The 72,089-nt window shown below is 36.8% G+C and overlaps 2 pseudogenes; one reads left to right on the top strand and one right to left on the bottom strand.

The window, feature by feature from the left end:
• Nucleotides 1-31,568: 31,568 nt before the first annotated feature.
• Nucleotides 31,569-33,314, bottom strand: LOC103240461 (protein LSM14 homolog A pseudogene; annotated as a pseudogene).
• An 809-nt stretch (nucleotides 33,315-34,123) lies between these two features.
• On the top strand, nucleotides 34,124-69,139 carry LOC103241011 (ADP/ATP translocase 2-like; annotated as a pseudogene).
• Nucleotides 69,140-72,089: the final 2,950 nt, after the last annotated feature.

Raw genomic sequence — 72,089 nt, 5'->3', positions numbered from 1 at the left:
GAAAATATCTATCTTATATCTCCTTTACTAATTTTACTTCCTTTACTAATTCAGTCTGATGTTATAATACATAGAGTTATTACATACCTTATATCTGCATAGTGCTTTTCAACTACATTGTTCAGTGAGAACAAAATTCTTCCTCCCATTTGGAGAAGTTTGCCTATGAAGAAAATTAAATGTTTTCAAGTGTTGAAGGCTGTTCCTTACGCCCACTAAGTTTGCATATAATCAGTAATAACATCAAAGATTTACTAGAGTGTCTATTCAGTGCCTTCACTAGGCACTATAGAGAAAGGAAAATGAATAATATTAATTACTCATTCTGGAGGAACTATGGCTTTCTTGGCAAGGACATGTACACACAAATAATATCAGTGCAAGGCAATGTTTACTAAAAGTTAAAAAGAGAAAGGAAATTTCCAATGAGAGGTCAGAAAAAAGAAGCAAGTAGGGAAAGAAAGGATTCTTTATAAAGGCTTGGCTATTTCAATAGCATTACAGCTGACAGTTCATGGATGAAGTTGGAGGGAAATTATTCCTGGAAAAAAAATATAACATGGATTATAGAGACAATAAATGGTGGAGCATCTTCATTTTTCAGGTGGAGGAATAGCAAGCAGTAAAGTTGAAGAGGTAGTAGAGGTTTTAAAGGCTGTGATAAGAAATTTTGATTGTATTAGTGTACAATGATAGAGTCTGAATGAGAATCTAAAAAGAATAGAACTATGCTTTAAAAGAACTCCTCTGTTGGTATGCATGGAGGAGAAAAGACTGGATATGAGAGGCCTAAGAAATACATTTTTTTGAGGGATCAAGCAGACATTGAACATTTAGGATTTGCCTCTCAGCATGATTGGAGCTGATTAACATGGATTTGGCAGTTACACACAGAATTGACTTTTTGAAGTCTTGGAAGAAAATAATGAAGAAACTAAAAGGAAATAAACAAAGATGAAACAGGAAACTATTTGAAATGCTTGCATTTGGGATGTGAGAAGAAAAAGTAGAGGCCATGAAGGAAAAGAGAAGAACAGTTTTTTTAAAAAAATTCAAAGCACAGGATTCTACATTCTAATGGCTAAAGTGAAAGATTGTATTAATTGTTGTAAAGTCCAATAGAAGTGCCATAAAAATAAGACTAGAAACTGGATTCTACCTTTAAGATTGGTAATCTCTGAGGGGATATTTTCAGTGCGGCATCAGAGCCAATTTTACTTATAAAAGGATGTACAGACAGAAGAAAAAAAGGACTTTATATAAAGAGAGTCAATCCAGGTAATTTGATTCACTAATTCGACATTTTTGGAAGGCTGAAAGACTGGGCAAAAGTTGCACTTTGCTGAAATCAAATAAATAATTTCCAAGACTTCTTTCCTTTAAGCCATATACACGTAGCCGAAGAGTTCAAGCCTGACTTAGAGGGTCAGATTTGAAATAATAAAAATGCTTATCCTGTGAAACATTAGACACAAACTTGTGGTCTTTCAATGTAGGAACAAAAGAAAAAAGAAACCAAAAGAGTTCTGAAAATTGCCCTTTTTAATGCTGTTCCACAGAAAGGAAACAAAGAGTAAGCCAGTTTTCCAAAGTAGAAATAAAGGTGGAAGGAAACTTGCCTGGTAGGCGTGGCTGTCACAGGAAGTCCAACATAAGTATGGTAGGAGTTACTGGGGTAACAGAGAAAGACTACAACTTAGTGTTTGTTATAGACTATAAGTATAGCATTTATTTTTAAAAAAAACAAAAAGTATTTGTAAAGAATTGATCTTTACTCATTTGAAGTGCAAAGACCAGGGGAAATTATAGAAAATTGGGGAAATTGCAGGCAGCTGCCATTTGTGGTCTTTAGCTGACACTGCTGACCCTCTATAAAGGAGTACCCAAATGTAAACTAGGAGAAGCAGCTTGCCAATGTTTCTTGTCCTTTTAAAGACATCAGAGGTAGGCTGTGTGCACTATGGCTTAAGTCTCTAAAATAGACTTGCAAAGTATCCGAGAAATTCACAGTGTAAAACAGTTAAATGAAACATTTAAAAAAAAAAAAAAACCACCAAAGTGGTATTCCCTCTATGACCTGAAGATTGGAACCAAGTATCTGCTTGTTACAAGTGTCACACCCTACCTGCATGTGACTCTTCACCTGTTTATGCTTCTCGGTCACACAAAATCACACTACTGATTGAAAACGCGCACACACACACACACACTTTTCTAAGTAAAAAGTTTCCTTGGTGGTCAAATAGATTATGTGAATAAAGAAATAAAATTATTATTTTTGGGGAAAGGATTCATTTTCCTGCCAGCTAAGTCATATTTCTTTGTGTCATAAGTACATTATAGAAAACCTAAATCACACTGACTTAAATATAAATCAACTCTATTCATTAGTAATTTAAAAGTCCAGGTACATATATTTAATTCCAGGTGAGCTTTTATGCAGTGGCTCGAACAGTAGGCCCCATTCTTTTCCATCTCTCTCCTCTGCCTTTTGTGGTAATGATTTTTATCCTTAGGCTTCAAAATTGGTCTCACTAGCAGTTTTAGGTTCTCTTCGTAGGGTGGGTAGCATTGCTTCTGACGGTCCTGACTTCACCTCCTCAGACATGCCTCTCGGGGGAAGAAATGGGACCATTTTCTACTGACTGGCCTAACAAAATGTACTCACATCTCATCAACTCTGATGGAATTATTTATCAAAGGTTGGGATATGCCAATGGCTTAACCGGGATCACTGGAATAGAGAATGGAGTAGATAGTGAAATCAATTTCACCACCATCACTTTTCACGAAAATAGAAAAGAGTGATTCCCCAGAGAACCACTGTAGTGTTATTTTACTTCCCTTTCTTTCAAACAAAAATAAATGAAAGAGAGGGCATGAAATAATACTACATGACAAAAACAACAGGTGTTTGCTACAATCTCTCTTAGATTATTTAGTTGAGGGATAGTCAACATAAGAGTTTGTCCCTGACCAGAGACAACTAGTTGCTTGATCATATTATACAAAGTAGAGAACAGAGCAAATTTCAGGCTCACTTAATCTGTCACTCAAATATTAATAGTGAATCAGAAGAAAAGAAGAGAGTTTGGAAGACAGAGTACTGTTTTCTTGGCATTCACCTAAAGAGAAAGTTCCTACCAGCCAAAATAACTCTCTAGTAGGTTTATCTCCCAAGCCAGATACATTTTTTTTCTGATTCTGTATGCTTGTCAGTACATCCCTATCAGGATACAGTATTTAGTATGTCAGTATACCTTTCAGATTGAGTTTAATCTTTATATCTGAGCTAGATGTCCCTAGCAAGAATATATATATATGTGTGTGTGTGTGTATATACATATATTTATAGCATTGGTTATTAAATTAATTGTCATGAAAAAGTCAATATCTGGAAAGGGGTTTTCACCTGGCCTAATCAATCTTTTGTAATCAATACATAAACAGAAAGTATTACTGAATACGTGCTATGACTTGGCTGCCCATCTGATTTAAGATCTATATTGTTGACAGGCTGGCGTATGTGGAACTCAGATGAAAGAAAAAACATGAAGCCTTTTCTGACTTTTAATCCGCCTGCAGCACTACCGCAAGACATTTTCTGCCTGGACAGTAAGAAGTACACTGAAAATTTTAGGAAGTAGAAGAGCTTATATTTCTAACCAAAACTTTCTCAGAGACTTATGAATTCAGCAAAGATTCATGAAGAAGAAAAGATATTTCATAAGTGATGGTAACACCATTCCAAAGTAAAATTAATCTTTAAATATTGATTTTAATTTTAAATAATGCTGTAGGGAAATTGGGGAGGACAACTAATCTCTCTACCATTATATTAACCTGAGCAGAATACTCATTTTGAAAACTTAGTCTCATAAATACTGATTCTTATAAATCATGGGTTCTAGATTTCCTGGAGGCATACGGAGTTGTTTTATGTCTTCAGTGGTTGAAAAAATTAGTCCTAATTCTAATACCTGTTACCATCTTTTGATGATGATACAGTAACAGAAATAGCTTTCTGATCTCTGTAGAAAATTTAACTATATATATAATTCAAATGAGTAATATTTAATGATAAAAATAGAACAGCACTAATATTCCAAAGTGATTTTTAAAAACCTTAAATAAAGTTAATAATTTTAGCACTTATTCTTTCCAACTTAGATAATATTTAATTTGATACTAGTGGGAGGCAAGAGAGGCTTGGCTATATTTTGATGAGGCCTTTGCAGAAAAGACCTTGAAAAAAATCTTTTTTCTATTACAATAAAAAAGAAAGGCTTGTATGTAAGTGGCAAGATCTCCATGTTTTAAAAAGTGTTGTCATTTTTTTTTCTTTACGACAGTTACTTATCAACCGTAGTGGCCTTTATTTTTAACTCTGCCTATGCCATACCCTTCAAGGGCATGCTTCACTTTCAAATTAGTTTTAGAATCATATTCTACTTGCATACACATGTTTATAACAGCACAACTTTCAACTGCAGAAACATGAAACCAAACCAAATGTCCATCAATCGACAAGTGGATAAAGAAAATGTGATATATTTATACTATGGAATACTACTCAGCCATAAAAAGGAACAAAATAATGGCATTTGCAGTACCCTGAATGGAACTGGAGACCATAACTCTCAGTGAAGTAACTCAGGAATGGAAAACCAAGCATCATATGTTCTCACTCATATGTGGGAGCTAAGCTATGAGGACGCAAAATGATACATTGGACTTTGAGGACTCGGGGTAAAGGATGGGAGGTGGTGAGGGGTAAAAGACTACACATTGGGTACAGTGTACACTGCTCAGGTGATGAGTGCACCAAAATCTCAGAAATCATCACTACACTTATTCATGTAACCAAACACCACCTGTTCCAAAAACCTATCGAAGTAAAATTAATTAATTAATAAAAATTTAGAGTCATATTCAAGTATGTCTTTATTTTTCCCACACTTTATAAATAATGAAATCATATGGAATCTCATCTATACTCTGTATTTTCCTAGTTCCCATCATTAAATTTTTGGTTCTTTCAAAATAAAATTTTATTCCAGTTATGCCTGGCAAATCCTCTTTAGTCTGAAGATTCAATAAAAATTAGGGAATAAAATTTGGATTATAGTAGAAATTTTAAATACTTATATCTTATATTTATATTGATATATATGTAAGTATACATATATGTATATGTATATAGAGAGAGAGAAAGAAAGAGAGAATTTATCTTCATAATCAAAAGGTATAATAGTTTTTCCTATATAACTAAATGCTAATATGAAATGAACAATAAGTTTAAAGTAAGGACACACTTACTTAAAAACTCACCATTCTCAAAAGAATATTCCTGAAAGAATATTCTGAGCCACACTCCCCAGTCCCCTCTCCAGAGACAGAGTCTTGCTTTTGCTCTCTCGCTCAGGCTGGAGCACAGTGGCGCGATCCAGACTCACTGCAACCTCTGCCTCCCAGGCTCAAACAATACTCATGCCTCAGCCTCCCGAATCACTGAATTACAGGTATGTGCCACTGCATCTGGCCAAATATTTTATTTTTAGTAAAGATGGGGTTTCACCATGTTGGCCAGGCTGGTCTTGAACTCCTGACCTCAAGTGACCTACCCACCTAGGCTTCCCACCTAAAAGAATATTCATAAAAAACAATATTCTATCACAAGATCTGTCAAGATTTTTCTAATTTGTATTCCCTGATGAAAAGATCTGTGTTTTCCTAATGAGTAATGATGTTGAACATCTTTTTATCCGTATACGTTTTGGGGAGGAAATGTCAATTCAAATTCTTTGTCAATTGTTAATTGAGTTGTCTTTTTATTATTGTATGAGTTCTTTGTATATTCTGGATACCAGTCTCTTATCAGATATATGGTTTACCATAATTGTTTCCCATTCTGTGTGTTGTCTTTTCATCTTCTTTTTATATTTTTTAAGAGCACGCTGTAGATAGAATTTTTTGGTTTCCTCATACATTCAAAAATCTGAATAGTACAATTAACTATAAATAAATTCAATCTTCTCATTCAAGGAGTTGCAAATAAAGTTTAAATAGAAACTTCAAATTCCTCTGGGTTTATATTTTTAAAGACACTCTTAGATTTACTGAGAGAGCATATCAAAAACCAGATCTAAAATGTTAAAGCATAAATTTTAATTATTGGATCTACTATTCTGACCCTTGAAACCCAGTTCTGCAGGACAGAATAGCTGTTTCACTGCAACCTACAGCTAAAGCATGAAGTAAAACAGATAGATACACACTAAATCTTGCATTAAGTACTGAAAGAAGCATTACAATAATTTAGGGTAGAAAAATTACCTGTGTCACTATCTTACATAATTCCACTCCTTCCTCCAAAAGAAGCAATTCAATGGCTTAGCTCTTCCCACAAGGTTTAAAATGCATTGCAGTCCATTTCTGCCCCCAATTCCTTCTTCCACAAAAATGTGAAACTAACGATTTCCATGATGGCTGCTGACCAGGCACAGGGGCTCTGTGGGCTGTCCCTGGACCCCAGGAGCTGGGGAAAACAAAGAGGATTTCCAGCCATTGTCCTCTGTAGCGCTGAGCATCACCACCACTACTGTTAATTTCTTGATGGTATCATTTGCAGCACAAAAGTTCTTAATCTTGATGTAACCCAGTTTATCTATTAGTTCTTTTGTCACTTGTACCTTCATTTCATATCTAAGAAACCATTGCCTAACCCAAGTAAATTAAAATGTACTCCTAAATTTTCTTCTAAGAATTGTGTAGTTTTATCTTTATATTTTGGTCTGTGATTGATTTTGAGTTAATTTTTTTGTGTGTTGTTTAAGGAAAGAGTCTAACTTCATTCTTTGACATGCGGATATTCAGTTGTTTCCAGCATTATTTGTTAGTAAGACTGTTCTTCCCCTGATGAATTGTCTGACATCTTTGTCAAAAATGAATTAATTATAAATGTAAGAGTTTGTCTCTGGACTCTAATTATACTCCATTGACCTATAAGTCTATCTTTATGCTAGTATATGTTGCCTTGATTACTGCAGCTGTGTACGGGAAAAAGTTTTAAAATCAGGAAGTGTGAGTTCTCCAACCTTGTTCTTTTTCAAGAATTTTTTTTTGGGGGGGCTATTTTGAGTCCTTTGCATTTCCATATTAACTTTATCTTGTCAATTTCTGCAAAAAAGTCAGTGGGGCTTTTGATAGAAATTGTGTTGCATTATTTCTTCAACAATATTATGCAGTTTTCAGTGTACGCATCCTAACTTAATTTGTTAAATTTATTCTGAGGAATTGTATACTTTTTGACGCTAATGTGAATGCAATTGTATTCTTAATTTCATTTGCAGATTGTCATTGCTGATGGATAGAAATACAATTGATTTCTGTATATTGATCTTGTATTCTGCAACCTTGATGAACTCACTTACTAGCTCTGATCGTTTTTAAGTGAATTCCTTAAGATTTTCTGTAGACAAGGTCATGTCATCTATGAATACAGTTTTACTTTTTCCTTTCCAATTTGGAAACATTTTATTTCTTATATTTGCCTAATTGTCTTAAATGGCACAATGTTGACTGAAAATGATGAGAGAAAATATTTTTGCTTTGTTTGTTAACTTAAAGGGAAAGCATTTGATCTTTTTTTCCTTAAGTATGATGTTAGCTGTGGTTTATTTTTTATTTTTTATTTTTTATTGTTATTTTTTGTAGATGTTCTTTAACAGGTTGAGAAAGTTTGCTTCTAATTTTAACTTGTCGAGAGTGTTTTATCATGAAAGGGGGTTTAATGTGTCAAAATTATTTTCTGCATCTATTGAGATTATCATGTGGTTTTGCCCTTTATTCTACTAATATAACAAATCAGATCGATTGATTTCCGTATGTTAATTCAACCTTGTATTCCCGGGATAAATCCTATTTGACCATGTTGTACAATCCCTTTTTTCTGCTGCTAGATTAAATTTCCTAGAATTTTATTAATGGCTTTTGCATCTGTATTCATAAAGCATATGTAATTTTATTTTGATGTCTTTGCTTGCTTCTAGTGTCAGAATAATCCTGGCTTCCTGAAATGAGTTTGAAAGTATTCCCTTTTCTTTTTTTGTTTCAAAGAGTTTGTAAAGGATTGGCATTAATTCTTTATATATTTGGCAGTTTTCGCTAGTGAAGCCATCTGGGCTAGGGTTTTTCTTTTTGGGAAACTTTTACAGTATTAACTTAACATTTGCTATGTGTCTTCAGATTTTCTATTTCTTCTTGAGTCAGTTTTCATAGTTTGTGTTTTTCTAGGAATTTGTTTTATCTAAGCATCTAACTTACTGGCACACCATTGTTCATTTATTTTCTTATAATCCTCATTATTTATGAAAAGTCCTTAAAAATATCCCCCCTTTTATTCTTTGTTTTATTTGAGCCTTTTGTCTTTAGCATAAAGTATTGTCCATTTTGTTAATCTTTTCAAAGAACAAACTTTTAGTTTTGTTAATTTCATTCTATTGTTTTTCAACTCTATTTTCATGCATTTTTGTTCTTTTTTTTCCCTTTTTTTTTTTTGTTTTTATAAAGGGTCTTTCTCTGTTGCCCAGGATGGGCACATTGTGTTATATTTATTCATCAGAAGAAACTTTCTAATTTCCCTTATGATTTATTGACCAACTGTTTAGTAATATGTTGTTTAATTTTTATGTTTTTGTGATTTTTTAAATTTAATTTTGTTGTTGCCTTCTAATTTAATCCATTGTGTTTGGAAAACAGTTTGTATAATTTTGTTCTTTGCATATTTACTGAGGCTTGTTTTATAGCCTAGCGTGTGGTCTATCGTGTAGTTTGTTCAATACGCACTTGAAAAAAATGTGTATTTTGCTATTGTTGGGTAGAATATTGTATAGATATCTGTTATATCTAGTTGGTTCATAGCTTTGTTCAAATATTTTATGTTTTTATTGATCTCCTGTCTACCTGTTATTGAAACTGAATTATGGAAGTCTCCAACTATTATTTTAAAATTATTTATTTCTTCCTTCAATTTTATCAGTTTTGCTTCATGCATTTGGGGGGCTCTGCTTTTAGAGGCATTTGTGTTTATAATTTTTACATCTTTCTCATGGATTTAATCTTTAATTGTGAAATAACCCTTTTGTTTCTAGTAATATTTTTGTTGTAAAGTTTATTTTTGTCTAATATTAGTGTAGCCACTCCAGTTCTCTTATGGTTGCTGTTTTCATGGTGTATCTTTTTCCACTCTTTTACTTTCAGCTTATTTGTATCTTTGAATCTAGAGTATGTGACTTGTAGATAGCACAAATTTGGATCTATTTTTTCACCCAGCCTCTAATCTCTGTCTTTTGAATGGATTGTATAACGCATTTACAGTTATTATTATTATTGACATGTTTTGATTGACACCTGCCATTTTGCTTTTTGTTTTCTATATGTCTCATGTCTTTCTTGTTCTTCTGTTCATTTTTACTGCCCTTTTTTACATTAAATGGATATTTTCTCTGTGATATTTTATTTCTCTGAGAATTTTTAATAACATATTAATAAATTATTTTCTTTTTCTTGTATGTAGGACTTTCAACATACATAATAACCTATAACCTACTTCAAATGTATATAAGTTAATTATAGTGAAATAAAGTTTACTCTTACATAGCTCCATTTATGACCCCTTGTATTGTGTTATTATTATTATACCTATTATATCTATATATGTTATAAACACAATAATACATTGTTAAAATATTTCTTTAAGTAATCTTATGTCTTAAAGAAGCTGAGAGAATAAAGGGGAACAAGTAAATAATTATGAACATAAAATGTTTGTTAAATTAACTTTCTTATTTACTATTTATTATTCTCTTCATTTCTTTCTGGGAATTTGAATTTCCATTTATTGCCATTTCCCTACTCCAACAGAACTTTGCTTCCACTTGCATCCCGTGTGCTCTTATTGTCAAAGGTTATTTCACAATAGAAAATTACATTTCTGTGAGTCCAAATGTATAATTATATATTGTTTCATCAAATTTTATAAAGTTTATTTTTAAGATAAGAGAATAAATATGCAATTATATGTTATTTTATAATTACCTACATAATTGCTTTCATTGGCACTCTTTTTTACGTGTGTGGATTAAAATTAATGTCTGTTGTAACTTGCTTTTAGGCAGAAGAACTCCCTTTAGTAAGGCAAGTCTGTTAGCAACAAATTCTCACAGCTTTTTGTTTTCTGGGAATGTCTTTGTTTCACTTTTATTTTTGAAAACTAGTTTTCATATATATATACACACACACACACACACACACACATATGTGTGTGTATATATACATGATTCTTTATTGGCAGTATTTCACTTACAGCATTTCCAAACGTTATCAACTGCATTTTTGTTCTGCATTGGTTCTGAAGAGAAATCAACTGTTACCTATTGTGCTTTTCTTGCACTTGATGAGTTTTTTTGTTTGTTTATATTGTTTCCCTTTGTATTTTTCTCTTTGTCTTTGGTTTTCAACTATTATGTATGACTTTGTATGGATATGAGTATCCTTGCATTTATTCTGTGTGAAGTTCTTGAATGTGTAGATTAATGTTTTTCATCAAATTTAAGTCCGCAGCTGCTATTTCTTTAAAATTTTTCTGTCCCTTTCTCCCTCTTTTCTTCACCTGGTACTCCTATTACGCCTTCGTCAGTGTGCTTAATGGTATCAAATACTTTTTTGACGATCTGTTCCTTTTTCTTCATTCCTTTTACTCTTTGTTCTTCAAATTGCATCATCTCTAATACTAGAATTAGACATTAATTCTTTCTTGTAATTCTTTCTTCTGCCAGCTCAAATTAATTGTTGAGAACCGCTTGTACATTTTTCTTTTCTTTTTTATTTGAGATGGAGTCTCTCTCTGTCACCAAGGCTGGAGTGGAGTGGTGCAATCTTGGGTCACTGCAACCTCCACCTTCCTGGTTCAAGGAATTCCTCTGCCTCAGCCTCTCGAGTAGCTGGGGTTACAGGTGCACACCGCCATGCCTGGCTCTTTTTTTTTTTTTTTTTTTTTTTTTTTTTGTATTTTTAGTAGAGACGGGGTTTCACCATGTTGGCCAGACTAATATCGAACTACTGATGTCAGGCAATCTGCCCGCCTTGGCCTCCCAAGTACTGAGATTACAGGTGTGAGCCACCATGCATGTTTTATTTGGTTGTTCCACTTTTTAACTTCAGAATTTCCATTTGGCTTTTTAAAATATACAATTTTTATCTTTTTACTTAAATTCTATTTTGTAACATTGTCATCACATCTTTCTTTAATAACTTATGCATGGTCTCCTCTTGTTCTTTGCATATATTTATAATGGCTATTTTCAGGTCTTTGCCTGTTACGTCCCACATCTGGACCCCTTCAAAAGCAGTACTAGCTGCCTGCTTTTTTTCTGGTGTATGGGTTACCCATATATATATATATATATAATATATATATATATATATGGGTTATATATATCTATATTTGTGTGTGTATGTGTGTGTGTGTGTGTGTGTATTTTGCATGTCTCATGATTTTTGTCTGAAAATTTTAAGTGATAATACGGTAACAGCTTCTCAATCCTGATTCCCACCACACACACACCACCGCCACCATGGGTTGATTTTGCTGCTGTTTGCTTACTGCTTTATTTATTTGTTCAATGAGTTGACTGAACTGGTCCTGTGAACATCTATATTCCCTCCATGTACAACCTCTGATGTCTCTATCAGATATTCTTTCTAGTCTGTCTTCTAGCCTGGTGCCTAGAGGTTGCCTCTGGGACAGTATAACCCACTTATTATTAAAAGTTGTGCTTAGGTTCCTTTTGCCAGTTAGATTTTTACACTTTACCATTGCATGTGCGTGTGGCTTGGAAGCTACTTTCACAGTTTAAGTTTATGCTTCTGCCCTGTGTTCAACAACGGATTAATAGCTTTGATTTTACACCTCTGATAATTCCTGAGAAGGCACAGTTTGGGGCATGCAAATAGTCTACACTGCAAAGAATGAGTGTTATTTTATTGTTAAAACTGTCTTCTTAGGAGTTGCCCCCAGGTAAGTGTAGCTTATAATTAAATCAGTGGTTGATCAGGTTGTGCTGAAGCCCCTACTGCCAATGAAGCTCTGCTCTTTGCTGATTGATCTGTATACTGTTTGGGAAACATTTCCAAGTCTGTTTCACTCCCTGCTCAATTGCTTATAAATGTGTGATATCTAGAGTTTTCACACAGCACTTCTTAACCACAGGATTCACTGTAATCCCAGGAGAGCTTTTCTTCGGTGTCTCTTTTTCTGGTTTTCTCTGTTAAACCTCTGCTTTCTCTGTAATTTTGCATTTTCTACTTGCATTACAGAGCTATGAGAGCCCTTTTAATTACTCTACAGCAAAATCTCCATTAATTTAGACACCACCTTTTAAAACATGAAATTTTCCATACTCTGTTCTACTTAAAGTCATTCTCCTCAGGTAGAGCTACAGAGTTCTTTGTCCTTAAGACCTATCTTTCCTTCTGAATAGAATCTCTGTGCCACTGCATAAAAGCTGGAGGCAAAGACAGTGACCTGCCTCTACAGAGTGACATTTCTGGTGCATGAGTGAGTGCACTCATTGGGGACATGATATAATGGTTCCTAGTCTTCTTGACTTGCTTCTCCCAGAGTGAATTCTTTACCTTATAAGTGAGCTGGGGCAGGAGCTATTGGAGCATTGTTGTGTGATTGGCATGGCATGCTTGAGTACAGCTTCTATCCTATGAATGAGGCTTGAGTAGGGGAATAGAGACCTGGTCCTGTCAGCCACACTTGCCTAGAATAAAGCTTCTGCATTACAGGGCTGAGGAAGATGAAAGAAATGAACAGCCTACTCCTCATAAGGCCAAAAGATGATGGGGCTCCCTCTCTCCACAGGTCCCAGAATTAGGGTTCCTGCGGGGCAGTTTTCATAAGATGAAGAGAGTGAAAATAAGAGGAATGGAGTATGTTGTGGTTCAAATGTCACAGACTACCATCCTTTCCAAGATTTAGTAGATTTTTTGAATGAATATTTCTCCATCTTCTATATGCCCATAGGACAATATCCAATACTTTATGCGATCATTTTCCTAATTTTACCCAGTTAAATTATTGCTTGTTGGGGAGAGAGTATGCCTTGCCACTCACTGCTCCATTTCAGACTGGGCTTACAAAATACTTTCGCTGTTGAAAGTTGAGAACATAAATATTCTAGTAAAAATGCTTTAAAAGAACATTGGTAAGCCTGTTTGAAAAAAAATGATTTATTACAAGTCATAAAACAGAGTTTTCTCTGGCTGATTGAGTAGAATTATGCTTTGTTTTAGAACAACATGCACAATGCCTCTAAAGTGTGCTTTTGGTCACTGAAAGTCAGAGGGAAGGGGGATTGGGCAGATTTCACTCTTTCTAACATTACTCCTATGTTCATCACAATGATATTAAAAGCAAGGGAGCAAGATAACACCCATTTTATCCTTAAGGAAGAGTCTCATCTAGACTTGATAAGGCTAAACACAGACTGTCAAATGACAGGGACCACCATGTGTGAAACTGCTTAAGCATCCTGAATGAGTTCTACTCTGAAATTTCATTCCAATAACTGATAACATTATGGCATATGATTATCTTGAAACTTTCCTGCTATTTCAATAATACCAGGAATCAAGGTGTTTTTTTGTTTTGTTTTTTTTTGTTTTTTTTTGAGAGAGAGAGAGAGGGAGGGCCTCATTTGATCACCCAAGTTGAGTGCAGTGGCATGATCACAGCTCACTACAGCCACAATCTCCTAGGCTCAAGCTATCTCCACTTCAGTGTCCTGAGTAACTGAGACTATAAGAACATACCAAAACATCTAGCTAATTTTTTATTTTATGTAGAGACAGGATCTTGATATGTTGGCTAGACTAGTCTTGAACTGCTGGATGCAACCAATCCTCCTGCCTTGGCCTCCTAAAGTGCTGGGATCACAGGCGTGAGCCATCACACCTGGCCAGGAATCAAACTATTGAGGTGATGATCTCTAGCTAAGGCCTGGTTGCAAAGAACAGTCAGTATCATATACATTCAGAGGTTCAGAGGTGGGTAGAATTTTTTTATTATTATTATTATACTTTAAGTTCTAGGGTATATGTGCACAAAGCGCAGGTTTGTTACATATGTATACATAGGCCATGTTGGTGTGCTGCACCCATTAACTCGTCATTTACATTAGGTATAACTTCTAATGCTATCCCTCCCCCCTCTCCCCTCCCCCCTCCCACAATAGGACCTGGAGAGTGATGTTCCCCTTCCTGTGTCCAAGTGATCTCATTGTTTGATTCCCACCTATGAGTGAGAACATGCACCGTTTGGTTTTCTGTTCTTGCGATAGTTTGCTGAGAATAATGGTTTCCAGCTGCATCCATGTCCCTACAAAGGACACAAACTCATCCTTTTCTATGGTTGCAGGGTATTCCATGATATATATGTGCCACATTGTCTTAATCCAGTCTGTCACTGATGGCCATTTGGGTTGATTGCAAGTCTTTGCTATTGTGAATAGTGCTGCAATAAACATACGTGTGCATGTGTCTTTATAGCAGCATGATTTATAATCTTTTGGGTATATACCCAGTAATGGGATGGCTGGGTCAAATGGTACATCTAGTTCTAGATCCTTGAGGAATTGCCACACTATTCTCCACAATGGTTGAACTAGTTTACAGTCCCACCAACAGTGTAAAAGTGTTCCTATTTCTCCACATCCTCCCCAGCACCTGTTGGTTCCTGATTTTTTAATAATTGTCATTCTCACTGGTGTGAGACGGTATCTCATTGTGGTTTTGATTTGCATTTCTCTGATGGTGAGCGATGATGAGCATTTTTTCATGTGTCTGTTGGCTGTATGAATGTCTTCTTTTGAGAAGCATCTGTTCATATCCTTTGCCCACTTTTTGATGGGGTTGTTTGTTTTTTTCTTATAAATTTGTTTGAGTTCTTCGTAGGTTCTGGAAATTAGCTCTTTGCCAGATGAGTAGATTGCAAAAATTTTCTCCCATTCTGTAGGTTGCCCGTTCACTCTGATAGTAGTTTCTTTTGCTGTGCAGAAACTCTTTAGTTTAATTAGAACCCATTTGTCAATTTTGGCTTTTGTTGCCATTGCTTTTGGTGTTTTACACATGAAGCCCCTACCCATGCCCATGTCCTGAATGGTATTACCTAGGTTTTCTTCTAGGGTTTTTATGGTTTTAGGTCTAACATTTAAGTCTCTAATCCATCTTGAATTAATTTTCATATAAAGAGTAAGGGAAGGATCCAGTTTCAGCTTTCTCTACTTATGGCTAGCCAATTTTCCCAGCACCATTTATTAAACAGGGAATCCTTTCCCCATTTCTTGTTTTTGTCAAGTTTGTCAAAGATCAGATGGCTGTAGATGTGTGGTATTATTTCTGAGGGCTCTGTTCTGTTCCATTGGTCTATATCTCTGTTTTGGTACCAGTACCATGCTGTTTTGGCTACTGTAGACTTGTAGTACAGTTTGAAGTCAGGTAGCGTGATGTCTCCAGCTTTGTTCTTTTGGCTTAGATTGTCTTGGCAATGTGGGCTCTTTCTTGGTTCCATATGAACTTTAAAGAAGTTTTTTCCAATTCTGTGAAGAAACTCATTGGTAGCTTGATGGAGATGGCATTGAATCTATAAATTACCTTGGGCAGTATGACCATTTTCACAATATTGATTCTTCCTATCCACGAGCATGGTATGTTCTTCCATTTGTTTGTGTCCTCTTTTATTTCACTGAGAAGTGGTTTATAGTTCTCCTTGAAGAGGTCCTTTACATCCCTTGTAAATTGGATTCCTAGGTATTTTATTCTCTTTGAAGCTATTGTGAATGGGAGTTTATTCGTGATTTGGCTCTCTGTGTGTCTGTTACTGGTGTGTAAGAATGCTTGTGATTTTTGCACATTGATTTTGTATCCTGAGACTTTGCTGAAGTTGCTTATCAGCTTAAGGAGATTTGGGGCTGAGACAATGGGGTTTTCTAAATATACAATCATGTCATCTGCAAACAGGGACAATCTGATTTTTCTTTTCCTAACTGAATACCCTTGATTTCTTTCTCTTGCCTCATTGCCGTAGCCAGAACTTCCAACACTATGTTGAACAGGAGTGGTGAGAGAGGGCATCCCTGTCTTGTGTCAGTTTTCCAAGAGAATGCTTCCAGTTTTTGCCCATTCAGTGTGATATTGGCTGTGGCTTTGTCATAAATAGCTCTTATTATTTTGAGATATGTTCCATCAATACCGAATTTATTGAGAGTTTTTAGTATGAATGGCTGTTGAATTTTGTCAAAGGCCTTTTCTGCATCTATTGAGATAATCATGTGTTTTTTGTCTTTGGTTCTGTTTATATGCTGGATTACGTTTATTGATTTGCGTATGTTGAACCAGCCTTGCATCCCAGGGATGAAGACCACTTGATTATGGTGGATAAGCTTTTTGATGTGCTGCTGGATTCAGTTTGCCAGTATTTTATTGAGGATTTTTGCGTCGATGCTCATCAGGGATATTGGTATAAAACTCTCTTTTTTTGTTGTTGTGTCTCTGCCAGACTTTGGTATCAGGATGATGTTGGCCTCATAAAATGACTTAGGGAGGATTCCCTCTTTTTCTACTGATTGGAATAGTTTCAGAAGGAATGGTACCAGCTCCTCCTTGTACCTCTGGTAGAATTTGGCTATGAATTTGTCTGATCCTGGACTTTATTTGGTTGGTAGGCTATTAATTATTGCCTCAATTTCAGAGCCTGCTATTGGTCTATTCAGGGATTTAACTTCTTCCTGGTTTAGTCTTGGGAGAGTGTAAGTGTCCAGGAAATTATCCATTTCTTCTGGGTTTTCTAGTTTATTTGTGTAGAGGTCTTTATAGTATTCTCTGATGGTAGTTGGTATTTCTGTAGGGTCAGTGGTGATATCCCCTTTATCATTTTTTCTTGCATCTATTTGATTCTTCTCTCTTTTCTTCTTTATTAGTCTTGCTAGCGGTCTATCAATTTTATTGATCTTTTCAAAAAAACAGCTCCTGGATTCATTGATTTTTTGGAGGGTTTTGTGTGTCTCTATCTCCTTCAGTTCTGCTCTGATCTTAGTTATTTCTTGCCTTCTACTAGCTTTTGAATGTGTTTGCTCTTGCTTCTCTAGTTCTTTTAATTGTGATGTTAGAGTGTCAATTTTAGATCTTTCCAGCTTTCTCTTGTGTGCATTTAGTGCTATAAATTTCCCTCTACACACTGCTTTAAATGTGTCCCAGAGATTCTGGTATGTTGTATCTTTGTTCTCATTGGTTTCAAAGAACATCTTTATTTCTGCCTTCATTTCGTTATGTACCCAGCAGTCATTCAGGAGCAGATTGTTCAGTTTCCATGTAGTTGAGCGGTTTTGATTGAGTTTCTTAGTCCTGAGTTCTAGTTTGTTTGCACTCTGGTCTAGGAGACAGTTTGTTATAATTTCTGTTCTTGTACATTTGCTGAGGAGTGCTTTACTTCCAATTATGTGGTCAATTTTGGAATAAGTGTGATGTGGTGCTGAGAAGAATGTTGATTTGGGGTGGAGACTTCTGTAGATGTCTATTAGGTCTGCTTGGTGCAGAGTTGAGTTCAATTCCTGGATATGCTTGTTAACTTTCTGACTCATTGATCTGTCTAATGTTGACAGTGGGGTGTTAAAGTCTCCCATTATTATTATTGTTATTTTTTTTTTTTTTTGAGACGGAGTCTCGCTCTGTCACCTAGGCTGGAGTGCAGTGGCCGGATCTCAGCTCACTGCAAGCTCCACCTCCCGGGTTTATGCCATTCTCCTGCCTCAGCCTCCTGAGTAGCTGGGACTACAGGTGCCTGCCACCTCGTCCAGCTAGTTTTTTGTATTTTTTAGTAGAGACGGGGTTTCACTGTGTTAGCCAGGATGGTCTCGATCTCTTGACCTCGTGATCTGCCCGTCTCAGCCTCCCAAAGTGCTGGGATTACAGGCTTGAGCCACCGCACCTGTCCAAGTTTCCCATTATTATTGTATGGTAGTCTAAGTTTCTTTGTAAGTCTCTAAGGACTTGCTTTATGAATCTGGGTGCTCCTGTATTGGGTGCATAATTTAGGATAGTTAGCTCTTCCTGATGAATTGATCCCTTTACCATTATGTAATGCCCTTCTTTGTCTCTTTTGATCTTTGATGGTTTAAAGTCTGCTTTATTAGAGATGAGGTTTGCAACTGCTGCTTTTTTTTGTTTTCCATTTGCTTGGTAGATCTTCCTCCATCCCTTTATTTGGAGCCTATGTGTGTCTCTGCATGTGAGATGGGTCTCCTGAATACAGCAGACTGATGGGTCTTGACTCTTTATCCAGTTTGCCAGTTTGTGTCTTTTAATTGGACCATTTAGTCCATTTGCATTTGTGGTTAATATTGTTATGTGTGAACCTGATCCTGTCATTATGATATTAGGTGGTTATTTTGCTTGTTAGTTGATACAGTTTCTTCCTAGCATCGAAGGTCTTTACATTTTGCAATGTTTTTGTAATGGCTGGTACTGGTTGTTCCTTTCCATGTTTAATGCTTCCTACAGGATCTCTTGTAGGGCAGGCCTGCTGGTGACAAAATCTCTAAGCATTTGCTTATCTGTAAAGGATTTTATTTCTCCTTCACTTATGAAACTTAATTTGGCTGTATATGAAATTCTGGTTTGAAAATTCTTTTCTTTAAGAATGTTGAATATCAGCCCCCACTCTCTTCTGACTTGTAGAGTTTCTGCCTAGAGATCTGCTGTTAGTCTGATGGGCTTCCCTTTGTGGGTAACCCGACGTTTCTCTCTGGCTGCCCTTAACATTTTTTCCTTTATTTCAACTTTGGTGAATCTGACAATTGTGTGTCTTGGAGTTGCTCTTCTCAAGGAATATCTTTGTGGTGTTCTCTGTATTTCCTGAATTTCGATGTTGGCCTGCCTTACTAGGTTGGGGAAGTTCTCTTGCATGATATCCTGAAGAGTGTTTTCCAACTTGGTTCCATTTTCCCCCTCACTTTCAGGCACACCAATCAGACGTAGATTTGGTCTTTTCACATAATCCCATATTTCTTGGAGGCTTTGTTCATTGCTTTTTACTCTTTTTCTCTACACTTCTCTTCTCACTTCATTTCATTCATTTGATCTTCAATCACTGATACTCTTTCTTCCAGTTGATCGAGTCAGTTACTGAAGCTTGTACATTTGTCACGTAGTTCTCGTGTCACAGTTTTCATCTCTATCAATTCTTTTATGATCTTCTCAGCATTGATTATTCTAGTTATCCATTTATCCATTCTTTTTTCAAGGTTTTTAGTTTCTTTGCACTGGGTACGTAGTTCCTCCTTTAGCTCTGAGAAGTTTGATCAACTGAAGCCTTCTTCTCTCAACTCGTCAAAGTCATTCTCCATCCAGCTTTATTCCATTGCTGGTGATGAGCTGCATTCCTTTGGAGAGGGAGATGTGTTCTGATTTTTTTAATTTCCTGCTTTTCTGCCCTGCTTTTCCCCCATCTTTGTGGTTTTATCTGCTTTTGGTCTTTGATGCTGGTGACGTACTGATGGGGTTTTGGTGTGGGTGTCTTTTCTGTTTTTAGTTTTCCTTCTGACAGTCAGGACCCTCAGTTGCAGGTCTGCTGGAGTTTGCTTGAGGTCCACTCCAGACCCTGTTTACCTGGGTATCAGCAGCAGAGGCTGCAGAATATAGAATATTGCTGAACAGGGAGTGTTGGTATCTGATTCCTGCTCTGGAAGCTTTGTCTCAGAGGTTTACCCAGCCATGTGAGGTGTGAGATGTCGTTCTGCACCTAGTGGGGGATGTCTCCCAGTTAGGCTACTCAGGGATCAGGGACCCACTTGAGCAGGCAGTCTCTCCATTCTCAGATCTCAACCTCCATGCTAGGAGAACAACTGCTCTCTTCAAAGCTGTTAGACAGGGACATTTACATCTGCAGAGGTTTCTGCTATTTTTTGTTTAGCTATGTCCTGTCCCCAGAGGTGGAGTCTACAGAGGCAGGCATGCCTCCTTGAGCTGCGGTGGGCTCCACCCAATTCGAGTTTCCTGGTGGCTTTGTTTACCTACTTAAGCCTCAGCAATGGCGGGTGCCCCTCCCCCAACCTCACTGCTGCCTTGCAGTTAGATTTCACACTGCTGTGCTAGCAATGAGGGAGGTTCCGTGGGCGTGGGACCCTCCAGGCCTGGTGTAGGATATAATCTCCCGGTGTGCCATTTGCTAAGACCCTTAGTAAAGCACAGTATTAGGGTGGGAGTTACCCGATTTTCCAGCTATTGTGTATCTCAATTTGCCTTGGCTAGGAAAAGGAATTCCCTTCCCCCTTGTGCTTCCTCAGTGAGGCGATGCCTCACCCTGCTTCAGCTCTCGCTGGTCGGGCTGCACCTGCTGACCAGCACCAACTGTCTGACACGCCCCAGTGAGATGAACCCAGTACCTCAGTTGAAAATGTGGAAATCACCCGTCTTCTGTGTTGCTCATGCTGGGAGCTGGAGGCTGGAACTGTTCCTATTCGGCCATCTTGGGTGCAAGGTGGGTAGAACTTTTTATGGAACCCTAAGAGGATGCCATAAATTATGGCAAACTTCAGGCCCACTTACCTCCCTAAAACCTGTCTCATTCCTTCATAACAAGTCAAGCTTAACAAGACATTATCTCATAGATTCACAAGACAGAAAAATCTAAAAATTAGTTGAAGTGATGTGGTAGACAGACAAATGGCCCCTCAAAAATATCCATGTCCCACTCTCCAGAAACTATAAATATGTTATGTTACATAGCAAGGAGGAATAAATCTGCAGGTGTATATAATGTGCTAATCACCTGGGCCTTAAAATAATGAGATTATCTGGATTATCTAGATGTCCCCAATGTAACCAAAATGGTCCTTAAAAGGAGAAAAAGGAGGCAGAAGAGTTTCAAAGTGATAGGACATAAAATAGACTTCACAAAGGATACAAAATTTCAATTAAACAGGAGGAATTCAAGATATTTCCTGTACATCATTATGATTATACTTAATAACAAAATTGTATACTTGAAAATTGCTAAGAGAGTAGATTTTAAGTTTTCCCACCACAAAATAAATGGCATGTGAGGTAATACATGTGATTAGACATTCCACAGTATATACGTATTTCAGAACATCATTTTGTATACTAAAATATATACAATTTTTACTTGTCAATTTAAAAACAAAATATATTTTTTTTTAAAAAAAAAAAAAAGAAAAGAATTGACTGTTACTGGCTTTGAAGATAGAGGGAAGCTATAATCCAAGGAATGAAGTAGGTTTTAGAAGCTGGAAAAGACAAGAAAAGCAATTCCTGGTCAGAGCCTCCAGTAAGAATGTGGCCCTGCTGACACCTCGATTTTAGCCCATGAGACTCGTGATGGACTTCTGACCTTCAGAACCATAAGATAATAAATTTATGTTGTTTTAAGCCACTAAGTTTGTGGTAATGTGTTATAACAGCAATAGAAAACAAAAATAAGGTCACTGAATTCTAAACTTTCATTTTACAAACGAGGATACAGAGGAGGGAAGCGACTGGCTAAAAATCCCACAGGTAGTGAGATTTGTCCAAGCACAAATAAGTTTATATACTCCATACACTATAATTATCCGTATATTTTTTTCATTTCTCCCCAGACCAGTGATAACTTTTTCAAGGGCTGGAACTATTTAATAACCACTGTTATAATTTGTCTAATTACATCCAACATCCTAGATATATATGTATTCATCCATTCAAATGTGGATTAAGCAGTTTGATGAAACATTTTATGTTTTCTCCATTCTCCGGGATATGATATATCTAGGTAAGAGAACTTGAAACACTCCAAGGCCAATCATTTCTATAAATTTCTCACCCATATTGTGTTTTACTTTCCCTTTTTCAATGTCTACTTTACCTTTAATCCAAAAGCCTTTTTCATTGACAGTGAAGGTATGAGCAAAATAGTACCATATGGCCACATCTGTATACATCACATACATGTCTGTAAAATATATAGGCCCCAGTTCACTTTAATTTACTAAATTAGTACAGAAGAGGGGGATATATTGATCTACTAGACAAAGGTACTACTTTGGATTAAAAGTTGAAACCTACAGTTTCTACATTTGAGTACTTACAGGCTACATTTGCACACTATAACGCTTAAAAATTAAGAGATTTCATATTGTGCAGCTCATTTTGAGAATGTGGAGGATCCTTCATTACCAAGACTCAGATTCTGTGTGGTAATACTCAGATATTGCTGAGTAACTGCCCAACCTTCTGATGGACAGGCTCTCTCCCATTTTTCTCAGTCCCTGACAGTCCTGAGGATACTCTAGGCAGTGAGGCTGTGTCAGTTGCCTCCCACGTGCAATGTATCTGCGGCACTACCAGAAATCGAGATTGGTAATATTGACTGACTCTTCTTAAAGCTGGCCTTCTTTCACTCACTTCTGTTACTGGTCTAGAGGGTAAACAGACAAGCCAAGAGAAGATTGGAATATTAGGACAGTGTGTGCAGTAATATAGATCAGCAGCATACTATGAAAAGAGGTTTACCAATCTCAAAGTTGCCACATCTTTTACTTTAATTCAGTGTAACTGTGTTTAAAAGTCCAAGAGATGCTGTGAATTCTATTAAGTAAGTTGCCAGGTAAACTGGTTTCTGGCCATGGCTGCGATGCCAGCTAAACTGTGGTCTTTTCCTGGCACAATCTCAATGAAACAAGGGTGTGCTTTGTCCCTCCCAGAGACTGAATATTTTAACAGTCATGGATTTGCTTCTCACAGGTGCTAGTTTCAGCCTCGCTGGTGTAGGTCATATTCTGGCGGGAGGCTCTGGATGAAAGTTTTCAAGGCTGAAAATATAGCCTAGAAAAACATGAAAACAATGTGCTCTTGTAGATTTGGATTTCTTCTTCTGGAAAGAATTCTAACATTTCTACCACATTCCCAGCAGGAAAGACTTCTTTTCTTCCTCTTTTTTTTTTCTGCTTACTAACATGGAATGTCAAGCATTCTGGGGAACTGCCAATTTCAGAATCAATGATAATTTGTAGTTTCCTTGGTTGGTAAGGTGGGATTGACTAGGATGGCAAAAACAGAATAATTCCCTTGGGAATTTGTATTTTTCTCACATGCTTTAAGGAAACACAGGTGCAAAGCCTTTGCAGTCAGGAGAAAAAAATAAAATAAAATAACCATTTATATATGCCTGAAGCCAAGACCACCTTCTTTGAAGTAAGGTTATATTATCTGAGGTATGAACTAACTTACATGTGGGTAGAACAAAACTGAAAGCCTTGTATTTTTTGTGAGTCGTAGCTAACAGTCAAAAGTTCTCTCTCAGTCACAACCCTTCCCTAAGGTCTCTGCATATGACTGAAATGTTAGCTACTTAGAGTATGTCTATTAAACACATGCCGATCAACTAAGCAGAGGAGGGGGTCTCTCTCCTTTCTGCAGCTCCTTGTTTGCTAAGTTTAAATCTTTTATCCAACTGCAACTAATAATTGAATAAAACAAAACAGGCATGCGCAAAGATTGTGTGAACAGTCCTAGACTTTCTCCCTAAATTTCAGTTTCAGCACAGTGCCCTCTCTGTTTCCCTTCAGGTTCTAGCCCTTAAAATAGTCACACACCAATTCTGATTAACTCATCTAGATGTAAGAATGATCAAGAGTATCCTAGCTTAGAGTCAGACGTTGTTACACTCTTTCATGGACATCCTCACTTGACATATATTATAGATTTTCAGGAAATTATCTTGTTTTCATCACAGTGCTTGTTGCACTTCTTTTTTTTTTTTAGATGGAGTTTCGCTCTTGTCGCCCAGGCTGGAGTGCAATGGCAGCTCACTGCAGCTGCAACTTCCCCCTCCTGGGTTCAAGTGATTCTCCTGCCTCAGCCTCCCCAGTAGCTGGGATTACAGGCATGCTCCACCACGCCCGGCTAATTCTGTATTTTCAGTAGAGGCGGGTTTCTCCATGTTGGCCAGGCTGGTCTCGAACTCCCAACCTCAGGTGATCCACCTGCCTCAGCCTCCCAAAGTGCTGGGATTACAGGTGTGAGCCAGTGCGCCTGGCACAATGTTTGTTGCATGTACTGTTTTCTTGGGACACCTAGACCTTCCTACCAGCACGATCTCCAACCTCTGTGCCTCACACCTAGCCTCCAATCATTGTCCTCAAGTCAGAAAAAACTTATACTTCATGGTCTTCAATTTATGGTGTTTGCTTTCTTGGTTTTCTCTTTGGTGAAAAACTCAAAATAGACTGTAAATTTGTAAAGTCTTCTTCCAAGTTTTAATATTTAGCAATTCTTCATCTCTTTCCCAATAACCAATATATGTTAATTAGTAACTTTAGTAAAATTATGTACTCATTTGCAGAAATTTTTTCAGCCTCACACTGGATAGAGCCTTGCATAAGGATAATTACATAAAATGACACAAAATAATTAATCTCTTCTTACTAATGTTCTTTTCGTTTCTTTCCGGAGACAGAGTCTCACCCTATAACCTAGGTTGACATACAGTGGTATGATCTCAGCTCACTGCAGTCTCCACTTCCGGGACTTAAGCGATCCTCCCAGTAATCCTCCTACCTAGGCCTCCCCAGTAGTTGGGACTACAGGCATACGACTATGCACAGCTAATTTTTGTATTTTTTTTAGAGATGCAATTTTGCCATGTTGCGCAGGCTGGATGTGAACTTCTAGGCTTAAGTAATCTGCCTGCCTCAACCTCCCAAAGTTCTAGGATTACAGATGTGAGCCACAGCCCCTGGCCTCTTCTTACTAATTTTCTGAATGATGGTATTATGATACTTTGTCATGTACCTTCAAATCCAGTTGACTGTTAATAATTTCAGAGTATACAAGATTTTTAGGTGTGACTGCTGAACCAAGTACCTAGAGAGACAAAAGAAATAATTGTGGCAATGGAGCTGAATTTTTAACTAAAACATTGGTTATCATAAGTTTATGAGATAACAAAATCATATGTACTATTTTTACAGAAACTACATTTATAGTTTTGGAATATTCTACCTGAAAGAAGATACTTGCAGGCATAGCAAACAAGTGTAATTATCATTCTTGCATAATGGGTATTATAAAAATTTATAGATATGCATTGGTAGGATATAAGGATAAGGAAGAAAAATTCCTGCCATGAAACAGCAATTGGAAGGTGATGCAGGATGTCAAGATGTATAGAAATAAAATAAGTCTTGTACTTTCTTTATGCAAAGGATTGTCCCAGTTATATGACCCCTACCATAAAGCTCAATAGAAAGTCTATGTCAAACAAAATCAGAAAGAACAGAATTTAGTATTCTTTGTGATTTTGAAAAACTGGTGCAAACAGTTATAGACATGAAACATAACAATTGTTCTTTAATTGAGGAAACGTGTAACTAAAGGAAGCAATTTGTTCTAACCCTTTTACCTACCCATCTCCACCACCACCAACACACACATGCACACACACACGCGCACACACACACACACATCATTTCCAACTGGGATCATTTCCAACTATGTGTGGAATGGATGTTTGGAGTTCTTTGCCTCAAAACATTATGCAATCTCAGAGTTTAGGTCTTAAAAATACCAAAAGTTGTTTTCTCTCTCTTTTTTTTCCTCCCATGCTTGCATTTGACTCTTTGCAGCTTATCTTAAGAATTCTAAGACCTTGGTAAAATGTTGAATAAAGAAAGATGGTTGCCTAGGAAATGTCCATGAGCTACGTAGGTATCTCATTTCAGCTAATTTGATAACAGAATAAACAGCAAGGAATGCAGATGTGTGATTTGTTGTATTTTCATTCTCTTGCCTTTGTGATAATGGCAATCCGTTTATGTATATACACGGAGCAGCTTTTTTCTTTTTCCCTTCTTTTTTTTTAACAAAGGCAGTGAAATACTAAAGTAATTCTGAAAATGTACAGTCCAAGTGATTTTTGAAGTTCTCCAGATACATAATAAAGTTTTGAACATTATCTGGCATAAAGAATAACACTATATTATATGTGTGGGCATTGTAAGGCAAGTGTAGTGACAGAACTATTTACTTTGCCTTTGATAGATCATTGCAACAACCAGAATGAAATGCTTGGAAAACGTATTCACTTTTCTCTATGGGGTCATCCACGCTCCAGTTATTAACCTTCAATGGCAGAGTGGCAAATGTAACTCTCTCTTATGCTACATAAGATAACATCTGCTTGTTTGCTTCTTGCATATTCTAATCTAAATTTGAAATCATCCTTCCTGGACTATATTTCCACAGCTCCTAGAATACAGAAAGGCATAAACTCCAAGTCCAAAGGCTCTTTGTGATGATGACAATGTCTCTGAAACTGTGTGTATTATAACCTTTCTTTACTTCCTAGTCACAGCTCAGATGCCCACAATCATTTACTCTAGCTATTTACACTTAAATGAGGATAGCCTATGGAATGCGAAACATTATTCTTCCCAAAACTGGACGTTTCCACCTCAATTTCTAAGAGTTGAGTCATTACTTTGACCCTGAGACAGGGATTATTTTTCATCTTCAGAGGATATGCCTGAATCACAAATGTCATTTAGCTGATTCACTCTTGTTTATCTTGTCAAGTTAAGGTTTCTTAACAGCCTTGGATGAACACACCACCCTGGTATCATAACTCTACTCAGATAACCACGAATCTCTTCTAAAACACCTGATGTAAAAGTCTTCATTCTTTCTGGTACCTGTTTTCCTGTCGGTCAGTCACTAAGAGGTTCAGCGCCGTTTTCTATCTATGGTTTGTGGTTTCCATCAATCATTAGAAAATAATTTTAAAATTTGAGTCAAGATTGTTTATGTTTCTATTCGAGACATTTAAGCAACTCTAAGTTACCATATAGGTAAACAAGTAGAATATCTTTCCTTAATTTGTTCCTGTCCACAGAGGGTTTATAGTTATCGACCATAATATACAGACCCCTTTCACTGTTAGGGAACAGAGAACACCAACAAATATAAAACAAGGTCGCCACCCTGATGAAACTCAAGATCTAGTTTGAGCATATACAGATTTTTGTAAGGTAAATAAAGCATATATGGATTTTAATATCTATATTATACAAGTTAGTCACATATTGACAATAAGATTGTATGCCAATTCAAATTTAGGTTAGAATATGCAAGCAATAAACAAGCAGATATTATGTTATGTAGCGTAAAAGAGTTACATTTGCCACGCTGCCATTGAAGGTTAATAACTTGAGCCAAAAGATTGATATTAAAGCATAGGTCTCAAGAATCCAGAAATAAAAGGGAGGAGAGAAGGAACAAGCAACAAGAGCTGGAATGGACCAGTGACATTTCACGGAAGATGCAGAACTCACAGCTGACAGTAAAAAGTGGGCTGGGCTTAGAAGTGTCAAGTGGGAGATGGGGTGTTATAGGCATATACCTTAAATATAACAGTGTAAGTTAAATGAGCCTGTGGAAAAGTAGACTGGTATTTTCAGTATATTTTTCAGTCAAGCATAGGTAAAAATGATAATGGCTGGCAAATGTATATGTGTATGTTAAATGGTACATTAATGACAGACTGTAGCAAAATATTATACTAAGTGCTAAGAGAAAAAAGTTCACAATGTATTTATGAAGGACATTTATAATTTGTATGAGCTTATAGCCAACAGTATAAAAAAATTGGGCAAACCAATAGCATTATCCTGGACAAAAAACAAAAGAAACAAAATTTTAAAAGTATTTTGGATTATATGAGGCATCTCTAGCCATTTTGTGGTCAGAAAATAGAAAATGCAGAGAGAAAACAAACAGAAATGCACCATCCTTTCCCTGCACTCCACTTCAGCCAGTGTGTGTCTTTAGAAGTGGAAAAACGGAGACGGGGAAGGGAAAGTAATGGGAGAGGTAAGGAGAGAACAGAACTAAAGGCCTCGGGGGCCACAGTAACAGGATTGGCAGCAGCACCAGAAAATTTCACACCAAGATCAAGGTAGGTTGTTTCTCTTGCTGCCTGAAGATTTTCTTTTTTTACATTTTACACTCAATTTTGGTTGATTTCCAATGAGCCCCTTTATAATTTTATTACAGTTTTTAAAATTAAATCTTCTTAGGTACATGTAATCAAAGGAAAATACAGCTATAAATATCCAAGTTTAAAAGTTATTAAGCAATTTGTTCAAAACAGTAATAAATCAAGGGCATAACAAGAAATATATTTCTTAGGGATAAATGAAATTTCCTAAAACTTACAATAAGCATTTATTTTCACCACACTTTAGGTGAAAGCAAGAAGTGTTTTCAGAAGAAAAATGAGTCTAACAGAAATGCATTAAATATTTTAATCAATAATCTAAATCTATGGAGAAGTAATACAGTCTTCCTAGATAAATTAAAATTTGAACTTGCACATAGATTTTTTAAAAACATAAATAATTTCATTTTTCGCTATACATTGCAAATCTTGTAAATGTTCATTGGTCAAATTAAAACCAAACAAAACCAAGAAAAAAGTGTAAATGTGCTTTGAAATAGTAGCATCAAAGAGTGAAGGAAAAAAAACCTTTCTCTTCCTGTTCGTGCTCCTCCCCCACACATTTTCGTCTGTCATATTGAAATAAATAAGAGAGCAATAGTTTCTTTCTCCCACAGTGCTGTTTGTGGTTAAGGAAACAATAAAGGATATTGTTACAAATAGGTGGGCAATATAATGAGAAAAAGAAGTGGCCTGTGGTCATAGTTGCAGCTGTGCAGGCAAGACATAAACTTTTTAAGGGTGTAAGAAAGCAGCTAGAAATACCCATTAAAGAATAAAGAGGTTTTTGACTGCTATGTACAATAAGATTATTTGGAACATATTAGCTACCTCTAAGCTTAAAGTTCTGGTTCGAGTCTTTAAAGTTTATGAGGAATTTTTTTATTTACCTTTTTCTGGAGAGTTTTTGCTTCAGTGTGTTTTTCTTCTCTGCATCTTTCTTCAATTTTTCTTCAGAAACTATGTATTTTTTATAAACAGCTTGACAGGGAAAGCATGAAAGCATGACATTTGCACAGATATGACCCACACAGAGGGTAGTGTGGGTACCAGTACAGGGAGACAGGACAGCGGCTTTCACAATATCCCCCAAATGACTACAGAATTCAACATTTCAGTCTTGGGTTAAGGAATTTAAGATAGGATCATGAGAATCAATTAAAATGCACTCAACTTAGAATTTGTGGTCATGGTAGTGGTTGATTGTGTGGTATTCTGAAATCAAAAATCAACAGCATCTAGCCTAAGTTTCATAGGGAATAGTGTTCCAACAAAAATGGTCAATCATTGGCCGTATGACTAGAGTCTCAGAAGATAGAATTATTGACTGAGCTGTGATTACATCTGCTTCATGACTGACTTCTTGATTACTTGAGTCAGGAGATAAAGGAATGCATATTGTTTAAAAACTGTACAACCTAGCAGGGGTCCCCAACTCCCAGGCCACAGATCAACACCTGTCTGTGGCCTGCTAGGAACTGGGCCACACAGCCGTAGGTGAGTGCCAGCTGAGTGAGCATTACCACCTAAGCTTTCTGCCTCCTGTCTGATAAGTGGCGGCATTAGATTCTCTTAGGAGCGCAAACCCTATTGTGAACTGCACATGGGAGGGATCTAGTTACACATTCCTTATCAGAATCTAACTAATGTCTGACGATCTGAGGTGGAACAGTTTCATCCTAAAACCATCCCTGCATCCCCCTTTCCCCCCGCCATGGAAAAATTATCTTCCATGAAACCAGTCCTCGGTGACAAAAATGTTGGGGACCACTGCAACTTAGAATAAAATGCCAGTATCTTGGCACTGATAGCAGCTGCTGACCCGAGGAATAACTTAACCTATCTATACTTTGAATTTTTTCTTGTAAAAGGAGCCAACAATGATACTTGTATCATAGGCTTGTTTTAAGGATTAAACAAATGAATACATATCTTTTAATAAACTTTTTATTTTGTAATAAATTTAGGTATACAGAAAAGTTGCAAAGATAATACAGAAAGTTTTCATATACCTCTCACCTGTTTCCCCAAACATTACTCTTTTACATTACATTGGCACATTTGACAAAACTAAGAAACCAACAGTGATACACTGCAATTAACCAAACTCTAGATTTTATACAGATTTTGCCTGTTTTTCATTAATACTTTTCCCATTTCAGGATTCAACCCAGGATTCTATACCACACTTATGAAATGCACATTTTATTTTTTGAAACATTTAGAACTGTGTCTGGCACACAGTAAGCACCTGCAAAATGTCATTTAATCCTGTTAGATGATTTTCATGCAAGCGAGACTGAATGTTTCTAACAATGTCATATATTAACGAGAATTTATTCCCAATTACTTACACTGATTCTATTGCAAAGAAATCAATTACTATAAAATAAGGGGTCATTTTAATAAAATCAACTATATGCTAATTGCTCTCAAAAAAGGGAGTTCATTTCTAGGATATCTTCTAAAGGTAAGAAAAACAAGTCATGTCTTAGTCGTTTAACTCCATTAACTGACTTCTTCATTCAACAAAAAATTTTTGAGTGCCTGCAATACACCAGGCAGTGTGCCATGGGCTGAGGTACATGGATGGACAAATCAGATTTAGTCCTTTTCTCAAGTGAAATTTATCTATTTTTTCAAAATCTTAATTAAGCAATTGATGTAGAATTTGATTCACTCCACCATGAAGCATAAAGGCCTCGAATCCCTCACCAAACACAACCTGCAATGTTCACTCAGAAGCAGTGATTGAAGTTAGCTGAAAGAGGGAAATAACCACAGTTTACTTTAGCTACTATAGCTCACATATGCAGGATACAAGGACTTAGATGAAGATAAGGATTCAAGAAAAACCTGCGCGTGACTGCAGACACGTTCAATCCAATTGTTCTCGGGTTTCTTCCTTGCTGATGACTGTTAATGATCTTATGCTAGGCATTGTGCTCATGGCTTCACATACATTAATTCAAGGAAATCTCACAACCACCATATGAAGTAGATAATATTATTCCCCAGTTTACAGAGAAGATGAGGCAAAGTGATCTGATGTAAGAAAAATAGGAAGGAAGACACAAAAAATCCATTTGTATTTTCATAACTTTCTGAATACCAAGACAGATATTGCCCTGAGCATAAATATTAAAATCAGCTATTTTTCTGACTTGAAAATGATTATTCTTTAAAAATTTGGTTGCTTTTTATGTGGCTATACAAAGTTCTTAATGTTTCTTTGGCAATGGAATATAATGGAATTTTACAAGTATATAAAATGTTACCTTTGCCTAAGAAACGGTATTTACTGTGTGTACCTAGTTGACTGAAAATTCTCTACCATCCAGCATTCTAAATAATTGATGAAATAAGCTACCTCATATTACAGGATTCCCCAAAAGAAAGGAGAAAGATACACACACGCACACACACAACCTTCTGTGGCCCAAAACACATATCACAGCCCTATTTGCAGGCAACTTGCAATTGCCAAATATGATTTAGTAATTAAAAAAATACACTTTTAGTGAGGAAAAAATACTTATAAGTCCCACTGAAGTACTGTTTAACTGTACATAAGAAATTACTTAACCTTGTGCTATTCCAAATATATTTTATGTTCATTTTTTAAGATTAGCCTTTCTCCTCCCCACCCCAAAAAGTAATCGCATTTTATCTTTGAAATTAAGCAGAAAAACAAACACACAAAAAAACCCAGTGCTGATGACAAACGTACAGAGAATTCACTTCATTCTTCACAAAGACTGAAATCAATTTTCAGGACCATGAAGAGCTAAAAATTCACCTATTTTCAGAGACTTGTTTATAGACTACCCAGCAACTTTGTTGTCTTTCCTATATTCGAAATCCGAACACTCCCTGCCCCCATGACCTCCTCCAAATCCACTGTGAAATCTTCCAGGGATGGTGAAAGTGTCACATCTGCCACCACCATGCCCTCTGCCACCACAGAAACCGAGGATTCCTCTGCCTCTGCATCTCCCATGGCCACGGTTTGGATAAAGTGGGATTCCAAATGTTTTAGCATTTAATCTTTTTTCTTCAGCCCACGTCGATCTCCGTTCCCTATTGTCATCACAAGAAATATTATCAAAGAAGGATTTAGTTTTTTCCTACTACCAATTAGGTCCAAGCGGATCTTCTTCATCAGCATTTCCTTTACTGTTTTGGGTATCAGCTCCTGGGTCACCTTTATCCTCACCATTTACAGGTTCCTCCTGTTTCTCATGTTTATCTTCTTTTAAGTTTATTATGAAAATCTCTGTCAATCTCTCCCTTGTTGAATTGTGCATTTGCACTTTCAAAGTCAAAACCTTTCTCAAATTTCATTGGTCCATCTCGTAGAATACCAAATCTTCCCCTGGCACTTCGCTGAACCCCACGCCCTCTCCTTGGAGCTGAAGGAGCACCTGGAGCTACTTGTCTCTTGCTATCATTTCTGAGTTGCTCGTTTTCTGGTCTTGGAACATTGTGTACTTCAGCTCACCAGTGCTCTTGATTCTCTATTGCTTTTTGGTTGGTAGATGGCAAAGGCCTAGTTGATACAGGGCTCCTTCTCCCAACAGGTGCTGGAGCAGGTAAATGGTCGGAGACAGTCTTCAGTGCTTGTTCCACGGTTGAGCTTTCCTCAAAATGTCTAACTGAGGGCTTGAGGGAACTTGAGACAACTGTGCTTTTAGAGATCTTGTATCCTGTGTTAAGGCAGAGCCAACACACTACTTTGGGGTAAGATACCACTGTGTGATGTTTCTGTTCCAAACGATGCCAAAGAGCTTCCAGCAACACCAACAGCAGGAAACTCCTACCCAACTAAGGAGCTTGGACTGAACTGACTGTATATGGGCATCCTGGCGAAAGGCCCGTGAGAACCCACTCACTGGAATGAAGAAGCTGATGAGCCTAGTGAGGACTGAAGGATAGCTGGGTCTTCAGGCACAGAACACTGTGGTTTTGGTGGCTCACAAACAGTGAGGTCTTTAATGTCACTCCCATAGAACACAATATATTCCAATACTTCATCTCGAGGTGGTATTGGACGATGTATCTTCTGTAACAGAAAATGGAATTTTGGCGAGGGCTACGGTGGGGTTCTAGGCGTGGGTGGTGCAGAGGTGCCCTCGTAGCAGATCTCTGCCTTGGAGATGCGGCTGATCTTGCTGTGGAGGGAACGGGTGCCCCGGCTCATGGTGTCACCGCAGCTCCCGGCGCCAGCAGAGTGGCGGACCCCACGCGGGCTGTCGCGGGATCCGCAGTATTCATCGCGCCCGTGGCAGCCGCCTCAGACCTAACATGGTGGAGACGCCGGCTCCGCTAAATCAGCTTTATTTTCATTTCATTAAAAGAAAAAATGAAAACTCCAAAGAACCATCCTGACTTCTAAAATCTGAAAAACGATATTCCTTAAGACTTAAATCTTAGATTGTTTTCTAAGATGCCTCAAATAACTGCAGAGCAAACTTACGTCTAAATGTACATGTACTAAATATTATTGCTGTCTTCACAATTCAGCAAAACCAATAGCAATTAAAGCATCTATTACTGCCTAGGCCCCTGCGGTGTGCTACATCAAGGACAAATATGAATAAGCCAGTCCTTCCCCAGAGACTTTACACTGTAATAGGTGCCTTTCATTTTATTTTATATATGAGTAATTAAAAATGTGTTCAATTGCAATAAACACATCCTTAAATAGCTAAAGTGGAACAAGGTTGGTACCACTAGAAACATACAAGCACAATGCTATGGGAAGATGAAGATAAAAGAAACAAAAGGAATTGTGCCTGGCTAGAAGTTGAAGGAAGGCTTCCTGTGTAGGGTAGCATTTGAAAATTAAGGGCTATGTTAACAACTTGAGGCAGATGATAGGGTAGGAAAGTCCTCATTAAAGGAAAAGCATTGATGAAGGCAAAAAGTTAGGAAATCACGAAGTTAGTCCTAGGAATACCAACACCAGCAGTTTGGCTGAGATACACATTACTGTGAGAGGATGAGAACATGGTAGGCCCGTATTTGGATGGACTTGTGTGCCAGGATGAGAATATTGTACTTTATATAGCAGAAAATGGCAAACTCGTAAGGATTTTTGGTAGAGAATTGACATAGCTAATACTATACTTCGGGAAGATTGATTTGTAAGTATTACCATGGAATTCATCATGACAGAGACAAGAGGTAGGGACATCAATTACATTTCATTATATTATGCAAGGGAAAAGTGACTGCCTGAAACAAGGGTAAGGAAGAAGAAATAGAAGAGAGAAAGATGGCTACAGTGATGGGGTGATTGACCTAGGAACTAGAAGAAAAGTAAGAGACATCTCAGATCCTTAAAGAGACAGTATGACTGAGGAAATGGTTCTGTTACAAACAGAGCCTGGAAACTCGTGGAAAAAGGTGTGATGAGTTTGATTTTCAACACATTAGGAAGAAATACAAAGGACCATGTTTTAGAAGAGAGACTGAGCCTGGGCACATGGCAGCAAAGTGGGAAAGATGGGAAACAAAGACCCAACCCTGAAAGGAAGACTTACATTTAAAAATTAGGAAGAGGATGAGGACAAAAGAGATCAAACAAACAAAAAAAGATGACCACAGAGGAAGCAGGAGAACCAAGAAAAATGTTGTGTTGTGAAAACCAAGATAGCTAGAATTTCAAGAAAGCAAAATTAATCCATAGTGTAAGAAGTTTCAGGAGTATGAAAGCCTGTTGCCTTATTTAAAATGTCAACTTCTTTTGTTTCACTATGGTTTGTGGAATACTGGCTCATTTAAACAATTTCCCTGGCAAAATTAAAGAAAAAAAATTATTTGAAAATCAAAAAATAAATTGATTAAAAAACTTTCAGCTGATCTGTAAAACTCTATTAAGCAATCATTTGATAAAGGTACATGTCACATATGTATTTGAAAGCTTCTGCTTATTGATAAAATATTTTGTTGGAAAAATCATTTATTCTCCTAGGTATTTGGAGAAAATATGTTTGCAATTATTCCATTACAAGGTCTAATTGCAATTTGTCTTCATCCTGGGGGCTAGAACGAATAATTTTTGAATTAGAACTTATTTCTATTTCAGAATGGTTCTTTGGTGGCCTTCTGTTTCTCTCATTTTAAACTTTTAAAATACAAGGGTTTGCCAAATAAAGCCTTCCTGCTACCAGAAACTTAATAGTCAAAAGAAAATTGAAATTACTCTGAAGATGAAGTTTCTTCAGACGTTAAGCAATTAGCATTTCTTTGAAAGACTCACAATCTAAGCACAGACAATATAGGTTTTTAAAAATGAATTAACTAGACAGAAGGATGAATAAGACTGAGAGCTACAAATTTAAAACTTTCTATACTGTGATACAGTTTACTTCCAAATGCCAGTCCATTCCAAATTAGAATACCTAAGTACCCACTTATCTAGCAATTTACTTTTTGTTATACAAGTAGAGATGACAGACAGACACAGGTGGGAATTTCTTCATCTTCAATGTTGGTCCCACTCCCACCCCACCCAACCCCTTGAACTGTTGATATGACCAGGAGTAAGAGAACAAAAAAGACATGTTCCTATATCTTGAGTTGAAACTAGGAATGCATTTTTTAAAAGCAGTTGTAGATTTTTTTTTTTTAAAGCATTGGACCCTTTTCACAAGAAGGCGCCCAAAGCGAAGATGGAAGTTCCTGCCCTCCTAAAGCCGAAGCCAAAGCGAAGGCTTTAAAGGTCAAGAAGGCAGTGTTGAAAGGTGTCCACAACCACACACACACTCACAAAAGAAGATCCACATGTCACCCACCTTGCAGCAACCCAAGACACTATGACTCTTGAGGCAGCCCAGATATCCTCGGAAGAGCGCCCCCAGGAGAAACAAGCTTGACCACTATGCTATCATCAAGTTTCTGCTGACCACTGAGTCTGCCATGAAGAAGATAGAAGACGACAACATTTCTATTCACTGTGGATGTTAAAACCAACAAGCACCAGATCAAACAGATAGTGAAGAAGCTCTATGATGTTGATGTGGCCAAGGTCGACACCCTAATTTGGCCTGATGGAGAGAAGAAGGCATATGTTCGACTGGCTCCTGGTATCAATGCTTTGGATGTTACCAGCAAAATTGGGATAATGTAAACTAAGTCTAGCTTGCTAATTCTAAATATATATATATGTCTTTTCACCGTAAAAAAAAAAAAAAGTATTATAAATATTCCTTTTCATGGGCACTTTGGATTTAAAAAGATTTTATGTACTAAGTAATATTGAGAGTCAAATGGGCTATAAAATTTTACCCATTAAAAATATATCTTGAATTCAAAATGAGAGGACTACAAGAAACTTTCTAAAATATAGTATAGTCGTCTTTCATATCTTTGGGGAATTGGTTCCAGGAGACCCCTGCCAATACCAAAATCCATGAATGATCAAGTCCCTGATATAAAATGTTGTGCTATATACATATAACCTACACAAACCTTCTATATACTTTAAATCATCTCTAGATTACTTAAAGTGCCTAATACAATATAAGCACTATGTAAATAGTTGTCATACTATATTATTTAGAAAATAATGACATGAAAGTCTATGTGACCATTCATTTTTTTTCCCAAACATTTTCAGCCTACAATTGTTTGAATGCATGGGTGCAGAACCCACAGATATGGACAGCAGATTGTCTGCTCTTGAACTAAAGACTATGAACTGAATATTCATATGCATCTATAGGTTTATAGGTGCATATATAGAAAATTGATCATTGTTTTTATATTGAAAAATAGCTTTTTTTTTTTTTTTTTGGAGACGACATCTCACTCTGTTGCCCAGGCTACAGTGCAATGGCACAATCTCGGCTCACTAGCAACCTCCACCTCCTGAGTTCAAGCAATTCTCCTGCCTCAGCCTCCTGAGTAGCTGGATCTACAGGTGTATGCCACCACGCCTGGCTAATTTTTGTATTTTTAGTGGAAATGGGGTTTCACCATATTGGCCAGGCTGGTCTTGAACTCCTGACCTCAGGTGATCCACTCGCCTCAGCCTCCCAAAGTGCTGGGATTACAGGCATGAGCCACAGCGCCTGCCCAGAAAATAGCGTATTTTCTTATAGTATTTTCTTATATCTTTCCATATATCACTGTGGAAATTAGTGATTATGAAAGAAGTATATTTTATGAAATTGATACAATATGATAAATTTCCTGGAGACTAATGCATAATATGAAAATCTTTGGAAAAATTAGGAATATTGTATTTCAGAAGATTCTAAATCTTCTGAAACAACAAATTGGTTGTAGCAACCAAGGCAAATCTGGTATATGCCCTTTTGCTTTATTATGGTCATTGAAACCAAGGATGAGAGGACTAGTTTAGTTTTAATTTGTATATACAGTAGCTTTAAAAAGATAAATAGAAACTTTTTCTACTACTTGAAGCCTTCTGTATTCTGAAACTTATTCATCAGTGGCCTCCAACTCTATTTGACTCATGCTTTTGTCTCATTATTTCACTGATTTCTTGGGAGCGCTGTCAACCCTTTTCACTAAGACATTCCTCTGAATACTCATAGCACTGATAAGTATCATAAGAGAAAATTTAAGAAATGAGAACCAGGTTCTTCTAGCACTCCTTCTTGACACTCTAGGCTATACTTTGAGGTAAGATATTTCCTCGCAGAACATAAGATATGACATTTGGTTAAGTGGGTCTTATTAATTCTCTTGAAAGTGTGTTAGAGAAACAATTATTTCCATTCAATACAACCAAAAACCCTCTTGTGTGACCGATCGAGACTTAACTATAAATACTTATTTTAACGGCTTCTTGTTATTATTTACTGTGCCGGCATATAAGACAAGCAGCAGAGTGATACTGATCATAGACTAGTAATAGAATACAGCTTAATCAGGTAGCTGCTACAATCATAGTATTTTCTTGAGAGGGTGGGATGGAATTCATTTGTAAGGATTTTCCCAGATCACATAAATCATACTTCTTCAAACCACATTCCCCTAGAAACACACACACACACACAAACACACACACACACACACATTTTCCTAATAGTGGTCTGTTTAAAATGAACTACAATTTAAAGCTGCATTATGTAATCTCTACATTTATTTCGCATGTTCAAACCATGCCTCCCTAGTCTGTGATCCAAAGCAGGAGGGTGGTTGATGACTATGGAATCCATTAGCCTTTCTGATTCCATGTGCTTACATTACAGATTAGCTATGGTTCTGAAACTTCCAGTTTTAATGGAAACCATTGGATTGTGTGTCTGGGTACAGGGGGATGGAGTAGTTTATTTCAGAGAAAATTTCGTTAGTTCTTGCTGGAACTGGCTAAAAACAGTGGGACTTTTCCACTTCTTCTTTGTCTTTTATGTTTTCCCATGTCACAGTTCCTCTCTGCACTACCATAGGCCTTCTCTCTTCCCCATGATCCTTTGCAATAATGCCTCCAAATGTATCTACCCTTGGAAATTCAAGAAAGTTCCTGCTTTTTTACTGAGTTCCTTCTATAACTTGATGAAAAAAATAAAAGGAGATCAATTTAAGGCAACTAATTTATACTATCAAGTAGCTTCTCTTTTTATTACAAGCTAATTTTAATAAAAAAGAAGTTTGTAACTAAAAACCATCAAACAGAGTTTCTAAGATTCACCTTTATTTCTCTAAATTATGTGTGTTCCCTAATTAAAAGGAAAATACATTGGCCCATGGTACCTCTTGTCACAGGCACTAATTCAAAAACAGTTCTAAAGTTCATTCAAGGAACTTTGAAGGATAAGAGTGTAGTAAATTTAGAAGCAATATACTACAATGTGTCTTATATTCCTTCAAGTTCTCATCTTCACAGTGATTTGTGAGAGGGTTTAATAGCATACATTCCACAGCATACTTTTCCTGAGATGATGTTCTGATCACCAAAGATTTAAGCCCCATTTTACAGTTGGTAGTTTGTCACCTTTTGTAGTGAATCTATAATAAACATAACAAATCTCTTGTTTTGAAACCTATTCATGTTCTCTTCCACAAGTTAAACATATCTATCTTCATTTGAAAGAAAAAAAAGAATCAAGGAATATCTCCTTTTTTTACACCCATTGGTCCTCCTAGAAATGGAAGTTCCACTCTATCATTTGCACATTTCACTCTGGGTCTCATCCTTTACGTGGAGAAGACTAGTCCTTTCCCCTCCATCACAGCCATGTGGCTTAGTCAGACACAAAGTGGGATTTAGTCAGAAGAGCAGGAAGACAGATGAGACATGAAAGTAACTGGTAAAATATTGACGTTCACTCTAACTTTAAGGGGAAGAATTAACTACAGAGAAAAGCTAACCAACAACTCATAAAAGAGTTCAAAAAAATGAAAGCCAACACTACACTCTGTAATTTCATGCATTTGCCACACAATCTGTAAAAAAGAGGCAGGGTTTTGTTGTTTACTTGTTGAAGAGGAAACTATCATAGGTAAGGCCAGTGGAGGGAGAGAGCTGAAGGGGCAATTAAACTTTCAAAAATGAGCTAAAACAAATATGAATATGTGAAATCAATGATGTAAATTGTGAAAATTATGTTACGGTTTTTGTTTGTTCCACAGGAGTGTAAACCTCACAAATTTTTCAAGTGGATTTTCAAACATTTTAAACCCTATACCTTTTTTTCTCACAAAAACATTCTATTCAGAATTATAAAAATTAGAACCAATCACAGATAGGACTACTTTAGCACAATCAAACCCACCCGTCTTGTCACCCTCACTTCTTAATAGTTCTTAAGGTCCCTAACGTTTTCTAGGAACATCATGTCAATGCTTTCAAGATTCACAATAAAATCAAAGCAAGCCCTAGAATATTGCTTCAACAAAGCACGGCAAATCAATTGCACCATCTGGGGAGAAACCTACGTGGCCATATACATGAAATCTATGCTCTCTGTTTCAACTGAACTCCCACAACTAACTTCACCCCAATATTTTAGCCACATTAAGACTATGGGAACAAGCACTCAGAAATGCAGGGTGGTCAGCCAATTTGCATAATATTAATTCAATAGGTTTAAAATTTTTTATTTAACATTTATTTAGAGAAGAAGCTGTTAGTCTCATGGGGGCAGGGTAGGGTAGGTTAAAGCCAGTGATGAGGCCTCAGCTCTGCTCTGCAAAACCTACTTTACAAATTAAAGCTCCTCTTTTAAGTTGGACCCACCCTCTGAGGGAGGCAGTTTAATGACCATCTGTTTTTATTCAAAATACTCCTCAGGGGAAGGAGGCGTCTCACCTCACACTCCAAGCGGCTTATCAAAGTATTTCCTTCCAACCAAAGACAAACATGTTCCCTGAGAAGAGAGCTGGTAGATATTTTCTTTCTTCATTTTTTTACATGTCCTGGAATGGTTCAGCAACCTAATAATGTTTTATCAATTCTCATGAGCACTTCTCTCAGATCTTGGCCTTGATTAAGATTTAGGAGAAGACGTGCTGTCTACAGTGCGCTCTACTTAATGTTCCCGCAAAATCTACATTTATTAATCTCAATTTGCTAGTCTCCCAAATAGGAGTCATTAACCCTTTTTGTAGATGAAAAAACTGAGTTTCAGAAACCAGGATACTAAAGTTTAGGTAATATAATTCACAAATTACACAGCCTAGATTCAAAATCATGGTTTCAAATAGCATGAATTTGCCCATGACCTTTCCTCTATATACTGCAGGAAAAACTATACTAGACAATACTATCCCCAAATCTAATACGTAAGAAACAAAGTCAGCTTAAGGATATAGAGCAAAGAGATTTGGATTTTATGGACGGAGGGATTATGAATATGTTTTGCTTTATTTTGTTTCTTGTTTGTTTGTTTTTTATTTCTCCTAGCTGGAATATGGCATGTAGTGTGGAGAGATTAAAGAAAGAGGGAAATGAGAAGGTTCAGGTTCATTTTTGGAAAATTGAAATACTTAACACTTATTTTGCTATTGTTATCTAACTTGTATTGAGCATTATCTTACACAACCTTGATCTAGTACTATTTTAATCATGATTTCTAAGGCTTCTGAAACCACATGGCAACTGGAACTACACATCAAGTATTCTTCATCTGGGTCCTTGGACATGAGAGGATGAGCTTCACTCAGAGGTCCATAAACACAGAGATTGGAGGCAGAGTTTTACCTGTGAGTGCCTTTCTCTGGGAGGAGGTTCAATAGTTCCTTCAGATAAGGAAGAGGATCCATGAGCTAAAAGTAGTTAAGGAAAACAAAATTTCTATAGCTTCATATTGCAGTCCTAAGGAATCCTGCCCTTTCTCATGACTTGTATAACCTACAACCTACACTCTCTTTAGGACTTAAGACATAAAATTTAGTCTCCTAATGAACATCAACCTTAAGAGGTCCTATAGCATTTGCAAACTCAGTATGTCTAAATGAGTGCATGTGCATGCACTGCACACATATTCTCCTCTTGATTTCATATCTCATTTGGTGACAATATCTTCCTCTTCTCGTCCATCTAGGAAAACTGGTTTCATCCTGTTATTCCCTTTCTGCCTCTTTCCATCAAAAACCAAACACTGCTAATTATATACCTCATAAGAAACTGTTGAATCCATTCTCTCTTTTGTAATTCTACGTTGGCTTTTACAACCTCCTTCCTCTGTGATCTCTTTCAACCATCTACTCCACTTACTTTAAGTGGCTCTTCAAAGATGCCGATACTTCTCATGGCACACAAAGTCTGCAACAATTTTTCATCTTTCCCACTATTTTGCCTACACACTTAATATTCCATTTTCATAACTACATCTTTTGTAGGACAAATTCTCTATTTTTTCTTAAATGCTTGCTCTTTGTATTACAGTCATTCTGATCTTCCTCTCATCCCTCACAAATTTCTATCAAAATTAATGACTCTTTTTTGAAGCCTCCCTGACTGTCCAAGGATGAATTAAATGCTCCTTCTCTGTGCCTCTGTCTAGGGCAGTGGTTCTCAAACTTTAGTTGCAACAGAATCACCTAGAAGGCTTGTTACAACATCAATTGCTGATTCAGCTTCTGATTCAGCAGGTCTTGGGGTGGAGCCTGAACAGCTGACCAGGTCAAACAGTTATCATCTAGGACTCCACACACACTGAACTGGGTCAACTCCTGGGTCACTCTGGTTCATAGAAATCCTCAGCCAAGATAATGGCTCAGCATGTTACTAAGTAGCAATCTCTACATGAGGTTTGTTCTGTATCATCAGCCACTCTTCTCATAAGGGGTTCTAGAACTTGGACACCATGTGGAGTTATATATCACTGCCTGCCAAGCACACCTGCACCACAGGTATTGATTCATATTACTTTTCTTTACAGAAGTACTGGCGTTTCATCTCCTGAAGCAAAATTCACTACTCATGGAAAAACTTTTACTGACTTGAGCTCCATAATTTTCAATTGACTGACTTTTAGGAGAGAATAATCAAAGCTATTAGAGTTGTAACATCTCTGAACTAAAATGATCTGGATACTTTTATTTTGTAGTTTTAAGAAGCAATAACAAACTGAACAATTATTTGATTCTGCAAGTAATTATGAGTGACAGCAAAGAAAAAATAATTTTATGGTTATTTGGAAAACTAAGGTCATATTTGCAAGGATAAAACAGTCCTTTCAAACTGCTGAGAAATATGCCTGTATAAAAAGAAATGATTCAAGATTTTCTACTTCCATTATTGAATAAATGTATCTAAGAACAGTCAGACAATTTACCTATTTGAAAAACAAATGTGCTAGCAGATTTCTTAAGAAGGACCTCTTCCATGGTGCTGATGCACTTTGCATTACATACTTGGAAACAAACAGCAATAGAAACTCATTGTATCTTAATACCTCATTATCTGCTTTGAAATTCTTTGAAGGTCATTTTCCTGTTTCAGTTTAAGAAGTCACAGAAAAAAATTTATGTTGCATATCTTTAAAACATAACTCCTCTGTGATCCTAGAGAAACATAAGAACACAAAGGAAGATATGTCTTCTTCCTCCACTCCTCCCCCATTTGAAGATACTCCTTTTTGTTAGCATTTATTACATCAAACATTCTTTCAAAAACTGTCTTCAACATGTTTCAAATTATGTAGCATGTTTAAGACATTACCTACTTCGTTCACATGAATAAATATGCATCTCTTACATGATCTGTTCAGTATCTAGTGCCTAATGAATGTTAAACATCCTGGACTCTGCCTCTCCCCTTTGAGCCAAAGGGGGTGCTTGTCATTTGCCCTCTCAAACATGAATTCGAAAAAGAGCCTCAACAGTCCCTTTTCTAGCAGTCAGTTTCTGCCAGATCTTTTTTGATCTGAACCAGAATCCTCAACTGGCAGTCTCATTGTATGTCTTAAGGTCCTTCTAACTTTATAGGGTATAGTAGCTTATTTCCTGAATCCTCTCATACTTTAGGAAAACTGGAACCAGCAGGCTTTTGTGGACTTCCTGGATGTATCGATGCCTTTATAAAAATCGCCTATAATTATACCCTTGAAGCAGGACATTTCTGTTTAGTTTTCTTTTTATAGTGCCACACACAGATGTTTACTCAATGCTTCCTAGTGAACCGAATCAGCCTGGTAATCTACATTTTTTCAAACTATATTGATGCCAGCTTAGATGAGTTTAATGCACTTTTTACCTATTGGGGTAATGACCCAAGATTTTCAATAGAGCATCTTTTTAAATAAATTCTTTGCCCCAACCTCCTAACCTCCTCTATATAGCTAGCTAGTACGCAATACCTCATTGCAACAGTCAGGGACAGGAGAGATATCGGAAGATAAAGTCTACTATTCCTGGGGTAGAGTATGTCCTTGGTTTCCACCCAGCTTTATGCTGTGATTCTCATCATCAGAAGACTTTTGGAAGACTTTTGGCATTTATGTGACAGAAAAGAAACTCGTCTTACTGCTTTATACACTGTCAAATTATTTCTTCCCTACAAATACTTGTTATACTTCTGTAGGTCAGGGTTTAAAATGATCTGCATTTACTCTTAAATTTACTTCATAAATAAAATATCTTATTTTCTTTTTCATGTTATTATCTCCTTAATCATGATTTCTCTTCAAAATCCTTTGTTTATTTTAGTTTTTTCAAGACTTCAAAATTAAAAGCAGGATTATATCTCCCAAAGCAATAAATAAACATATCTTATAGAAGTTTATTAAAGAAATATAATTGTTTGACTTTACCATCATTGAGACAAAATATTAAATGTTCCATTGAATTGTATTCTTGACAATCTGCTGAATTAGAATCCGGGAAAGTTAACAGAACTTTAGGCCATCCTCTCATTTTCAAACGCTTATGGACATGCAAAACAATGCTCAATATTTTTACAATTTTTATTTAATTTAGTATCCCCAATAACACTGTTAGATAAGTATTATTATTTCTAAGTTTCAGACAAGAAACTAATGGTCAGAGGTAGTAAGTGATTATCCAACGTTTTACAGTGATGTTGCAAATAGGAGTATAGATTACATAGGAATCAATGTCCTAATAGTAGTGATACTATTTTTAACAGTATCACTTTACCAGTAGTGATACAGTTTTTAACAATTAAGTTCAATAAGCAATGCATTCTAGAAAATAAGTTAATATATTATACCAAGGCATGTAAAACCAGAAAGTAGGTCATTTTTGTAGTTAATAAATTTCTTAATTTCTTCCTATCTCTGCCTTCATTAAATTTAAGGTCATCCTCCAATGACTCATATACTAGAGTCAAAAGTTTGACTCTTCGTATCACAAAGAAGCCAGTTTTTCTAAGTATGAATTTCCCATTGATATGTGTGCATAAGAAGAGAAGAACACTGTTAGCATTTAAGAGATGTTTTTGAAAAGAAGAAAAAAAAATTATTCTTCACAGAGCAGAGCATAGTAGACATAGTGTTTGTGACCATTATAATTTACTTCCTAGCAAGGAAGTACTTGTTCTTCCTGTGTTCTTTTTTTCTTTTTTTTTTTTTTTTCTGTAGTAAAGAAGTGAAGTCAAGGTGTGTTGAGTCATTTCATAGTGTTCTCTTATATCCTGTTATTGGTCACCTTACAAGTAATAACTTCTCCCAGCTGCCCTTTGGTGACTATTTTCTACGTGCCTGCTGTTATGTAAGGTGCTCCTGTCTTGACAAAAATCCTATAAGGTCAATATTATTGCTCACCAATTCTCACTGCAGCAACAACTAATGAAGCAAATTAAATATAAAGGGATCCCCAGGAAGGAAGAATCCTAACATGTGAGCCCAGGCTTCTAAGGTTTATGATTTCTAGTCTGCAATGGAAAATTCAAGCAACCTTTTGTACCTGACAAAATAGAAGACTTTAATACCATTTTTACATGCTGAGAATTCAAAAAGAAAGAAAAACCTTGTAAATTCTATCAAGGATAGATTGATTCAAAGTAATAACTGTTCGTCAGAAATTGTCCCCCAAGAAGAAGGTAGCTGGATATAAATAATTCTGTACTACTTATACGAACCCATATTTCATGCACCCATCCTTCTCACCCACCATGCTTGCACTCTCTTCCTATTCCTGATTCCCTCATTAGCCTATATTTTCATGTATCACCTATGCATTTTCATCTAGATATTGATTATCCTTTTTCTTATTTCTCCTGTCAAAAAATAAACTTCTATATCATATAGGTTTTTTGAAGCCCTAATAACTGAGAGAGGTCCATTAATCCTGGAGGTTTATTTTGCTAAGGTTGAGGACATGCACGCATGACACAGCCTCAGAAGGTCCTGATGACATGTGTCCAAAGTGGTTGGGGCACAGCTTGGTTTCATACTTTATAGGAAGACATGAGACATAAATCAATATATATAAGATGTTCATTTGTTTCATATGGAAAGTTCAGACAACTAGAAGCAGGGGGGCTTCCATGTCACAAGTAGATGAGAGGCAAATGGTTGCATTCTTTTGAGTTTCTGATTAGCTTTTCCAAAGGAGACAATTAGATATGCATTTATCTCAGTGAATGGAGGGACAACTTTGAATAGAATAAGTCAACAGTCAAAAGCTATTGGCCCTGTTTCAGGCAAGGAAATTTTTCTTTTGAGCTACTGACTGATTTTGACGATTAAGTAAAATATACTCCTGTAAACAAAATTTGGAGCATATTTGTTTCTCTCTACCTGATTTCTTCAGAATTTGGAAACTATTTGTGAGTATTCTTAACTTATGGCAATATAGTTATTTGCATACAAGTCTCTTTATTTGAACAAAATTTGGTTCACAGGAGTGTACTTTACTTCAATGTTAAAGCTGTTAATAGCTCAAAAGAAAAGTTTCCTTGACCCTAAGCAGTTCCCAGTTTGACTTTTCCCTTTAGCTTAGTGATTTGGGGGCCACAATATTTATTTTCCTTTCATAATTTCCCACTTTTGTTTTTAAAATTTTTTGGAGAAAGCATTTTAGAAGAAAATGAATTTCTGGTCTCAGCTTCTGTCTGATCTCTCATTGCTAGAATGGTCTATTCCTAAACAGGTAGGTCCTGAGTTATTAGGAAAGGTCATTTTAGCAGCTTGTGAAGTCTCATATCCTATGAAGACAAAATAGGGGAAGGAAGGGAGAAAAACAACAACAAACAAAATAACAATCCTGGAAAATTGAAAACTGATATAGACCACATTACTCTAAAGTCCATACATTAGCAGGCAGTTATGAAAGTGGCTTATGTATGTCATTAGGTTGCTGTTATTTTCTTCTGAAGTTTAAGTTGTCTAGCTTCAGTTTTCAGGACTTTAATAAAGCACAGTTTACTTTTCAGTGATTTCAAATTAGGAAAAATGGAGGAAAAAGGAAAAGAAAGAAGAAAAAAAATGAAAATATTATTCTGGAGTTATGTAGCCAGGAAAAATTAGAATTCAGTCCAAACTGTAGAAAATAATAAAATTTGAAAAAACATTAGGCAAGACTAGAATCTAACAACAGGTGTACTTCAGGTTTTGAAACAAAATTTTTCTCCCTCCAGTTTCCCATTTTTACTAAAGACAAATCATGTTAGGCCCAATTTGCTTTATTATACTTGGCCAGATGATTTGTATAAAGTGCAGCAAGAATAATTACTTTTCACATAAGCTTTTAAAATTGGTTTTTATGGAACTTTGTTCCACAGAAGGAATCTCAGATAAGACTTTCTTAAAACCAAGCCCAGCCACGGATTTGTACGATCAAATACCTATGGGTTGGGTGAATTCCTCTCCTCTTGAGGTCCCAAGATAACTTGGGGCTCCTGAACTTGTCAGAAAGTGGCATTCTTTACTTATCACAGGTCAGGAACCCTGTACAGGAACTGTGTAGACAAGGTATGTGGCCAGTTTTCCCACGGGGTTTTTATTGGCTGTATAAGTCAAGTTTGATGTCTTAAAGGAAAACACATTATTTCAGTCAAAGCCTTGGAAAAATAAGCACTTTCTCCAATTATGTCTTGTTACAAATGAAAACAGACTCATTACATTTATGAACATAACTATATTACCATAAATTAAAAATAATCACAAATAGTTTCTAAATTCTAGAGAAATCAGGTAGAGAGAAATAAATATGCTCCAAATTTTGTTCACAGAAGTATACTTTATTTAATTGTTAAAAGCTTTACATAGCTCAAAAGAAAGGTTTCCTTGACTCTGAAAAACAAAAAAAAAAATAAGCAATGTTTTAAACAAAAGTCAAAAATATTACTTTAGTCTATTACTTCAGTCCACACACTTAATTCCTATTCTGCTTGATATTCATGAACATTTCATCTATCCATGAATCCTGAAAATTTTTCCTCTGTTCTGATGTCACAATCTCCAATCTTATCAGAAACCTACATTCAAGAGCACCTGTTAGTTTTATAGCTGATTATAAAACCACCTTCTAAAGAGGACCGAAACAAGACAACAATTATCTGTGGACGACAAAAAGTTTTAGGGCAGCCACAGTCAAAGACACTATTAACAAGGAAATGTGTTACCTCTGTGGCACACAATAATTTAATATAACAATTATAATTCTTACTGATAACGTACACCAAGTCATATCAGAATTATAGGAGTTTCCCATAATTTTGGAACACATATCAGTAACATATTTATACAAATACAGCCCAAAGAAAGCCAAACAGCATTTCATATTTGACAATGCTTCCTGTATAATTTGTATAACAAATAAACGAAATATGCTATTTTTGGACTTTAGGGAACCTAATATCTTAAAGGATTAATTAGGTCAAAAAAGGACATAATTTATAATTTGATTTTGGAAAGTTTGTCAAATATCAAAGGCTTAAAACACTTGCTATCACGACATAGGATCACAGGTCACTGTCAAATAAGTCATCCATTTAACCAACTTGATCACTCAAGGATTTCAAAAAAAGCAAAAGCCTTCATTTTCTGAGATAGGAGACTTAATTTTCTAAACAATAGCCCTAATAAAAACAGCATGAAGCCAATTAAATTTGTGTTTCAAAATTTTATATAAACAGTCTATAAAGTTTTAATCTTGACCATAAGATATAACTTCCATAAGCCTTTTATAACCTTTGTAGGCTTTATTGAGGTGTTGGTTAATACTTCAAAAGAACCTTGTTAATCTGACACAGGGCCCATAAGCTGGTCTTGCACCTGTGTGCCTTTTATATTAGTGGTTATGTTTATAGAGAAACTGAACTTATTTTCTCTCTCAAAATCAGCCTTTACAATCTCACATGCCTACCTCTTCTGTCATACTCCCTGGGTTGATGAGTTGAATAGCTTTAATTTCTGGCCATGTGTCTCAGGAATGCAGTTTATTTTGATTGGCATCTTCTACTGGGCCTGAAGATGAGGCTTTAATTGCTGTCAGTGTTTAAGATTTAGCAAGACTTAATGTCTTTTTTAGACCCGGGAGTCAAAGCCCTGTAACTCACTGTCACAAGGACTTTAAAAGCACATAAAGAAAAATACACGGATGTTATAACCTTAACTTAAGAAAAAAAAAAAAACTTACCTCAGTTTTTTCCTAAGCCAACCAAATTTGACCTGTTTTGTGGACATCACTCAGGCTCTTTCCTCAGCTACCCCTGTCATCACCCAATGGACCCATGAACAAAGTGGCCATTGTGGCAGGGATGGAGGTTACACATGGAGCAACATGGACTTCCACTCACCAGGGCTGACCTGCCTATGACCATGACTGAGTGCCCAATTAGCCAGCAGCAGAGACCAAAAGTGAGCCCTCGATATGGCACTATTCCCTGGGGTGATCAGCCAGCTACCTGGTGGCAGGTTCATTATATTTGACCTCTTCCATCATGGAGAGGGCAGAGGTTTGTTCTCACTGGAATAGACACTTACTCCGGATATGGGTTTACCTATCCTGCATGCAATGCTTCTTCCAAGGCTACCATCTGTGGACTCATGGAATGCCTTATCCATGTGGAATATCCATCATGGTATTCCACACAGCATTGCCTCTGACCAAGGCACTCACTTTACAGCTAAAGAAGTGCAGCAGTGGGCTCATGCTCATGGAATTCACTGGTCTTACCATGTTTCCCATCACCCCGAAGAGGCTGGATTGATAGAATAGTGGAATGGATTTTTGAAATCACAATTACAATATCAACTAGGTGACAATACTTTGCAAGTCTGGGGAAATGTTTTCCAGAAGGACATGTATGCTCCGAAACAGTGTCCAATATATGGTACTGTTTCTCCAAAAGCCAGGATTCACAGGTCCAGGAATCAAGGGGTGCAAGTGGAAGTGGAACCATATACCATCACCCCTAGTAATCCACTAGCAAAATTTTTGCTTCTTGTTCCCATGACATTAAATTCTGCTGGCCTAAAGGTCTTAATTCCAGAGGAAGGAATGTGGCCACCAGGAGACACAACAACAATTCCATTAAACTAAACAATTAAGATTGCCATCTGGACACTTCGGGCTCCTCCTACCTTTAAGTCAACAGGTTAAGAAGGGAGTTACGGTGTTGGCTGGGGTGATTGACCCAGACTATCAAGATGAAATCAGTCTACTACTCCATAACGGAGGTTTGGAAGAGTCTGAATGGAATACAAGAGATCTCTTAGGGCGTCTCTTAGCATTACCATGCCCTGTGATTAAGGTCAATGGGAAACTACAACAGCCCCATGCAGGCAGGACTACAAATGGACAGACTGCTCAGTAATGAAAGTCTGGGTCACTCCAACAGGAAAAAGATAAGGCCTGTTGTGGTGCTTGCTGAAGGCAAAGGGAATACAGAATGGGTAATAGAAGAAGGTAATAATCAATATCAGCTACGACCACGTGACCAGCTGCTGAAATGAGGACTGTAATTGTCATGTGTATGTCCTCCTTCTTTTGTCAAAAACATGTTTGTGTATGTATACATTTGTACTAAGAAAATATCTTCATTTTATTTTCTTCTCCTTTATCATGTGACATGTGATTAATTGACTTTGTATCAGCATATAAATATTGTTAACTTTATGCAATATTATTTGGGTTGGGGATTGGTGCATTTCCAGTTGTATGAAGGATAGTTGTATTATGTTAGGTGTAAATATGACCTTATTATTGTCTTTATTTGAAGATTATGTATGATCTCAGGAGATGTGTATGGGTTCTGGTTGACAAGGGGTGGACTTGTGATGGTTAATACTGAATGTCAACTTGATTGGATTGAAGGATGCAATATTGATCCTGGGTGTGTCTGTGAGGGTGTTGCCAAAGGAGATTAACATTTGAGTCAGTGGGCTGGGGAAAGCAGACCCACCCTTAATCAGGTAGGCACCATCTAATCAGCCATGAGTCAATACAAAGCAGGCAGAAAAATGTGAAGTGACGAGATGGGCCTAGCTTCTCAGCCTAAATTTTTCTCCCCAGCTGTATGCTTCCTGCCCTTGAACACCAGACTCCAAGTTCTTCAGTTTTGGGACTCAGACTGGCTCTCTTGTAGTAAGCTGGAGACTCAGGAGAGTTGAGTTGGAACTCTCAATTTCATTTCTAGGAACACTGATTAATTACCCAATGCCAGAGGTCTCCACAAGTCAGACTATTCTGATTGCTGCTTTGCCACTGCTGTCCATTACAGGAGCTATGCCCAGCTTGCCTTTGATCACTGAGTGCCGTCACTTGGCCCCTGTCACCTTGGAATCCAGTTATTCCCTTTATATTTAAATTTTGTAGTTGAGAGACTGCAGTTTCCACCATTAGATCTGACATACAGAGAAGAGCAATTACGGGGTTCTTCAAAGATGCAGGTGTTGCCCTAACAAATCTATTTCAGAAGGCATTGGTCAAGGGTATATCTTCTGGACCTTTCCAGCTGGGATGAGTAGGTCTAAAGTGACCAATCTACTACACCATCCCCATCTCCCTATGTCTTTGGATCCTTTCCTCTACATTAAACCAATGGAGATCAGGCATTTCCAGCTCACTCACAGTGGGCCATCTTTTAACCTATATTTTAGCTAACCAAGCAAATAAACTATTAGAAGCTTTTTTAACTCCCTGAGCTGCAACATTAAATGCAGAGTCCCTGCTTAGTGGGCCCAAATCAATAAATTCAGCCCGATCCACCTCTATGTTCTTTCCACCATTATCCCATATCCTTAATATCCATTCCCATGCCTGTTCTCCAGATTACTGTTTATATAAATTAGGGAACTCAAACAGTTCTTTTTGAGTGTAGCACACCCCCTCATGAGTCACATTCTCAACCTCACCTCTGCCAGGCCCCTAGAGGTATAGTTACAGGTATAGTTATAGGTTTAGAAGCAAACAGAGGGGAAAAAAGAAGAAGAAGAAGAAGAAGAAGAAGAAGCAAACAGAGGTGTTGAGGGTAGCTTCTGATGAGAATCAACATTATTTTGCCTGGCAACTCCCTCAGGGGAGGCCATCACTGTTGCTTCAGGCAGCGCAGGGTTTATCTCCTCAGACAAAGGTGGAAAGGCTGATGGCAGGCAGCATGGGTCTGGGAGGAGATGTTACCACTATTGGGAATGGGGAAGCCGTTAATTCTGGCAAAAAAAGGTTTATCAGAGTTTAGAAACTCAGAGTCTTCAGCTTCATCAGGGTCCTCCCACATATCCCCATTCAAAGTTGCAGGGTCCCATTCTTTTCCAATCAATGCCCTCAGTTTAACAGTAGACTGATGAGGCTGTGCATGAATCTTTTGTTGCAGGTCAGCCACTCACATGATAAGAGCTTGTGTCTGTTTTTCCACACTGTCAGCTCTTTCTCTACAGGAGATAAGACTCTCACTCAGGGCAATCTTAGCAGATTTGAGGCTCAGTATCTGCTTCTGAAGCCAGGCGACAGAATCCCTGAGTTCATCATTTTCTTTAATCAGTTGTCCACTGAACTTAGGAGCAACCAACCAGCTTCATTATGTTCCTTGGTTCTCCACATATGGTCAAAAGTATTATGTAGAGTCACTAAACTCCTTGCCTCTCATGAGCAATGAATCAGGAGTGTCAAACGCATTTATTTTGCATAACTCTCTAAACAGTTCATGCCGAGGACTATCAGTGTTATCCATACTATTAGAAATAGAGTCCTTAGCACTTTTGAGTCTAAATATATTAAGCAGCAAACTCCTGAAACTCCAAAACCAATGAAAGAACTCCATCCTTAATTTTCTGTTCCTCTAGAACCACTCCTGGCACCAAAATCTGTATGAACCAGGGTTCTCTTAGAGGGACAGAACTAATAGGATATATATATGTGTGTGTGTGTGTGTGTATATATATATATATCTCCTACTAAGTTAATAAACTCCCTTTCATATATATATATATACACACACACACACACACACACAAATATAGGTATACAGTCTATTGTGGGACCTTATGATTGTATAAGTTAATACTTAATAAACTCCTCTTCATTAACTTACACAATCATAAGGTTCCACAATAAGATGTCTGCAAGCTGAGGAGCAAGGAGAGCCAGTCCAAATCCCAAAACTGAAGAACTTGGAGTTCAATGTTGGAAGGCAGGAAGTATCCAGCATGGGAGAAAGATGTAGGCTGAGAGGCTAGGCCCATTTTGTAACTTTTTGCTTTTATGCCTGCTTCATATTGGCTGGCAGCAGATGGTGCCCACCTTATTAAGGGTAGGTCTGCCTTCCCCAGCCCACTGACTCAAATGTTAGTCTCCTTTGGCAACACCCTCACAAACACACCGGGATCAATATTGCATCCTTCAATCCGGTCAAGCTGACACTCAGTATTAACTGTCGCAACAGGATAAATATATATAGTAATTCTTATGTGAAGTGCTTGGAAGCAGAAATATTGGATATTTTGGCTTTTTTCAGGTTTTGGAATATTTGCATATTTATAGTGAGATATCTTGGAGATGGGACCCAAGTCTAAATAGAACATTTATGTTTCATATGTACCTTATACACAAAGCTTGGAGGTAATTTTCAAAATATTTTAGTAATTTCACACATAAAACAAAGTTTTTACACACTGAACCTGTCTAGCACCAGTGTCACTATCTTGGCCACTCATAGACAATCTGTGGTTCTTTGGCATCACCATCATTCCTGATGCTGAATTTATGTGCTACTGATAAGCAATTATTTTCTTATACTTACTCACACATAATTAGTTAACAGTGAAAAATATGACATACTATTAACACAGTGAAAAACCAATGTGTTCTGGGAAACTAAGCAGCACAGAGGCATCAGCAGAATACCTGTATCAGCTGTTAGGCAGCAACAGTCAACAATGGCAGGCTTTCAGTCTCCATCCATGATGCTGTGTTTTGATTAAAAGGATACTGCACACTAGATTTTATTTTTTAGGTGAGAATAAACATCAGAAACTGTTAAGGGACCATGAATTTAATTATCTATGGATAATGAGGCATTTTGCTGGATGGCTTTTTAAAATGTTTCCTCCAGTCATCTACCTCATCAACAACATTCTTGTTTTAGAAGTCTCTCTTCGACTTTATAAACTGACATGATTTCTTGTTCTGTTAAGAATGCATAGTGGTTGGGAATGACTGTTTGTGGGAAAAATTTTTTAAAAGACAAGACAGAAAGGAAGAAAAAGAAGAATGAATGCTGGCCTGGTATGGTGGTTCATGCCTGTAATACCAGCACTTTGGGAAGCCAAGACAGGAGGATCATTTGAGGCCCAAAATTTGAGACCAGCCTGGGAAATAATAAAGTGAGATCCCATCTCTACAAATATAAATAAAATAAAATAAAATAAAATAATGAAAAAGAAGGCACACTGCTCTAGTCTTTCCATAAGCACATCACACATTTTTACCACGTCACCTACAGGCACTTTTTCTACAGTGTTAATACCATAATACCATCTTCATCATCACCATTATCACAATCACTTTGATTCAGAACCATTTGGCTATTTCACCACCACTCGGTGAATGAACAACTGAAGCCTCATTACTGATGTTAAAAACTTCAGTATTCACTTCTTCCAGCTTACTGATGGACTCTGAAAATATTTTTTTTCTGTATGTAAGGAGGTAAGATATTATTTCCTTCTCACTTGACATATGGAATCCTTTAAAGTCATCATCTTGTTCATCATCATCCCTAAACATGAGTTTCAGGCCAGAGGTTGTGCCAGGCATGCACAATTGTGTCTTTGGTCACTGTGAGGCAAGCATTGGCAATAGAATATAAGGTGTTCTTCATGTTAAATTTTTGTTTTTAATTTTTCACATTCATGCCACTGTTCACTGCCCCTCACATGCTGTTCAAGAAAGTGATTTTATATTTACTCTTTTTAAATCTAAGGGTATACAAATCACAGGGCTAAATTAATGAAGTCATAGTTGGGCAGAAGTATATAACATAAACATTATTTTTATGAGAATTTCAGATGTAGGATGAGCAGAGTCAAAAATAACAAAATCTTGTGGTCATCATACAGTTCAGCTTCCCTGCAGTAAGCACAATTTGCTGGAACAAAATGTTAGTAAAACTAATCATAAAAGATATCCCTGTTGATTCATGCCTTTTTGTTAGCATAATAATGGACTGATAAGAAATTCCCTCTTTGAAAACAGTGAGGCCATAAGCTTTTGCCTGTTGTAGAAAATTTATACTTATGTGTGCCTACTGCATTAGCACATCCCAGCACAGTTTTTCTGTCCTTGGCATCCTTAGTTTCTGTAGGGACCCTAATCAGCTGTAGTCAGTGCGTTTTTGGGACAACCACCCCAGAACAATGATTTTGCTCTTAATTTGTTCATTGTTATTTATCAAGAGAAACTATTTCTTAACCCACATATTTATGTTTTATAGTTCAGGAACACAGGTCAGTGACAAACTTCTAGGTAATTCAACCCTAAGAATTACCCTTCTAGGAAATTCAGCACCCCCACTTTTTTTTGAGACAGGGTCTCATTCTGTTGCCCAGGCTGGAATGCAGTAGTGCAATGACGGCTCACTGTAGACTTGACTTCCCAGGCTCACGCAATCCTCCCAGCTTACCCTCAACAAGTAGTTGGGACCACAGGTGCACACCACTATGTCTGGCTAATTTTTAAAATTTTTGGTAGAGACAGGGTCTCCCTATGTTACCCAGGCTGGTCTTTAACTCCTGGGCTGAAATGAACCTCCTGCTTTGGCCTCCCAAAGTGTTGGAATTATAGGCATAAGACACTATGCCTAGTCTATCTAAATGTATTTTAGTTTTTTGTAGAGATGTGGTGTCACTATGTTGCCCAGGCTTATCTCAAACTCCTGAGCTCAAGCAATCCTCCCGCTTCAGCCTCACAAAGTGTTGGGATTACAAGTGTGAGTTACCACAGCCGGCAAGAAATTCTTTATATTCCAATATCATTTTGTACTCTGAGAGATACCAGCCTTCCTCATCTCCTGAAAATCTTCCATGGAATCATTATTTCTGTGGAAATCTGCACTTGTCTTCTTTCTTGGTTCAGCCACAGCTGCAAGCCTAAGGGATGAAACAAATGCTCCAACAACATGAAATCACAGATGCTTGGCCAGAATAGCACACATCTGAAATTTTGTCAAAGTGCTGAAAACTATAGTAATTACTGTCCTTCATAGATATGTCAACCTCAACACCAACATCCTTCCTGGCTGATGGAGAAATGGACCACAACAGTAATTTTCATAAGCATTATAAACTTACCCTGGAATCAGATTTTCACAAGTGATGATGCTGGCAAATTTGTCATTGAATTTATCCACTGCTTCATGATCAATAGATGCTTTATCACCACAAATCTTTAAAAATTCAATGTCATGTCTTTTATTAAATTTCTGCAACCAGCCTATTGAATATTCATAGTTCCCTTCAATTTTCGGTTCGTCATAATAAATCCTTACTTGTTTCATGATCTGTATACCACTAAGTGGCATGTGTTCATTGCAATGCTGATGTATGCATACTTTCAATCCACAACTGAGATCATCATTTTCAGCTTTATGCTGTGTTTTTCTATGTTTTCACTAACTTCTGTTCATCACTTTCACCATAGAGCTTCAATAGTCTCTCCTTCTGTTTCTTCAGGTCACATAGAGTGGTTATTTCCTCTCCATACTCTTCTGGAAGACATTTCACACTTATGCCACTGTCCAGTTTCTATAGATAAATGTAAATGCTTGCATCCTGGTTTCCTACCACTATTACCCATGGGGTATCTGCAGGCCTTTTTGACATGTATAAAAATAATTTTATACTGCAGAGCAGAGAATAAGCAAAAAACAAACAAACAAAAACCCACAGTTAGTAATGCATGTAAGTCTAGGCCCCAAGTAAAGCACTGTGGAGAACCTGCTGTTGGTGCATCCAGCCTGTACATGTATCATATTATTACCCTTTGCATGTGTGCTTACATGGGGGAATTTGGGCATGTGTAGAAAAAACATGGCAGCTGAAGGGGACTGGGAGGGTCTTTTTTTCCTTGAGGATGCTGAATCAACTGTGTGTGATACGCCATGCATTTTCACTACAACTCATCCCATGATGTCAGCTGTAGAATTTTCCACTTGTAGCATCTTTAGAGATCAAAAAGTTGCAGATTTTGGAAACTTTCAAATTTCAGCTTTTCAGATTAAGGATGTTCAACATATATATATATTTATGCATATATATGTTGAACATCATATATATTAAGGATGCTTTATATATATATAAAGGATGTTCCATATATATATGAATATATATATAAGTTACATATATAGATATAGATATATAGAGAGGATATGTATAGAGATATATATCTTCTGAAGAAACCTGACTAATACAATGTTATATGTTTAATTAGTATTTGGTGAACTGAGTTGATCTTTCAAAATGGAGAAGCCTTTAATAACACTTATCAACTTTGTCTTTGCCCTGTTGCCTTTTGAAACAAAAGATTTTTGACATTTAATATGTCCCCGAGTAAGTCACACCAAATCCTATTGTCAAGCAGACTTAAATGAGCAAAATGTCTCCCCAATTCTCTAAGAGTTCTTTAAGAGGTACAATTCTTGATGGATTTTAAACATTCACCTCCGAAGAATAGGTTTAGAGTTTCAAATTGAACTTCTGTCTTTGATCCTCAAATCAGTTTCTGATGGAGAAATGCAACTCTGGTTTTGAATGGAATAAGTTAAAACATCAAAATAAGTTTTTGGACATTAAACAGCTGTTTTTTAAAATTCCATGATTTTATTTTATTATAAGTCAGTAAGACACATGTGGATTAAATTTTCTTATAATATACAAGGTTTGAAAAATTAAGGGAACCTGGTTTGGGTTTGATTAACTGGAAAACATTTGCAACCCAATGCCTATCTCCTTCCTCCACATCTTTTCCTGAAAGTGTTCTTGCAAACTGCTTTACCCTCATGAACTCAGCATATAGAAGAGTCATGCTATGAATGTGAAAGATATTGAAATCAGCCCTAGGAGAAGTTGGTTCTGAAATTTAATGAAGCTTGACCTAATCACTAGGCACAATTTCTAAAAGTCTCCTTTCTGAGAACTTCATACCACCAAAAATTATTAGGAGGCTATTTTTGAATTACTTTAAAAGGCTACAGTAACCAAAACAGCATGGTACTGTTACCAAAACAGATATATGAACCAATGAAACAGAACAGAGGCTTCAGAAATAATGCCACACATCTACAACCATCTGATCTTTGACAAACCTGACAAAAACAAGAAATGGGGAAACAATTCCCTATTTAATAAATGGTGTTGGGAAAACTGGCTAGCCATATGCAGAAAACTGAAACTGAACCCCTTCCTTACACCTTATACAAAAATTAACTCAAGATGGATCAAAGACTTAATGTAAGACCTAAAACCATAAAAACCCTAGAAGAAAATCTAGGCAATACCATTCAGGACATAGGCAGGGGCAAAGACTTTATGACTAAAACACCAAAAGCAATGACAACAAAAGCCAAAATTGACAAATGTGATCTAATTAAACTAAAGAGCTTCTGCACAGCAAAAGAAACTACCATCAGAGTGAACAGGCAACCTACAAAATGGGAGAAAACTTTTGCAATCTATCCATCTGACAAAGGGCTATTATCCAGAATCTACAAAGAAAAACAAATTTACAAGACAAAAAAAATCAAAAAGTGGGCAAAAAATATGAACAGACACTTCTCAAAAGAAGATATTTATGTGGCCAACAAACATGTGAAAAAAAGTTCATCATCACTGGTCATTAGAGAAATGCAAATCAAAACCACAGTGAGATACTATCTCACGCCAGTTAGAATGGCAATCATTAAAAAGTCAGGAAACAACAGATGCTGGAGATGACAAGGAGAAATAGGAAAGTTTTTACACTGTTGGTGGGAGTGTAAATTAGTTCAGCCATCGTGAAAAACAATGTGGCTATTCCTCAAAGATCTAGAACCAGAAATACCATTTGACCCAGCATCCCCATTACTGGGTAGTTGCCCAAAGGATTATAAATCATTGTACTATAAAGAGACATGTGCATGTATGTTTATTGCAGCAGTATTCACAATAGCAAAGAGTTGGAACGAACCCAAATGCCCATCAATGATAGACTAGAAAAGGAAAATGTGGCGCATATATACCATGGAATACTATGCAGCCATACAAAATTATGAGTTCATGTTCTTTGCAGGGACATGGATGAAGCTGGAAACTATCATTCTCAGCAAACTAACACAGGAACAGAAAACCAAACACCGCATGTTCTCACTCATAAGTGGGAGCTGAACAATGAGAACACATGGACACAGGGAGGGGAACATCACACACTGGGGCCTGTCGAGGGGTGGGGCGCTAGGGGAGGGATAGCATTAAGAGAAATACCTAATGTAGATGACAGGTTAATGGGTGCAACCAACCACCATGGCACGTGTATACCTATGTAACAAACCTGCACATTCTGCACGTGTATCCCAGAACTTAAAGTGTAATTAAAAATAAAATAAAAAATAAAAAATGTAAAACAAAAAAATGCTTTTTGAAACATGATACTATTGAAGTTTGGACCTTTATTTCTAAATGTAATATTATTCCTAAATTTATAAACTGTTTGATCATTTATTTTGAGGGTAGTTATTTCACTCCATGAGAAAGAACCTCTACAGTTTCTTTCAAGCATAGGTTACTTTCTAGGAGAGAAAAAAAGTACTGTTGTTAAATCTCAGTAAAGGCAGCAAATGTACATTTGAATATCCTTCTCTGAGATAGCTAAATTACTATGAGAATTGTGAACTCTGATTTTGGAAAAGAGACAGTTCATCAGGTCTTGACTTTGGAGACAAGATTCACACTGCAAACATTTAATGTACTCTTTCTCTCATTTTTATTTACGTATTTAAATTGTATCTCTCTATTTATGAAACTATAATTGCTAAATATGAGGGGTTTTGGTAGGGAGGAGGGTAAGTTGTCTATTACATTTCTTTTAAGGGCCTAGAAATTAATAAAAGTGAAGACATATTTCATCCATTATCAAGTCAGCAATGAATTGATGAAAGGTCACATAGGGTAACTGGGAGATCTGGAGGGTCCCAGGGTACACACATGACTGTGCAAGCTCACCACCAGACCACTGTGGTCTGCTCTCTGCAGAGACATCCTGTGGTTAGCTGAGTCAATAACTGAAGTTCCCAAAACTTTTTCCCCAACAAAAATAATGAGCTTTAATAAAATTGTACTTACTGTTATGCAAAGAATGAGACAGAAAAAGAGAATCAATTGAAGGGAATGCATTGTTAGGCTTACCACTGCACTGCCATCAACAAGAAAGTATTGAGTACCTACTATGTGAAGGGTCCTTTGAGTACTAAGTATATGGTGTAATTCATACCTGTACAGAACTTTCACTTTTGTCTAGGAGATGCTGATATGTTTTCTCTGTTCTTCTCTCTTTCTTTGTCATTCTCTCTCTCTTTTCTACATATATATATAGAGAGATATAGCACAAATATACATGTGCACATTAAAAAAATACACACATATAAAAACTTGACAAATTAAAGCAGCTTATAAGAAATATCCTAAAGTATTACAAACAATAACCATTCCATAATTTTAGAGAAGGGTCTGTGTCTGTTTTTGTTGTTGTTTTCAGGATAGATGTAGAAGAGAAACAAAAGACATGAGGAGAAAGAGAAAAAAACGAAGAAATTCCCAGGGATCATGTGTTTTTTGGATGTCCGTGTTATAGGTGATTAGAGTCTAAACTAAGGCATAACTGTGAGAATAAGCACAGCAAGGCATGAATTTTTGAGGCATTTTGGAAATACAAAACTACTGTTTTCATCCTTTTATTGTTCCTTCCCTAGAGCACTTTCTCCAGCCACTCATCTACAGAATTGCTTCTCAATTGGCAAAGACTAGATTTATTTTTTTTCCTGTTCATCATAAACTAATAGTTTTATAAAATACAATAAAAGTAAATTAGTAGAAAAATGACATAAAAATACTTTCAAAATAAAGTCCCAATTTTTTATTATTAAATTCATCAAGCATAAGGTTACAGTTTTAATAAATATAATAAGAACAAGGCTAACGTGGGTAGAAAAATAAAATACAATAAAAAATGGTAATACTGTTCATTAAAAGTGTGCATATAGGCCATAAATATGGAAAATTGCTACTCTACTCATAACTTTTTTGATTTGCTATCATGACTAAACAAAAATTATTAGTGAAATGGTGACTCCCAACAATAAAAGCCATTAAACACACTTTAAACAAACATAGTGTTTATTAATACTTAAAGTTTTTAGCGTGACAAATGAGCTTGCTTTTTGCCTGCTAATTGATCTAATCCAGGTTGAACTGATGGCAACTCTGCTTGCAGAAGATAATATATATTTTAACTGCTTCTATGTTTTATTGGTATTACATTAATAGTAGGGACAGCATCTTAGAGGATGCTGATATGAATGAAAAAAGGTCATTCAGTACCTGCAGAAATTTTCATTTTCAACTGATCAAAATGAAACAAGGGACACTGTATTTTTAAAATTCATAATTCCTTTTTCATTAGTAACCAGTTTCAGTAATTTTTCCTGTAGAGTTACAGTTAAACTTAAATTAGCTTTTAATGAAAGAAATACATTTTGGATTATGTACACATTTGGCTTACAGTTGACAAACTAAAATATCCCGAGTTGGAACATGGTTCTATTGTGCATAGGACTTCTACATAGCTCACACCACCAGCAACAGGAGCATGATGGCCTCTACTCTTTTGACCTAGTTATCTAACACACACAACAATTATTACAGCCATGCCAAACTGCTATAAAAGTTTCTAACACCTAATCTCAATATCTGTATTTTTCCTTTTGTAGACAGGGAGTAAACAACATTTAGACTGCACCATTCCACAGATCACAACCCCACCCCACTTCGCAGCTTCTGTTGGTCTCTGATTCAGTTGCCTATGTATTTCCTTCATAATCCTTTCTTGTTTTGTCTTGTAATAATCATTTATCTGTTAATCTTTACATACTAGTTTTCCCCATTAACATGTACTCTCATTAGACTGGGCACAGTGGCTCACACCTGCAACCTCAGCACTTTGGGAGGCCGAGGTGGGAGGATTGCTTGGGCCCCAGAGATTGAGGCTGCTGTGAGCCATAATTGGACCACTGCACTCTAGGCTGGTCAATGGAATGAGACTCTGTCTCAAATAATTTTTTTTAAAGTACCTTCATTAGAACAAGGGCAATGTCTCACAATTGTGTTTCTAACACCTTGCATAGGTGCCTTTGAAGCACATGACAGACTAATCGAATGCTGAATTAATTAATTAGGAATCAGTTTAAAGCCACAAACTCAGTCAATGAAGGATGACAATGGTGTGGAAGAAGCGGTAAAGGGTGGAAATGAACATATATAAGCCTTTATCACATGCCAAGCCTTACGTTAGACACTTTCCTTTGTTTTGTTTCATCCTTACCCTAAACCTGTGAAACAGATGTTATTATCACTGTTTTACAGATAAGGGAATTGAGGTTCAGAGAGGTTAAGGAACTTTCATGAGGTCACATAGTAAATGACAGAGTTGGAATTTGAAGCATTTTGGCCCTGACAGCATTTGCTGAGTGATCACATGTGTATAAGAGTCTGGGAAGAGGGGTAATGAATTACACACACACACACACACACACACACAAAAGTAGAAAACACAAAGGAGGAACATTCTCAGATTACGAAAGGAAACAATATGAGTTCAGTTCTGGCAGATTGAGTTTTTGATGGAACCATTTGCATGGAAACCTGGAATTGGAGTGAATGTTCTGAGATGAAGATAAAGACCCAGGGATGGAGTTGCTATGATGTTTATAATTGACTTTCAAACACTTCCACATGTACAGTGTGATATTTTATGTAGAATTAGATTAAGCTATAAGCTAGATGCTACCCATCTCCACTTAAGCATGCACGGTTCAAGAGGAATGGTTGACTCTCACTCAAATACCCTGTACTCCAGAGGCGCTCCTATTAGTATACGCAATTTTGTTTTCTGGATCTCCATCAAAACCAATTCTTTGATTATTCTTATAGTAACTCCAGAGATGGTCCTATTAGTATAAGCAATTTTGTTTTCTGGATCTCCATCAAAACCAATTCTTTGATTATTCTTACAGTTATTGTTAGAAACAGGTATTTATTGGTGTAATGAGTGACTTTTAATTATTACTATGAAATGTGCTTCCAGTGAAAGTTAAGCTATGAACAGTGTGTTAGAAACACTCCCTTTCTATCCCTATGAATGCTTGAACAGAGGATAAGAAATAAGCAAGGCCAAGGCCAATAGCCTATACTCTTAGAGATGATGCCACAGGTGAGCGTCAGCTGTGAAAATGGGAGGACTCTGATTGTCAGATGCTGATGATAGAGGTGACAGAACCACTACCTCTGGAATCTTAGTATTTCCTCAGGCTTGCAGAACAGGTTGTACAAATTGTTTCTTTTGTGATTACATTCTAATAAATATTTAGATAATAAATGTTTTATGCATGTAGCAGAATTTGGTCTGGGATTTGCTTTCATAATCACAAGGTAATGATAGTGGAGTGTAGCTAACTCCCACTTTCCTCAAAACTTCTGTACCTACAGTAATCTACTAAAAAGAACCTAGGAGTTGTATTTAGGTCCACTTGTAACAAGAGTTGACCACATACGGTCGATAAATGAAATAACTCAGGAATAGTATGAAGAATGAAAAGACCACAGGACAGAGACCAGAAGACAGTCAGTATTTAGAAATCTGAGAGAAAGGAGAGTCTATAAAAAGACTAAAAAGTAATCAAAAGAAGAGGAGGAGGGGGAGAGCCAAAAGTAAGTTGTTGCCAAACTAAAGGGCTTAAAAACTTAAAGGTACGGGTAATGAGTAGCTTCAAATGCTTCAGAACAGTCTAGTAACACCCAGACTGAAATTTTTTTTTAATCCAGATTTTTAACTATTAGTACTTGGCTGATGACCTTAGTGAGAGCTGAACCAAGGTAAAGGGCAGATGTAAGCACTGAAGCCAGGTTTCAGGACATTGCACAGTGCATATGCAGTAAGGAGATGAAAACAGTGAGTGGGACTTGAGTACGTAATGGAAGAGAAAGAAGTAAGGCAAAATAGAGCATAAATACAGAAGTAGCTGCTACTTGCATTTTCTTATTTTCTTTTAAGATCGGAGAATCTTGAATATAAGTTGAAGATGCATTTGAAAGAAAATTCAATACATGGAGCAAGAATTGAAAGTAGAAAAGTAGAAAATAGATGGGCCAAGAAGACAAGCATATGGATGGAGATTTTGGTAAGATTGAGCTGGAGTGGAGTTATGAGTTCATCCTGACAGCTTTCAGTTTCACTGCAAGGAGGCAGAGCAGAGGGAGGCTTACTGTGCTAAAATGTAGAGACAGGAAAGAAGAAGCACAAAATAGTAATAAGGATTTGGGGTAATGGAGATGAGAATGCATTTCTTTGAAAAGTTGGATTCCTTAATGCCCTCATTGATTTATCACTGATTCTGCCCTTTAAAAGAATTCAGAGACCACAATTTATTTATTTATTATTATTAATTTTGAAAGGCAGAGTTTCACTCTGTTTTCCAGGCTAGAGTGCAGCACTGCAATCTTAGTTCACTGCAGCCTCAAACTCCCAGACTTAAGCAATCCTCCCCGCTTAGCCTCCCAAGTCGCTGGGACTACAGGCACATGCCACCATGCCTGGCTAATTTTTGATTATTTATTATTAATAAGAATTTCATAGAGACAACTGATAAAGAACATGTTTACTGCCTAAACTGTCTTGCTTTAGATTTCGTGAGCATCCAGCTCCCAACCAAAGGCAATTATTATTGTGCTGTTCAGTTTGTATCTTTCCAAAATGATAAAAATCTAAATCTTTATAAGATCAATGGTTATAGCAATATAAACCACATTAAATCATAAACATTTTTACATTGTAATAATAATATATCATTTATTTAATAAATAATAAATTTATTCCTATAAATTTCTTTTTTTTTTTAGAAATGGGGTTTTGCTAAGTTGCCCACATCGGTCTCAAATTCCTGGCCTCAAATATCCTCTCGCCTCAGCCTTCTGAGTAGCTGGGACTACAGGCACACAACACCACACAACACTGTGCCTGGCTAATTTTTTTTTTTTTTTTGGTAGAGTTGGGGTCTCCCTATGTTGCCCAGGCTGGTCTTGAACTCCTGGCCTCAAGAAATCCTCCCATCTTGCCCTCCCAAAATGCTGGGATTGTGGGTGTGAGTCATTGCACCCAACCTATTCCTGTAAAATTAGCATACAGAAAAAAACATTGTATTTAAATTAGTGAAAAAGTTATTTCTATCTATAGCAGAGAATTATAAATTCTCGCTATCTTTGACCAGAAGGCAACTCAGAAACAAGCAGGTCAAATGTCATTTTGTTTGTTTTTGTGTCATCATAAAATAAAGCACTTCTTGGAAAATACTAATACGTGTACTGTGCTTGAAATATTTGAAGGATATTGTAGAGTTGTATTAAAGTCTGTTGCCTACAACAGAATTTTATGTTTGGGACACATTTAGAACATATATACCATCTTTGGAAAAAGGTCTGAATATATGTTTCTTATGTTTACTCCAGCAGAATACTGCCATAATGCCTTCAGATCTTTCCTCCCTCTAGGAGACGCACTGTGTCCTTAGCTGCTACTTAGCATCCTGTTTATAGCTGACATCCTTATAAACCTGAAGGTATTGTGCTTCCCACATCACAGCAGCAGACACGTGTGCATGCCCTAACATCCTGTATGAAAAGCATTTGAGTTTCTAACATCACAACACTGTGTTCTGCAAATCTGTGGGAGAATTCTCTCACAGGAGTTCAAACAAATAGCCATCACACCTTTTTGAAGTTCATAAAAACCTTTTTGATTTTCAAAGACTTTCCCAATAAAGAAACAATAGAGGCCACAATTTTCACACAATCGTTTGACTAGAGTCTGTTAGATGTGGATGAACACAATAACTGCTTTGCCAGAAATTAACATTTACACTAGTTAATAGTCTTTACTGGAGAGTTGAAAACAATGCAGAAACAACAACAACGACAAAACAGAGGGGCAATGATGTAGTTTTATGCTTTTTCATTTCCTTCAAGCCAAATGTAGAAACCCCTATGTTCATTTAGGTGGAGAAAAAAAAAAGATGAACGTAAATATCCTGGAAATGTTTGTCTAACACAAATTACAGAAATATCATCAAAAACTTCTACACTATATCCACAAACTTTCACAGATTTCCTGCACTGACACCAATACAGAGATAAATTGTTTCTAAACCATACTTTTGACATACAAAAGAAGTAGTTAACTCCTTCAGTAAATTATAACTTATTTTGGGCTCCTTAAACCAAGAAACTAAATGATACTGCGACTCTGATAATATTCCTTTACTAAAGCATTGTTCTTCAGTCTGTACAAAGTCCAGTTGCAACTTCTTTCCTCTCACTATCGGGTCCTAGAAACATGAAGCCACAGACCTGCAATGAGAGGAAATAAGTCATCGTTACTCTAAAATTAAAGTACCTATTCCTGCTTTATAGCTTATCAGATGTTTAGTCCGGATGCTGATTGTTTTAAAACTTTGTCTAAACATAGTGTATTTCCAAAAGGAATATTAGCAAACCAATTGCTCGCTTCTAGTGACAACATCCTAAATTTTATTAACATAGGAAAGATAAATGAGTAAACAGACACAGTGCTAGTCAGTATGCGTATTTCCCAAGGAAGTAAAGTCACGAAAGAATATAACTCATGTTTTTTACTGTAACTTATTAATTATCTTTCATAACCAAGATCCACCTAATGCTGAGTTCTTGGAAGTTAGAAACACTACTCTTACAATAGGAAGCAAAAAATTACCTTTTTTTCCTAGTTCCTGATAAGATTATTTATGTATCAGTGACCAAAATCTTACGAATTTGACGAAATGAATTTCAGAATGTTCACTAATGTTCACTCATTCTCTCAGTACGCTGTCCCCTGTCACTTCTTACACATAGTTGTGGTTTGATTTTCTTAGCCTAGAACAACTTTTAGCTATGGAAACTTGTCTAAGCCACGATGTTTATTTTCTCAAAGTTTTTTTTGTTGTAAATTGAAAAGGAATCCACTTCTCTGGATTGAAGTTTTTGCCTTTGGGGATTACAACAGCTTTGCTCTATTTTTTTTCCTTTTAATTTTTAAGTTCCCCATACTTTCAGCCTCTTCCTGAATAAAGAATAATTATTTGACTGAAATTTATTTTCAGCACACGACCAAAACAGAAATCTTTTGAAGAAGCTCAAAATAACACAGGAAATACTGAAGGGCTAATAGCTCAGATTCCTAAAGTTATTTAGATTTACAGAAGAAAACTAAATGGATCAGTGTGTGTAGTAAGGGCTTTTAAGATATTTTTAATGAAATAGAAATTAATCAATCCATCAGGTAAACACGGCAATCTGGAATGTATTTAGGTAAATTGGAGAGGGAGATTAGGTCATAGGTCAGCAAAACACCATTAGTGTTTTGGAGTTGTCTTGAGGAAATGGGTCTTTCAAAGCACTGATTGTGCAATGGCAGCTGAGTCACTTAGGAAATTATGAGCCTGAATCCTGTGAGATGCCATCAGGTCCAATAAATATTATGTTTTTCTTCTCCCATCCCTTTCAACACATCTACATAATCTTGGTTTGAAGGTCATCCAGCTGTACTATGAGTAACCTTTGCTAATCTTTCCTTTGAATAATTTTAGTTTTCCTCTTTTCAATTAATAATCCATGCAGAATTTTGGTCTTTTGTTCACTCTGGTTTACTGTATGGTCTGATGAGGCAATGGTCACACAACTTACAATTTAAGAGTTTCAAATTGACTCATAGCCCCCGAGTCAAAGCTGGTTCCCAGCTCAGTCCCGTCTGGCAGCAGCCTGCCTCCTCTTTCCTTTCAAGCACTTCCTGGCAGGTAGAGTGGCCACAGCCATCTCCAGGACGGCGGTAGCTCCCATCAAGCAGCTCAAGCTGCTGCTGCAGGTGCAGCATGCCAGCAAGTAGATCACTGCAGATAAGCAATACAAGGGCATTATTGACCATATAGGTCCATATTCTCAAGGAGCAGGGAGTCCTGTCCTTCTGGCGCAGTAACCTGGCCAATGTCGTCAGATACTTCCCCACCCAGGCTCTTAACTTTGCTTTCAAAGATAAATACAAGCAGATCTTCTTGGGTGGTGTGGACAAGAGGACCCAGTTTTGGCACTACTTTGAAGGGAATCTGGTATCAGGCAGTGCTGCTGGGGCCACATCCTTGTGGTATGTGTAACCTCTTGATTTTGCCCGTCTGGCAGCCGATGTGGGTAAAACTGGAGCTGAAAGGGAATTCTGAGGCCTCGGTGACTGCCTGGTTAAGATCTACAAATCTGATGGGATTAAGGGCCTGTACCAAGGCTTTAACGTGTCTGTGCAGGGTATTATCATCTACTGAGCTGCCTTCTTCAGTATCTACGACACTGCAAAGGGAATGCTTCCAGATCCCAAGAACACTCACATCGTCATCAGCTGGATGATGGCACAGACTGTCATTGCCATTGCTGGGTTGACTTCCTATCCAATTGACATGGTTGGCTGCCACATGACGCAATCAGCGCGCAAAGGAACTGACATCACGTACACAGGCACGCTTGGTTACTGATGGAAGACTGCTAGAGAAGGATTGCTTGTGATGAAGAAGGCAAAGCGTTTTCCAAGGGTGCATGGTCCAGTGTTCTCAGAGGCATGGGTGATGCTTTTGTGCTTGTCTTGCATGATGAAATCAAGATGTACACATAAGTTATTTCCTAGGATTTTACCCCCTGTGAACAGGCAAGTTGTATTATATAACATATCTTGAGCATTCTTGACAGATTCCTGGCTGAAAATTTATCAGCGGCAACTATTTACTGGTTGAAAATGGGAAGCAATAATATTAATCTGACCAGTTTTCTCTTAAAGCCATTTCCATGATGACGAAGATGGGACTCAATTATATTTTTTATTTCAGTCACTCTCGATAAGTAACTAATTTGGAGAAATAAAAATATCTAAAAATGTTTTTAAAAAGTTAAGAAAAAAAGAGAGAGAGAGAGAGAGAGAGTGTGTGTGTGTTGTCATTCATTCAATTAGCCTGGCTGCTAAAATAAGCTAGGAGTAGCTATAAGTTACTGTAGTCAGGAAAATATCTTTTTCTTACAAAGGTATGAAATGGTTTATAGTATGATTTTTGAAGCATTAATAGTTGATAAGATTTACACAAATGGTATCATACACAGAAGGCAAATGGTTTTAAATATTTTTTAAGTGATCAGGACAAATGTAGTGTGAGAAAAAGAGCCTAAAGTGTTAGGCAAAAAAATAGTAAAATGTCTGCAGAATTGTTAACATGCAGTTCTCAGGCTACTTGGAAAATGTCTCTCACTTTAAAAAGTAGTTTATGACTAAATAGTCTTTTTTCTTTTTTTAACTTTTTAACTTAACTAGATTTTAGGTTGAGTTCTAGTACTGAATAAAACAACTCAGAAAGATCGGTTTTTAATATTTCTTGTTTTCTTTGATACATTAACCATAATATTGGCCTTTGATACTAGGCTTTAAGCCCTTTATCCAGACTCTGGTCATATTGCTAACAGGCAAAAGGTCAATTCTTACACATGCCATCCGGTCAACAACCTGCCAAGCAATTACTAAATACCTGTTGTGTATACTGCATTAACACCTTGAAAATTGTGTGTAAAGGAAGTAAAAGACACAGTCCTATCTTTGAGGAATTGCTAAACTCTTTGGCATAAAATATTGAGTGACTTTTATTGCCTCTTCTTCCTCCAACCAGCTCTTAAATACTGCTTATGTTTACTTTTTTGCCAGCATCTTCTGTGAGCATTTGTAGCATTTCCTACCAAGACCAGTGCCCTGGGCTCCAATTACCACTAAGCTAGCGTGTCCAAAATTTCTGTTTCTGGTCCCAAGCCCTTGCTCAAATATCAGAGTTGCACTTTCTTTTGTTTTCTGGATAAATTCGTGCACGTCTACCAAAAGTTCTTCAGAAACTGCAAGTTAATTTATATTCTCTATCTCCTCCACTTGGTATCTTTTGCTTTCTTTCTTTCTTTTTTTTTTTTTTTCCAGAGGGAGTCTTGCTCTGTCATCCAGGCTGGAGTGTAGTGGCATGGTCTTGGCTCACTGCAACCTCCACCTCCCAGGTTCAAGTAATTCTCCCATCTCAGCCTCCCAAGTAGCTGCAATTACAGGTGAGTGCCACCACACCCAGCTAATTTTTGTATTTTTAGTAGAGACAGGGTTTCACCATTGGTCAGGCTGGTCTCAAACTCCTGACCTCAAATTATTTGTCCGTCTTGGCCTCCCAAAGTGCTGGGATTACAGGCGTGAGTCACTGCGCCCAGCCGTCTTCTACTTTTTAAAAGTCTGTTAGTGGCTTACAAAATCAGGGAATTTGGAATTCTCCTTCTCACTCACATCATCATTAAGATCTGCCCACTCTCCCTCCAAATATCTCTATTAAAAAGTTCCAGAGCGGTTAAGTTTATGTTAACTGCTAGGGTAGCCCTACTTAACTGGTCTCTCTACTTTTAGTAGCTTCCCTCTTCCATTCACCAGTCTGTATTATTTTTCTAAAATTCATATGTGATTACTCATGTAACTCTCATGGTAAAAAGAAAAAAATAAATAAATAAACCTTTAGTGGTTCCCACATACCTACAGAAAATATCCCAAAATCTTTATCATGTTATAAAGTCTCTTTTCTGCCTAGCAACCGTCTATACTTCCCACTACTTTTCCTAGTCTTTCTTTTCCCACAGGCTTTCCCTGCTTCCACACTACAGAGTCTCAATTTTTGTAGCACCTTAGAATTATGGGGAATGTTATAAAAATGCAGATTCTAAGACTCTAGAACCAGAATCTCTTTAGCAGAGCATGGGAACCACTCATTTTTACTATTAACGTGCCCTAGAATTCCCTCGCAGAGCTCATCCCCAACCCTACTTGTTGTTCCAGCAAATTTCCACTTACGCTTTAAAGTCTTGCTCAAATATTCTCATCTCAGGGTTTTTTTTTTTTTTTTTTCTCTACATAACTCACACAGCAGAAATCACTCTCAGTCATTGTGCTTATGGAATTCTAAATATTATTCAAATATATAGATTTACAAATTATTTTTGTTAAAACCACATTTCTCATTTCCCTTCCTCTTTTATATTTCCCCATAATATTTAGTGTCATCTGACATGTTATATATTTTACTTATTTATTTTCTTATGTTTGTCTCCTCATGGTACATCCTACCACGAGAATGTACACATACAGAAATACAACCACTTATTCACAAAGGAGAACTCAAAAAAGATTTAAGAGTTAATTTGAGTTTTTGTTTCTTTGCTTTTTAAATAGAGACAGTCCAGGCTGGTCTCGAACTCTTGACCTCAAGCAATTCCCCTGCCTTGGCCTCCCAAAGTGCTGGTATTACAGAGCAGCCACCAGACTGGGACAAAACGGTTAATTTGAATGTGTTTCTTCTCATAGAAGACTATGAACTCTAGGAAACAAACATTTATTTCCTGAATCATTTGATAGTAAATTGTATACTTCTTGAGAGTTCTTTCCTAAATACTTCTTCAGGTATTTCTTAGGAATAACATTTTCTATATAACCACAATAATTTTGACACCTAGAAAATCAAAATAACCCCTTCCTCCATTATCAAATTTTCCTAATTTTCAGCTGTTACGATTTCTGTATGTTTTTTTGCTGCTATATTCCCAACAGCCTGAACAGTTGTTGGCTCATAGTAAGTCTTAAAGAAATAATTTTTAAATTGGTAGGTCTGTATCTCTGATTAAACTGAGTTTCTTGAAAGCAGAAACTATGACCTTTTGTCCCAAGTCCCTAGAATAGTGCCTGG

This window comes from Chlorocebus sabaeus, chromosome 13 (assembly GCF_047675955.1).
Source record: "Chlorocebus sabaeus isolate Y175 chromosome 13, mChlSab1.0.hap1, whole genome shotgun sequence".
NCBI classification, from domain to species: Eukaryota; Metazoa; Chordata; class Mammalia; order Primates; family Cercopithecidae; genus Chlorocebus; species Chlorocebus sabaeus.
This window is presented reverse-complemented; position numbering and strand designations above follow the sequence as displayed.